Source organism: Lupinus angustifolius, chromosome LG01, assembly GCF_001865875.1.
Source record: "Lupinus angustifolius cultivar Tanjil chromosome LG01, LupAngTanjil_v1.0, whole genome shotgun sequence".
NCBI classification, from domain to species: Eukaryota; Viridiplantae; Streptophyta; class Magnoliopsida; order Fabales; family Fabaceae; genus Lupinus; species Lupinus angustifolius.
In genome coordinates, this window is record NC_032009.1 from 26385447 (window position 1) to 26446909 (window position 61463).

General features: G+C 31.8%; 4 protein-coding genes across 7 annotated transcripts; 1 reads left to right on the forward strand and 3 right to left on the reverse strand.

Moving 5' to 3' along the window:
* LOC109358887 (probable pectinesterase/pectinesterase inhibitor 51) lies at nt 5699–11263 on the forward strand. The gene is made up of 2 exons (XM_019603373.1): nt 5699–6721; nt 10476–11263. Exons 1-2 carry the CDS (start codon nt 5800–5802, stop codon nt 11210–11212), a joined length of 1659 nt encoding a protein of 552 aa, XP_019458918.1. The 5' UTR covers nt 5699–5799; the 3' UTR covers nt 11213–11263.
* LOC109358905 (uridylate kinase-like) lies at nt 19250–38257 on the reverse strand. 2 transcript variants are annotated; one of them, XM_019603406.1, is made up of 8 exons: nt 37961–38257; nt 37201–37345; nt 36998–37051; nt 36405–36496; nt 35926–36152; nt 35290–35466; nt 34992–35136; nt 19250–19260 (listed from the first exon to the last, which is right to left on the reverse strand). In XM_019603406.1, the coding sequence occupies exons 1-7, from the start codon at nt 38155–38157 to the stop codon at nt 35027–35029; spliced, it is 1002 nt and encodes a 333-aa protein (XP_019458951.1). In that variant the 5' UTR covers nt 38158–38257; the 3' UTR covers nt 19250–19260; nt 34992–35026. The 2 variants fall into 2 exon arrangements, with proteins under 2 accessions (XP_019458951.1, XP_019458942.1); XM_019603397.1 differs by lacking the exon at nt 19250–19260 and having other exon boundaries at nt 34882–35136.
* LOC109358918 lies at nt 29206–31319 on the reverse strand. The gene is made up of 3 exons (XM_019603417.1): nt 30895–31319; nt 30586–30781; nt 29206–29781 (listed from the first exon to the last, which is right to left on the reverse strand). The coding sequence occupies exons 1-3, from the start codon at nt 31027–31029 to the stop codon at nt 29312–29314; spliced, it is 801 nt and encodes a 266-aa protein (XP_019458962.1). The 5' UTR covers nt 31030–31319; the 3' UTR covers nt 29206–29311.
* Nucleotides 39215–44658, reverse strand: LOC109358926 (guanine nucleotide-binding protein G(I)/G(S)/G(T) subunit beta-3-like). 3 transcript variants are annotated; one of them, XM_019603438.1, is made up of 11 exons: nt 44544–44658; nt 42606–42785; nt 42214–42318; nt 41136–42183; nt 40927–41017; nt 40677–40837; nt 40511–40562; nt 40329–40408; nt 40147–40240; nt 39715–39972; nt 39215–39684 (listed from the first exon to the last, which is right to left on the reverse strand). In XM_019603438.1, exons 4-11 carry the CDS (start codon nt 42075–42077, stop codon nt 39428–39430), a joined length of 1935 nt encoding a protein of 644 aa, XP_019458983.1. In that variant the 5' UTR covers nt 42078–42183; nt 42214–42318; nt 42606–42785; nt 44544–44658; the 3' UTR covers nt 39215–39427. The 3 variants fall into 3 exon arrangements, with proteins under 3 accessions (XP_019458983.1, XP_019458976.1, XP_019458992.1); XM_019603431.1 differs by lacking the exon at nt 44544–44658 and having other exon boundaries at nt 42606–42825; XM_019603447.1 differs by lacking the exon at nt 44544–44658 and having other exon boundaries at nt 40677–40834; nt 42606–42824.

The following is a 61463-nucleotide window of genomic DNA, read 5'->3' on the forward strand; positions in this document are numbered from 1 at the left end:
GGCGGAGTATGAGGCGTGTATTGCCGGGCTACAACTAGCAAAGGAAGTGGGCGCCCGTAAGGTATTCATTTGCAGCGATTCTCAATTAGCTGTGTCTCAAATTTCAGGTGCATATCAAACCAAGGACGCCCTCCTCGGAAAATATCTGCTCAAGGTGAAGGAACTCATGGCCAGCTTCAATGAAGCAACCATTCAACATGTACCCCAAGAAAGCAACGCCCGAGCCGATATCTTGTCCAAACTCGCCAGCACCAAATGCCTCAGGAACAATTGGTCTGTCGTTCAAGGAACAATCTACCACCCAAGTGTCATGGTCGTGGACCGAGTAGAGATCCCAGACGACTGGATGGGCCCTTTCATCCGATACATCCTCCATGGCACCGTACCTCCCGACATGAAAGAAANGTGTTCCTCTTGGTACACCCTGCTCCGGGGAACATTATATCGACGAGGATTCACCGCCCCCTTACTCAAATGCCTTGGTCCAGAGCGGGCGGATTATGTCCTCAGAGAGGTTCACGAGGGAAGTTGTGGGCATCATTTGGGCGCCGCCTCACTCGCTAAGAAGGTGCTACGAGCTGGGTACTACTGGCCCACAATGGAAAAGGACGCAGCCAACCTCACTCGAAAATGCACTCGTTGCCAACTTTTCGTCGATCTCCATAAAGCCCCACCAGAAGAACTAACCACAACGCAAGCACCTTGGCCTTTCTGTAGGTGGGGTATGGACATCCTGACGCCTTTCCCTCAAGCAGCAGGGCAGCTAAAGTTTTTGATTGTCGCCATAGTTTATTTTACTAAATGGATAGAGGCGGAAGCATTGGCTACCATCACCTCAGCAAACATCCAGAAATTCCCTTGGCGAAGCATAATCACTCGTTTCGGCATCCCGTCCGCCATAGTAACAGATAAAAACCATGAAGAACAGAAGGTTACCTGGGTTTTTTTGAAGAAGTTGAAAGAATCCAAAAGAAGATCACACGAGAAGCAAGAAATCGCAGAGTGAATTCAAGGGTTTTTTCAAAATGCGTAAAAGTGGAAATATCACAAGAACCTCTATTTATAGAAGAACCTGGACCATGGGCCAAATCACCAGGCCCATCCATATCCTCATCAGAACCATAGAAAAACACTCAAGTGCAATCCAATGGAAACCCGAAAAACGAGGAATATTCGGCAAGATCTAAAGGTCGTGCCACGTGCTAGCAGTTAAGTAACCAACAGTCAATCCCAAGACACAATAAAGTTCGGCGGATGTTAAGGGTCACAGTAGATAATGATGAAACGTCCCACTCCAGCCAATGCACTGCCCAAGGTCATTAACACCTACCACGTGGCGCAAGGAACTAAGGAAATACGTCATAAGTCTCAAAGAGACGCCAAGCTACTCAAGATAGATCCATACGCCCAATAGGACAATCACCCAGTTCAGAAGCATCCGTAACAGGCCTCACCCGACGCCCAGGCCAACTCAATCAACGCCCTTTCAACCTCAGGTCGCCGAACCTCATACGAACGGTCCGCCCTGAAGAGGGTACCGCCTCCCCACAAGCTCGCCCAGCGAAGTCACAAACTTGGTCGCCAAGGCAGATCTCTCACCCAAATCAAACGAAGCTCGTATCAAGTCTCCCAGCATCCTCGCCCAGCATCCTGGCAGACTGGGGGCAACTGTTCCTACCCGGCGAACCAAAGGTCTCATGCTTGGTCGCCGAGGTGGGCCCCACTTGTTGGGACCACCAGAGTTGACCCAAGAGACAACATGCTTTCCGTACTCCACCAACCTACCTGCCAGCACAACAGACGGGTTGCAGAACGGGTACCAAACCAACCACAGGCTAGAAGACAAGAATGGCATAGTGTACGGTCCTAGCAGACCGCCTGACACGGGAAAAGCAACTCCCGACAACACCTTTGGTTGGCCACGCGTCGCACCTCCAGCCAAGAGCCCAATGTCAACTCTCCCTTCTATAAATAGGAATCTCCACCAACAGGAAGTATCTTAATCTCTTCACTCTCTAACATTATTCACTCTATTGATATTTGTCTTCACTATTCACTCACTAAGTTCATACACTGACTTGATCGTCGGAGAACCTTTTCAGGTACCTCCACCGGCGGGTCCAGCTTTCCTACTTCCTCCTGCTGCTTAACGACTACCTTCCACAACTTCATCAACATCTGATCAACCACTGTCCGCATCTTTGTGTTCTAATAAAGAACAGTAATAAACTACTAGTAATGAAAGGTCTTTCAATTGATTAAAAATCAAGTAGTTGAAGATTGATAACATTGGATCTGAAACATAAAAAATGCATTTGTTTAATTTAGTTATTTTGAAACCTTTAGTTTTTTTTACTTTTATAAAATAGGCTGAATAAAATTAATTATTCACACCCATTATGTCGACAAAACTTTTATCAACTCTCTCAAAGCAAAACTTGCATGTTTTCTATCAAATGACTTATTCCTTATGAGACTTTAATGAAAGAACTTGCACGATAGAGAGAATGAATGATAAAGAGCACTTTAATTTCTTAATACTTGAGCACTTCTTAGTTGATTGTCTGGAAGACAACCAACTTTAAACTTAATTTCTTTATGTATCAATGGTAGATAATGATTTGATATCTTATATTCTAAATTATGTTTAAAATAAATAAAAATATGTTATATTAATAAAAAAATTAAATATTTATTATCTTTTATTTTAATATCATTGATCAGATATATTATTTGCGACAAGAGATTCTTATTTATAGACTATTAATTTATCAAAGACCTAAATCAGAGATGGAGCCTTTAACAAGGGCAGGCTAGGAATAATGATAAAAAGAACCACCAAAACCTCATACATGGTGCCTTGTGATCATAAAAAACACACTGATATCAACAATAATAATTTATTAGTGATAATGAATATTATGGTACTTACTGGATATTACTTCCATATTAAATATATTTTTATTTAAATATTTTATATATGTTATAGTTTTTTATTATTTGAGATTGTATACAATCTATGTTATTATTATTATTTCATAGCTAGTTTTTGTCATCAAACTATAGTACAAATTATTATATATACCGATGTTATTATTATTATATATATCTATATTTCTATACTATTAATAAAGGGAAAACATAAAATAATCACCAATTATGGTGTAATTTGTGTTTTCCTATTTTTTCCTCAATATCTTTTTATTTCTACCAAAAAACCATATAATATTATTTTCTTATTTTATCCTTATTATCTTCTTATTTTAAAAGTGTATTTAAAAATTGAATATTAGACCAATTGAATAAATTCAACCATAAATTTAGCGAAAAAAATTATATTTGAATTTATAAAATACAAACTATACATTACAAATGATAGGAAAGTGGGTTGACAGGCACGACAGTGCATGTCAACACGCTAGTATTAATTATTATAAAAGACTTAAAATTTAGTTGGATGCCAACAAATATTTCGTATAAATATCCAAAAATAAGTGTGTTGAGTAGAAAAAGTACTTTACTCATAGAGATAAAGTTTATTTTGATAATCTTTATGTTGGAATTAACTTTTGACTCTCAATTAATGGTATTTGGTTATTAAAAAATTAATTATTATGATTTTAGAATAATTTTTATGCCATAACATTAATTGAAGGATGAAAATATATATATGAATTTTATGTGCAAGAACAATCATACACTTGAAAATTTTATATACAAATATTACAAATGATACACTCTAGCAAAAAGAATACATTTTTTTCATAAGAAAATCATACACTTGAAATTTTATATACAAATATTACAAATTCTTGCGCTCAAGTTGCTTAAAATATAAAGCATTTGTGTAGAAATAAAAATAAAATAAAATAAAATTGAAGGATAAAGAAAGAATAGAAAGTGAAGTGTTTTTTTACTTGATCCAAAATAGTTGAAGTGGTGGCATTTTTTATTATAAAGTTGTAGGACCTAGTGACTATTAAAATTATGAGTGAAAATGAGTTGAGATGAGCATATCTTGACTCAGTTTCATTGGTTAAGGATTGACTCGATTCAAGTTGAGTTCAATGTAAATTATTTTTTAACTCAATATAAATTTAATTGAAGTTCACGAACTTTCGAGTAAATTAATGACCTCAAATTTATATTGCTTATAGGTTCAAATGACCAAAATTATATATATTAATATATACGAGACTTTTATAGTGACTTTTATATGTGTATTAATCATAAAATATTTTTAAAACATATAGATATGTATGTATAAATCTAAAAACTTTCTACATGAATATGAATATGAATATATATATATATATATATATATATATATAATTGAGTAAACTCGTGAACTTAACAAGTTTAAACTTTATTTAATCTAAGATCGATTCGTTTAATTAATGATATCAATTTTTAGTTCAAATTTAACTCGTTTGATTTATGGATCAAGTTTATCAAATTAAATTACAAGTTTCAAACGAATCTTAATTGATTGATTCATTTTCAACCCTTGATTATCATTAACATGTTCACCTATAGTTTTTTTTACCAAATATACATGGTAATAAGGATTTATTTCAATATATTAAAGATGAAATTAATTCCTTCAATAATATATACTAACAGTAGACTCGTGCAAAATTACTCTATTTTAATAATAAATTTAATAATACAGTATAAATATTAAAGCTATATGAGTTGAAGTAAAAAACCTACTCATAACTAATTTCAACCTCCGATTTTAGAAAATTCAGATCACCTGTCCCAAAAAACTGCGTCTCTCCATATCCCTATCCAGTATCCATTCAAAGTATACAAAGTAATATAATTATTAATTTATAATTTTTTTATTTAATTTAATAACACATTTTAATTAGTGTGAAATACTAATTGGGACACAAATAGAGATATAAGATATATATTTGAGAACACCAACAAAACGCAATAGAACAACCAAATATTCCACACCGACTCATGCCTCCCCTCACCCTCGTAGTATGTAATATGCCCAACCAGAGTGGTGTTCAGTACAAGAGAGGGTAGCATGTTAAAAGTCTAATCTCATTATAAATAGTTCTTGTATTTGTTTTTAGGAATGGATTATGAGTTTATGACTCGTAATATGTGGACAGAGGTCACCCAACTGTTTTGAATAATATCTCATTTTCTTTTCTGTCCCGAAGTAATTATGATTATGGAAGAAGAACCAGTCCGTGACATATCAAATGAATCACTATTATTACAATCTCATTCTTTGTTTTTTTTTCTTTGTCCATGGTAACAAAAAAGGACAACCCCATGAACGGTTTCTAAATCCTCAGTAACAAACACACAACATCCACTAGACTTTCTCACGTAACAAGTAACAACATAGAGATAAATGATTTTTTCCTTTATATTTTAAAGATAAAAAATATTAACATGTGTTATTTTTTACTTTTGTATATCACTTCCTGGTCTTATGAGAGAGTTGAGATCCTCTCTAATATTGAACAATATTTAATCAAAAATAATTTCCACCAGAGAGGATACAGATTCCTCATCGGAAATACCACATAATTTCCACAAGAGAGGATCCAGATTCCTCATCGGAAATATCACACCCCACTAAAACAAAAATTAAAATCTTCATCACTTAACAAAACTAAATATAAATTACCACAAATCCAAGTTTGAGAAGAAAAAAAACCCTTAACCATTAATTACGCAAATTAATTACTCACCACCCCCAATTATAAAACTCCAGCATTCCATTTCCACCCAAACCAGAAAACTCACAAGATACAAACACTTTTCACAACAATGTCTTCTTCTTTCTTCTTCCTCTCATTTCTCTTCTTCCTCACCCTCTCTTCCGCCGCCAATCCACCACCCACCACCACCGCCACGCCGGTGATCCAACAAGCTTGTAAAGTCACAAACTTCTCCCAACAATGCGAGTCCACTCTCTCCCAATCCAAGCTCCCACCCAACCCAACCTCTCTCCAGCTCCTCCAAGCCGCCTTGGCTGCCTCCTCCTCCAACCTCGCCACTGCCCTAACCATGATCAAGTCCATCCTCGACGCCTCCGCTGACAGCAAAAACCGCACCCTCGCCGCCACTATCTGCCTAGAGGTTCTCCAAAACTCCAAATACCGCATTTCTCTCGCCAACTCTTCCCTTCCAAGTGGCAAGACCAAAGACGCACGCGCCTGGCTCAGCGCCGCACACTCCTACACCTACGATTGCTGGTACGCACTCAAGAACGCTAACGATACAAAGCAGGTTGGTGAAACGATGTCGTTAGTCAACTCCATATCTATTCTCAACAGCAACGCGCTCAGCATGGCGTTTAACTACGACGCGTTTGGGAACAATATCGCGTCGTGGAAACTGCCGAAGACAGAGCGTGACGGGTACTGGGAGAGATCCGGGACATGTGGCGGGTCAGGATCTGTGACCGGCTTGCCGGATAAGTCGAAAGCGGACGTTACTGTTTGTAAGGGAGGAGGGAGTGGGTGTTTGAAGACGATTCAAGAAGCGGTTAATAAGGCACCGGATAACGGCGGTGAGGGAAAGAAGTTTGTGATATATATAAAGGAAGGGGTTTATGAAGAAACTGTTAAGGTTCCGTTAGAGAAAGGGAATGTGGTGTTCTTGGGTGATGGTATAGGGAAGACGGTTATTACTGGCTCTGCGAGTGCGGGTCAACCTGGGGTCTCCACCTACACCTCAGCCACAGTTGGTAAGTTTTTTAATCAAATGTTCCATACCTTTTATTTTATGTCTTGCAAAGAAAATCATTTAACCAAGTAAAGAGTTTTGATATCTATGACATGTGAATATCCAGATTTATTCACCATCTTATTTATTAAAGAAGACATAAGTAACATACAAAATATAATATGTAATAATATTTTTATCTTTTATTTATTATAAAATTTTATTTTTGCTACCGAAAATAAAAATAATCATATATTTATGATTTATTTGTATTATTTTTTTTAAAGTAAATGATAATTAAAAATAAATGATATTTTTTTCTCATAATTTAATATATATTTGAAAACTAAACTAAAACATAGAGACAGGAATGTGAAAAGGAAAATAAAAGATTTCTTAGCTAAAAAATATTTGGATTAGAAAGTGATTTTTTGGCCATGCATCATTTGGGTATTTAAGTATTTTTGTCTTGAAATGTGAAGTTTATTATTTTTTAAAATACAGACCCAAATAGTCTATGCACTTCATAATCAATATTAACTATCAAATAAAAGTTAATAGATATATGAATAAAGAAAAATTTATACTGCATATGAATAGGAAACATTTTTCAAAATAATTTACTCACGCTACGGATGTAATGAGTACTTGAATCTGTGAGTACTCACAAAAAATACCGTCACGAGTCGAGTATGAGTCTGTGTTTTTTGGATTGTGGATAATGAGACCCAAGATTTGAAGAGTCGTGTTGTTAGATAGGTTTGGGTCCAACAATGAGGTAACCAGAGACCTATGGTACTCGGACTCGCTATTCCTTCGTATATGTATATATATGAGATATGATTCACTTACTCTAGGAATAAGTTTAAATAACTTATTTCACATCTTAGTAATCAATTCTAAGGAAATTCATTCATTTGAATTAGTAAGTAAATCTATATCATCAGATTTTCCTAGTTTAGTAATATATATATATATATATATATATATGAGGATGAATCTATTTACACCATATTTAAGTTACACTTAATCTCAGTTATTCATTTTTCTTAAATTCAACATACGAAATGAGTGAGTGAAATAAATGATGAGAGAGAAAAAAGAAATCTTAAATAACTTTTAAGTTCCACTCATTTTGTTCGTTGGATTTAAGAAAATGAATGGCTCGTGAGTACATAAATTACTAGAATTTTTTTTAATTTGTGGTACCTCGGATCCATTGGGTACCCAAAAACCTGTTGGTAGCACACCTAGCGGATATCAGCATGGGTCTGAGGCGGGTCTGGGTCCAAAATGAAGCAACGGGGCAGGTCTCTGTAATGCACTACCCGGACCCAACCAGATCCATTGCCATCCATATCTTAGCATGAGTTAAGGATGACAATGGGTCTAGTTGGATTTCGGTAGTGCATTACCCAGACTCGCCCAGTTGCTTCATTTTTTGACCCAGATTTGCCCCAGACCCATGCTGGTACCCGCTGGGTCTGCTACCCATGGGTCTTTGTGTACTCAATGGATCCTTATATATATTGTTAATCCATAACGTTATAATGTTAATTCATAAATATAATTGATATGTTGTTAAAATGTGATGTTACATTGAGTAGTGATGTTATGTTGTCAATTTAATAAAAATTGTTCAATCAACATAATATTATATTACACATCAGTTAATAACATCACATCACTACTTAATAATGTAACATCACTATTTAACAACTTATCAATTATATTTACGAATTAACAATATAACATTACAAATTAAGTTGTTTAAACCTACTATTGGAGTAAGTGGACTCCTCTCATAATATATATATTATATATAGGAAGGAATAGCGGGTCTAGGTACCTCATTGCCCTGATCCAGACTCATTCAATATCGAGTTTTCAAATCTCAGGTCTTATTACCAACGAGTCCAAAAACAAGGACCCAAACCCGACCCATTGCAGGTATTTTTTGCGAGTACCCAAGAATTCGGGTACTCATTGCCATCCCTTCGCTAACAATATGTAGTTCTTTAAAAAAATCTCAATTTGTCATAAGTAAGATTTTTTTGTTGCTATAAAAAACATCGTTCACCTTGCTAATGAATTAATCTCTTCGAATATGTGGTTTTTTTATCAAATAAAATTGTTAATCTTTTGGTCATCCTAAGAAACTAGTAAGGTTTTACACCACTAAATCAACATCTTATTGGTAAAAATATGGATTAAATTACCTTAAAGTTTAATAAAAAAATGTTTAATTTACTAATTGATATTCAATTTTTCCTCTAAAAGGTGAAATGAAAATCTTATTTTTTAAAACTAAGAAGAAAGGACCAGCTTTTTTTGGAAAATATTTTTTTAAAGGAAAACAATGGAATGAGGATTTTCTTGCCCTTTATGCCAAGTGCTTGGTAAAAGCTAAAGTTCCAATTATCTTGTGGACGTAGGAGAGTTTCAGTGTATATTCCAGTGGCTTAGATGAATTCATTGATTCATTCAATAGAGGTTGTTAGGAATTCTATGGTAAGAATACTGTGCAAAAACATTTTTACCTTATTTAAATAGTGTAATTATTTTGATATTGAATTATTGAAATTACACGTAATATACCTATATAAATTATTTCTAATTTAGTTTTACAATATGAATGCAATCATTATATTTAAAAATGAGAGATTGTGAATATAATTTAAAAAAGATACCAATTGTTTGTTATGTGTATTCAAAATCGTTTTTAGCCTTCTCAGAGCGAGAGGATACTCATTTTGTGTATGAAACTTTAACAATAAAATTAGGGAAAAGTGAATAAAATCCTCATAAATTTTATGTCTTTTGTAAGTAAATATCATAAACTATTTTTTCTTTTTAATTAATCCTTAAACTTTATCAGTTATTAAAATTGGTTCCTACATAAATATATTATTAAAATTATTCACAAATAATAAGGAAATTGGTGTAATCAAATTTATATTACTTACAAATTAATTGAAATTTTCTTATGATGGATAAAACATTATACTTTTTGAAGATACTTTATTTTTTAAGTTTACACATATACCACTGCTCAATAATATATTTTTATACACAACTTTTTATATGAAAAGAACATATACATATTACACATAGATTCCTTTGACAGCACCTCCTTAGCCAAAGAAAAAAATATTTGAGCAATTCTAATCAAGATATATGTTTCTAGCAGCAAAGAAAAAATACATGGTAGTGAGTTCTAGTTAAAGAGGGAGAGTTTTGAGGGAGTATAGCCGGAGAAAAATATGTGAGCATTATTATTATTGTGAATTTGATTGCAGTATTTTTATCATTACTTATATGTAATTTAATAATATATTTATATAGGGATCAATTTCACCAATCGATAAATTTAAGGATTAATTAGGTAAAAAAAATAGTTTATAGTATCTACTTACAAAATATACAAAGTTTAAGATATCTTTATAAACTTTTCCAACAGAATTATAACCCATTTTTTATGTATATGATTTCAATCCATTTTTTTCAATGTTCAATAAAACTTCACTTTTCACATGCCACAAGTATTTATCAACACTAACGTGGTAGTCTGACATGCATGATTTTACCGACTAATATCAATACACTATTATTATAAAGATTTATATATAATCACAACATAATTATTATTTATTTGAATTATTTTTTTAAAATCAATAATGAATAAATATAAATGCTGAATGAATCAATAACCATTTATAAGTGCATAGATTTTTTTCCCTCTTTAGTGAAAATTATTCAATTAATTCTTTGTGCAGCTGTTCTTGGTGATGGATTCATGGCAAAGGACCTTACAATCCAAAACACAGCAGGTCCTATTACTCATCAAGCAGTGGCATTCAAATCAGACAGTGATCTTTCTATCATTGAGAATTGTGAATTCTTAGGAAACCAAGACACCCTTTATGTTCATTCCCTGCGCCAATTTTACAAATCATGCTATATCCAAGGCAATATAGACTTCATCTTTGGCAATTCTGCTGCAGTTTTTCAAGACTCTGAAATCCTACTTCGTCCAAGACAAATGAACCCTGAGAAGGGTGAGAGCAATGCAATCACAGCACATGGTAGAACAGACCCTGCACAAGCAACAGGGTTAGTTTTCCAGAACTGTTTGATCAATGGAACTAAGGAATATTTGGCATTATATCATAGCAACCCTAAAGTGCACAAGAATTTCTTGGGTAGGCCATGGAAAATGTACTCTAGAACAGTTTTCATTCATTGTAAGATGGATGCTATTGTTACACCTCAGGGTTGGTCACCATGGCAAGATGACTTTGCACTGAAAACACTTTACTATGGTGAGTTTGAGAATTCAGGACCTGGTTCTGGTGTGTCTCAGAGGGTGCCATGGAGTAGCAAAGTTCCTCCTGAGCATGTGTTGGCATATTCAGCACAGAATTTCATTCAAGGAAATAGTTGGATTCCACCATCTCTATTATCATCTAAGGTTGATAAGAGTAATCAAGGGATTGGTAGGAATTATAAGTAAATGGATGAGTTTTATGTTTCAACATTGAAAATTAATTTCCCATATTATTAATCGATTATCCATTATAGAATTAGAACTATTTTAACGGAAAGAAATTCCAAATTTCATGTTATGCTAGTAAAAATTGAAGGTTGACCCACCACTAGCTTTATTTGGGTTGGTTGTTCACCAATTTTACTTTGTGTCATAAATTACATAAGCTTGAACTAGTCAGTAGAACTAGTATATATCTCTACATCACTTATCATCCAATCAATAGAAAAGGCATGGAGGGAAAACCCGTTATGGGCATCATCAGCATATCAACATTTTTTGTCTCAAATATAAGTGAATTTAACTATTTTTATAGTTTTCCAATATCACTTTTAATTAACATATCAACATTTGTAAGTTTTTTATTAAATTAGAGTAATTAATTAGCTTTTAACTAATATGTGTGCTATTAGTTAAATTGTTTTATATAATGGATGAGAGAAAGTAACACAATCCGCCTGAGTAAGGCAAAATTGCATGTCGTGGACTTAGAATAAGACAATTTTCCCATATCAAAAATGATTTTCATATGTAATTGCAGTCAGGACATTAAATATGGCCAACTTTGTTCAAAGTTAATTAATATTTGGTATATGGTAAGTTATCTCCTCTACAGGAACTTTGCCAAAAATGGGTCACTTAGTTGATAACATGTCCTACTCTTATCAATAAATTAATCATCCATATTCCCAATGAGACTTTGTAGGAAGATGAAAGAGCTTGCACTATAAAGATACGTGAATGTGAATGATAAAGAGCACTTTAATTTGAAGAAATGCCTTTGCTTCAATGATCAAACTTTTAGTCACCTATGTAGGTATGGCTGGTTACTTCTTCATTCTTACATTGTTTTGTAAAAATAAAAATATGTCACATCAATTAAAAAATAATATTATTATTATTGTTTTGTTTTATTATGAGAAAGAGTATGTAAGACATGATCTGAGATAATATATCTTTATTTTTTAGAATAATGATTTGCTTGCTCACATGAGGCAATATTAACGTGACAATTATAGCATATAGTCACATGCTGCCAATATACTAGCAATTCACATGCTGCCAATATACTAGGAATTCACATGCTGCCCAAAAGTCCTAAAACAAAACACCTCCAATTCAATTTTGAATTGAAATTATTTGGGTCACGTTGCAACCTCTCGCAGTTCATTAAATGCAAGAAAGATAATATTCTATTCCATAGTTAAAAAATAAACAATTATTTTCATTTAATAAAAACATAAAAATAATTACAATTACCATCAGCATGTGCTATATAGAAAATTGTTTTAATTAAAATTAGTATTGAAAACTGTAAAAAATAGTTAAATTTGTTTGGGAGAGTGCGAAACCTCCTAATCCTATTTCTGTATAAAATTAACTGTTAGGTTACTTTGTGTTAGGTCTAAATAAAAGCGTTGAACATAACATGTAAAATTTGTGTATATATTTTTATAGACTAACCTTTGCATATATAGACATGCCCGTGGATTTAAATCTAATTAGCATACTTATTTTTATAACAAGAAGGTATGTGCAGGTAGTTTGGTTAGCACTATCATATGGTTGCTAAATGTATTATTTATATTCATCATTTGAAAAATAAAAGAAGCTAAAGATAATCTCAAGAGATAAAGATATTACTCACTTAGCATTTTTTTTTGAAAACAAGCTTATATGATTTCTTCCTTATCAATCCATCAATAAATAGATCACATGGATGTTAGATTTAGAATGAAAAGAATGAAGGATTTCAAAGAGAATCTTATAGTAAGCTTTGAAGGATTTAAAAGTGTATTATCAATGTATATTCATCATCATTGAAAGAAGAAGATTACATGCCTCTTATAGTAAGTCATTCAACTAACTAAACCGAATTTCAAAATTCTACTTACTAAAACAGAAAGTGTAAATTTAAACCTAACTAGCACTTACTCACTCAATTACTCACATATTGCTTGGATTACAAAGTATTTCAAACACTCTCCCTTAAGCCAAGTACTTTTGAGACACCATGCGCATCTTCTTCTTCAAGTCTTCAAATCTGCCAACCTTCAAAGCTTTGGTGAAAGCATTAGCAAGCTGCAATTCAGTCTTGCAATACACCAATTTTAGCCTTTCCTTGTTCACTAGATTTCTAAGAAAGTGAAACATGACCTCTATATGTTTACTCCTACCATGGCTCACTGGATTTTTAGCCAAGCTAATGGCAGAAACATTGTCTATCCTTAGTTGGAGAGGATTATTCTACTGATCTTCATTTCTCTTAGCAATTTCTCAAGCCAAATTGCTGACATGCTGCATAACACCTTGATATGTACTCTGCTTCACAACTAGAGAGAGCACTTATTGGTTGCTTCTTAGAACACCAAGAAATTGGAGCATTGTTCAATAGGAATAGATATCCTGATGTGCTTTTCCTTTCAACTAAATCTCCTCCATTATCAGATTATGCAAACCCAACTAGTTCTAGTTCTGATTTATGTGTTTGTGTTCCAACTGGAAATAGAATGTCATGATCAAATGTACCTTTGACATAATCATCTTAGCAACTAACATATGAGACCTTTTAGGACTACACATGAACCTACTTACAATCCCAACACCATAGGATAGATCCAGTCCGATGTTGCACAAATATCTTAGGGATCCAACAATATGTTTGAAAAAGGTCTCATCTACTGCCTCACCATCTTCACCCTTTGTTAATTTCACATTGGTTTCAACTGGACTAGTCACTATATTGCAAGAATCCATGTTGAATCTTTGTACCAAATCACTTGCATACTTTTTCTAGCGCATCAATAAACCAGTAGGGGTGTAGGAGAATTTCATTCCAAGGAAGTAGCTTAACTTGCCCAAATTTATCATTTCAAAGTATGCTTCCATGGTCCTTTTAAACTCCTCAAATTCTCCCCATATTGGATCTAGTAATGAGGAGGTCTTTAACATACAAGCATATGATCAATAGGTCTCCATCACCATTGTCCTTCACATATACTCCATGTTTCACTGCACATTTTTTAAACTTGAGTTTGAACAAGAAGGAATAAATCCTTTTGTTCCAAGCCCTTGTAGCTTACTTTAAGCCATGTAGTGCCTTCTTTAGCTTGTAGACATGATGATCCTTTCCTCTCACAATAAATCCACGAGGTTGTTGAACATAAACTTCTTCTTCTAGAGGACCATGAAGAAAGACAGATTTCACATCTAGTTGAAACAATGGCCAATTCTTTGCACAAGCTACTCCTACCACCAACCTTATAGTTTCAATCCAGCTACTAGAGCAAACACCTCTGTGTAATCCAGACCTTCTCTTTGCATAAATCCCTTGGCCACTAATCTTGCTTTATGCTTTGATATGGTTCCATCAGGGTTGAGCTTTTGCTTAAAACCCCATTTTACTCCAATATGATGCTTTCCTTTTGGAAGATCAACCAAGCACCAAATCTTGTTTTTCTCAATGGATTTGAGTTCTTCAACCATTGCTTCCTTCCATACAGAGTGTTGAAGAGCTTCAATTTCATTGATTTGTTCTGCTCCAGCCATTAGTGCTAGGTGCACAAAGTCACCTTCATCACTGATTTGGTAATCATAGTGCATTTCATAGTCATTGAACCTAGTAGTCATTGATATTGTCCTTCTTGATCTTTGATCACTTGGTACATCATTGATTCTTTCACTACTTCCTTATGATATTGTCTTATCATCAATGATCTCAGGTATGATTCTCTTTAACTTGGTTGTCATTTCCCTCCAATTTCATCTCACATGTTCTAGCATAATGACATCTCTGTTGATTTGTACCTTGTTTCTTATTGGATCACAGAGCTTATAAGCACCTGTAGGATGATAGCCAATGAATACCATTTCTTCACTTTTGTCTTGAAGCTTAGTCCTTCTTTGATCTGGCACATGCTTGTATGCAAGTGACCCAACACTTTCAAATGGCTTACCACTAGTTTTTGTCCATATCAAGCTTCTATAGGAACTTTTCCTTCTAGTTTCTTTGTTGGAATTCTGTTTAAGATGTATATTGAGGTTGACACAGCTTAACCCCAGAATTTTTGTGGTAAGCCTTTCTCTTTGATCAAACTTCTTGCCATATCCATTATTGTCATGTTTCTCCTTTCAACGAGTCCATTATGCTGAGGTGTATATGGAGTAGTGACTTCATGTCTAATCCCATTTTGTTGGAAATGTAGTTCGAATATATTATATGTGAATTCACCTTCTCCATCAGTTCTAAAGATCTTTAGTTTCTTTCCATTTCCCCTTTCAACTGATGCCTTGAATATCAGAAAGTAATAAAATGCTTCACTTTTCAGATTCATAACATACACCCATATCATCCTACTAAACTCATCTACAAAGGTAATGAAGTACCTGTTTCTAACCAATGGTGGTACCTCAAATGGTCCACACATATATGAGTGTACTACTTCCAAGACTCCTCTAGACCTCATGCTTAAGTAAGACTAGAATGGCTTTCTATTTTGCTTACCGTCCAAGCAAACTTCACACATATCTTTAGGAAGTCTTATTAGAGGAATGGCATGAACCATCATACAAAGGGGATTCACAATAGTGATGGGAAATGGTCAAGTTGAGGTGTTTAACGATGAGAAAACACTAATCATGATAAGTAAGTTGATATAAACTTCTGAAATTCAGGTGACCATACCTTGAGTGCCATAGCCAACTTTCTTCATTGGCTTCTATTGCAGTAAGGCGTTAAGCATTATCAGCCTTGATATTCACCTGAAATGTCCTATTCTTGGTCAATTTACTTCTTAGGATTAGTCTTTTCTCAGCATTAAACACCTCAACTTGACCATTTCCCATCACTAATGTGAATCCCTTTTGTATGAGTTGCCCAACGCTGAAATAAGTTGTATCTCATGCCAGGTACAAACAACATATATGAAATTAGAGCCTTGCATCCATTATTCTTCAAAATCACCACATCACCCATTCCTTCTACTTTTAAGGTACTATCATCTGCAAACTTCACTTTGCTTTTTCTACTTGAGTCAAAGTCTATGAGCCATTTTTTATGACTTGTCATATGATTTGAGCACCCTGAGTCAAGATACCATGACTCAAGGTGGACATCTTTTGTTGAATTTGTAATCATCAAAGCCAATGGTTCTGCTTTAGGATCAGCATGTGTTAAATTAGCTTATATTCAATTTTTAGCTAAACTACTCAAATATAAATTATTATATAAGAAATTATAATCTCATAATTTATAATAGAACATTTTATAAACAAAAACTAAAGAGATAGTCCATACCATAATGTGAACAATAACATGTGTAATATAAATGAGACATTACTTTCTTTCTGAGGGTAAAGTCCTACACCGACTATCGGACTATTCCCAAAATGAGATCATGCTGAAACTCTCGTAAGAAAGAAACAAGGTCACTAGCTAAGTAGTGTGAACTTGCTGTGAATTTTATATAGATTATTATGAGTTAAAGAGAATGCACTTGGATTTCTTTATTTATAGCTTTCTAAGGAGGTGCGATGTTATAAGAATTCCTTAATGATCTGGTCAGTGTTAGATATTACTTGATGATCAGTGAAATATGAATCCTAGTGAAATAAATAGTCGATATAGTTGTATTAAATATATGATGTTCACCTTAATTAGAAATTATGAATTTCTAACAATCTCTCACTTGGGCTTCCTATTTTCCTGAAATAATTATATCACATATTCTTTAGACATGCATCCGTATGTTATTTATATTTAAACTCTCTTATATATCAACTATGGAACCACATCGGCCTTCATCATATTCAAACGTGACTCGACCATGATGATCACCATATTAATATACTTAATCACATATATCAAATATGGATGAGTGAGATAGAAATTTTATGCGATGTGATCCCAAACATGTCTATTTATAAATGGTTCTTCTTTATTCTTCAGTGAGATCAATCCAAAGTCAATTGCAACACAATAGTTACAATATACAAGTTCAAAATAGAACAATAAATCATCAACTTTATTATGCATGAAACTACATATAACGTCCAAAGTAATCATAAAACATATAGTCTCCCACTAAAATAAGGTATCCTAAGGAGTAATACTCATATGAGCAATATGCTCATGAAATACTTTAGGTACCAAACCCTTAGTCAGTGGATCAACTAGCAAATAACTTGTCCCAATATGTTCTATGGAACTTTGTCTATTTTGAACACGTTCTTTAACAACCAAAAACTTGACGTCAATAAATTTTGATTGTGTAGAACTCTCCTATTATTGTTTTACTAAAGAACTACAGACTTACTGTCATAATAAATTGTCGATTGTCTTTTACCATCGACCACACGTAAGCCAATGACAAAATTTTCGTAACCATATTGCATGGTATGATGTTTCAAAACTAATCATGAACTCCACAACCATGGTTGAAGGAGCTATGGGCATCTGTTTAGAAGATTTCCAAGAGATAACACCTTCAACCAAGATAAACACATATCTAGAGGTGGAGTATCTATTGTCTAGATACCAAAAATTGGAGTCAGAGTATCCAATGATCTTTAAATTCTAGTGATGCATTACAGGATTGATCAAATATCTTTATAAAAATCTCATGACAAACATTATGTCGGGATGTATGCAAACTTGAGCATACATTAGACTTTCTATTGCAGATGCTTAAGGAATTTTTTTCATCTCGTATCTTTCAAGGTCATTTTTGGGGCATTGTTCGAGACTAAACTTGTCTCTCTTAGATATAGGAGTATCCCTTGATTTACATTCTTTCATGCCAAATCTATCTAGGATTTTATCTATATAGCTTTCTTGTAACAACCTTAAGATACCTTGGGAACGATCTTAGTATCTAAATACCTAATAAAAAAGTAGCTTCCCAAGATCTTTCATTTCAAAATTCTTTAGAAATATCTTGGACTCATGCAATAGTCTCATATCAGTGCTCATAAGCAGTATATCATTGACATATAATACTAGGAATATAAATTTACTCCCACTAAACCTGTGGTTCACACAATCATCAACTTTATTTGCCTAAAAAATATACAAGGTAATAACTTGATAAAACTTATAATTCCATTGACGAGAAACTTGTTTAAGGTCATAGATGAATTTCTTTAATTTGCATACCATAGACTTTGAGCTAATTGACATAAAGTTTTATGGTTGCACCATATAGATTGTTTCTTTAATGTCACCATTAAGAAGAAAAAAAATTTAACATCCATCTGATGTAGCTCTAAATCAAAATGAGCTACTAGTGCCAATATTACACTAAAAGAATCCTTCGAAGATACTGCAGAGAAGATTTCTTTATAATCAATGCATTCTTTCTGAGTGTGGCCTTTAACAACTATACAAGCTTTATATCTATGAATATTACCCTTTGAATCTCTCTTGGTTTTAAATATCCATTTGCAACCAATAGGTTTCGCACCTTTAGATAATTCGACAAGATCCTAAACGTCATTATCATGCATAGACTTCATCTCATCCTTCATGGCCTCAATCTACTTTTGAGAGTTAGAACTTTTTATGGCTTGATAGAAGTTCAATGGATCATCTTCTTTTATCTCGATATCATCTTCATTTTCTTGAAGAAATATAATATAATCATTAGGAATTGTACTTATAATCTCAAGTGGATCTCCTTAATGTCATTTCTGCTTTTGAAGTTGTTGAATTTGTTTTATAGGTACTTGAGGGAGAACCTCATTGTTATCTTGTTCTGGAATATTGTGAGGAATAATATTCTGATTATTATCTTCTTTTACAGAAGTTATTCCTTGAATTGTAATAGGAACAAGAACTTGTTCACCATTACTGACAAGTTCTTCCTCAAAGACAATATTCATTATGTTCTCTTCCTTCCCAAAATCAACTTCCTCAAGAAATCTTGCATTTCCCGTCCAAAAAATGTATATTCTTAAAGTGAGATCACAAATTTTATAACCCTGAGAGTGTTCAGTATAACCAACAAAATAGCAGCTAACTATTCCTAAGTCCAATTTTCTTTTAAGCGGCCTATAAGGTCGCGCCTCAATTGGACAATCCCAAATGTGCATGTGTGTTAAGCTTGATCTTTTATTAGTCCAAAGCTTGTATGTGGTTTTGTTAACTACTTTATTTGGCACCCTATTAGGGATGTAAATTATGGTCTTTAAAGCTTCCCCATAAAGAGACTCTGGTAAGGAAGAATGGCTAATCATATTTCTCACTATATGCTTAAGAGTATGGTTTCATCGCTCATCAACACCCTTCATGCTAGGTTTGCCTAGCATAATGTATTGTGGAACAATTCTACATTCTTTATGGAAAAACACAAATAGTCCTTTCACAACATCTTTATTGTTCTTTTTTTTCTTATTCTGAAAGGTCATAGTCAAATGAGCACTTCCAGTTTTATCTCTCTGCAGTCGTTCTTTCTCTTGCACACTGTAAGATATAAACTCATTGAGAGACCATTTATCATTCTAAGTGTCATAGCTCATTTTGAATGGCCCAAATTGTGTATGAAGCGAGATCAAAATCAAGTGCACAAGTAAATCATCAACAAACTCTAACTTAAGTGACTTGAATTTAATGTGAGATTAAACATCTCCATAATGTACTCCTTTATGTTCCATTTATCTTTATACTTCATGAAGATGAGTTTAGTCAAAAATCTACTTGTCTCCGCCTTTTTATTTTTGGAAAAATATGGTTCTAGTTCTTCAAGGAACTTCCTTGCACTCTGACCCTTAGAAATAGAATCATGAGACGCTTCTGGAATAAAGCGTTTCATAATCATTACACATAAAGTTAAAGTGTTCAAATTTACCAATTTTAACCTCATCGAGGATTTTCAGAGTAGAAATAGATTTCTCCACCTGAAGTGCGAGATTTAAATTCATACAGCCGAGAATAATTTCTACGACTTCCTTATAGACCTTAAAGTTTGTCTCATTCATCAATGATATGTTTTTAATTTGAGTAGAAATATTTGTAGCACTAGTAAAATAACAAAACAAATTGCAATCATTCTTGCAATTAAACTCACATTCAACTATAATACTTAAATTCAAATGATGGTGTGATACATCACGATTTACCTAGCACAATATTAACATTCAGTCTTTGGACAAAAATATTAACTTGTAAGTGGTACACTCAATATAGTAATCAAACTTTGATAATTAGTCCTGTCAAACAATAAATCTTTCTTTGGACCGACTTATTATTCACATAGAAAACCATATGATTATCACATATTTATTGCTACAAGTATGTTTGTAATTTGGGCCAAATAGTACTCTTCATTGGCGTCGATCACTATTCGCATAATATGCAAACATACAATTGGCTTGATATTTTATATCAATCACTAATGGTACTATTCTTTGTAAAGGTCAAACATTGTTTATAATGCATGTCAAATAATAAATCATTCTTTGGACTGATTTATCATTCACATATGCAACCTTATAATAATCACATATGTGTATATTATCCGGCCAAATTTGGGTTGATTAATATTCGCATGAATACATATGTCCACTAGCATTTGATATTTATTATGAATAATTCCCAGAACAGATGTCACTTTAGCGACTTCTTGTTTAATATGTTCACTTAAAATGTTAAACAATTTTATTTTTCAAAAGAAAACCATTTACTTGAGTTTGATTCAACACTTAATCCAAAATATATATTATTTATATCCACATATACATACATATATCCATTATAGCTTATTGGTAGCATTATCATTCTTATCACAAGGATCTGCGTTTCGAATTCCACTGACGGTCCTCTTGAATTTACAATTAAAAATATATTATGATTTTATATATTACTAAACATGGTCGGACACATTATTCAAATAGAAACAATGCTTCAACAATAGCAACCTTTAATATTGCAATCAACCATCAACCAATGCAATAAACCATAAGTGTTGCAACCATTTAAACAAACAAGTGATATAATATATAAAACAAGACATGTTCACATAATAGACTATTTACAAGATACCTAGCACAATATCAATTTCTAGTATTTAGACAAAGAAATTAATTTGTAAGTGATACTGTCAACGATATGATCAAATAATAACAATTAGTTCTGTCAAACAATAGCCTTTCTTTGGACTGACCTTTATTCACATGAAAAAATTTATAATTGTTACATATTTATCATCACATGTATGTTATTATTTGACAAAATTGTGTCTTCCTTTGGGCCGAACACAATTCGCATAAATAGTTTTATACTCATATGTGTAATTTTAATCGATTTACACAATAGAGTTTACTTTGGCAACATATTGCATCCATTAATTCAAAAATTAATTACCAGACAAAAGGTAAATAATATGGATCCATTATAAAAAATATAATCTTGGAATTAAAACTTTCAAATATGATATCTGATATGATTAACAAATTTAATCCCACAATATAATTTCAAATAAAAAATGATGTTATATATATATATATATCAACGCATAAAGTGGATGCAATCTTAACCAAATGCAAAGTAGATCCAGAATGAAAATCATAAAAGAAATATATGCAAATCATTATCGAAATTCCAAATCGAATATGATTATGCATATCTGAAAATATATGTATTCACTTTCACACACTAACATAATAAAATATATAATTTTAAGCATTATTCATAACCATTATATATATTAACTTTAATCATAAATTCCAGAAATCACAAGAACTTCAAGCTGGAAACAATTATATATATATATATATATATATATATATATATTATATATATATATATATTAATTCGTAATATATACAAGACCATAAATTCTATATTGTATATGTATAAAAGAAAAAAGATGACTTAACACACATGTATATTGTACATATACTTTAATATATTGCAAAATTTTAAAGTGACAAAAGTCAATGTCCAACATTAAGGCATTAGCGCACATATAATATACATATTGCATAACAGAGTCATCAAAACTAATGCAATGTCCATACACAGATCTGAATATATACTTCAACACATGTTGAAAGGACTCATAATACAAATTACACATGATTCAAATAAGCGGAAACACATGAAAATTATCCTCATTATTCATAAATACTCAATTTTCATAACCAATAGTGGAAGCATAAAAATCCTCAAATTTAAAAATTAGGGTTCGTAAAAAAATTGGGGAGAAAACAACTTTAATGAATAATCATAAAATTCAGAACTTAAAGCTCTAATACTACTTGTTAGATATTACCTGATGATTAGTGAAATATCAATTCTAGAATCTTGAATATCATGATTCTCACACATAATATAAAATAAAGATACAAAGTCATACGTGAATTCATGTTTTCTGATCTACTCATTTGATATACCTTTTGAGAGAGTTTTAGTAGGATGACATTCCTCAACCAAATCCTTAATTCCTTTTTGGGACCTTCATTTTTTCTCTAATGGGGAGAGGTTAAAACTTGTGACTTGGTGTCTTGGGGATCATAACCACTCCTTATGTGTTAAGTTATAGGGTTCTCAACATCCCCTATAGGCTAACTGTTTGGGACTTTGGGTATCCACTCATTAATCATCTCAAATTCATTATTAGTTTCAGAAGTCTTATAAGTTGTCAATAATTGGTCTATTTGTTTTGTAACCGAAAGTAAATAATTGATATAATTGTATTAAATATATGATATTCACCTTAATTATAAATTATAAATTTCTAACCGTGAAATCCTTCTATATATTTCCTCCATCTTTGTTGATCTTGAAAATGATTAAGTCTTTCTAGTATAATATATATACACCATTAGTGTAAAGATTTAAACACATTTAATATGTTATTCACCATTCGTTTATATTATCTTTTAGAAAAAGTTAATGATAATTAAATATGAATAGTGGATGATACACTCACATTGTATACAACTTTCCACCGTGGATGTATATTTTCCCCCTCATAACCCTTCAAAAGATGTAATTATATCTTGGCTATCTTTATCTCTTTTACCATTATCTTCATATATTTAATAATCCTTTATAAGAATTTGTTGATTAATAAGAAATAATTATAAATTTATCCGATTAATAATCAACTCATCATGGTATTGATCAAGTGTTCCAAGCCTAATTCATTCCTAGTTTTCTTTTCTACTTTGAATCGGAAGTAATTGTGGACCAAGTTCAGGTTTTGACCCAAGGTCGGGATCTAGTCCATTATAGTGCATATGTGAGATTCGAAATAATTATAAGAGTAATTTTTGTATTTATAATAATATTAGAATGCATGATCAAATTAGTAATTTATTCTTACCCATGTTCATAATTATCTTTCAGGTAATTATACAAAATAGAAAATCGATGATGAATTTTTTTTTACATGTATTAACTAACTTTATTTAGTAAGTCATATTATTGGTGAAGATTAGTTGAGGGGATTTTGGCAATATTGCCATTTGCATTTTAGTTTCTTACTTCATTTTTTAAATGAATTTAATATCAACCATTTATTTATTTTATTAACAAATCTAATATATAATAAAACATATGCATAAATTATACAGAAAACTTAGACTCTTCTATCATAACGTCACTCTAATTTTAATTAAGGTTGAGTTGCTAATCAAGAAGTATACTGATTCTCAATATTTTCTTTGGTACTACTAGGGTATCCTTATCTTTTTGAATAAGAAATTAATCCTCGATTTTAAGAATTCAATGGGACCTTACACCACTAGACCATACAAATGTCTTGTTGGTTACCGATTCTCAATATAAATGCATATAACAGTTGATAAATTAAATGTTATGTATATGAAAATCAGATTGAGAGAGCTATATGGTCATGAAGTGTTTTTCTTAAAGCTTTGTGCCTTTGTGGGACACAACGAGGGATGATCAATAAGAGACTTATTTTTTTGGGGCATAAATAACAATATATCCACATACGCATTAATGAATGCGCGGTTTATGCTTAGTATTAAACAAATTCAATTTCCAACAATGAAAGAATATTTTATAACTCAGTAAAAAAAAAATCAAAAGTAGAAACAAAATGTGAAAGGTTATAATGATAAAGAAGTCTAAATATCATTTTATTAACGCTTCATGTCTTTGTATTGGACAAGCATATTGATTGTTAAATGATATTGATCATAATCTTAATGTGATCATGTATATAGACTTATATATAAAGCAGGGATATAAATGGAATAATAACAAAAATGCTGTGGTAAATTACTTGATATAATTAGTTCATACACAGATGGAATAGTAAGGATTGGATGTTAAGATGACTTCAACTTTGTTGGCCAAAGGGTTGAGGAAAGATGAAAGAAGAGAAGAAAAAATGATAGAGAATTGGGGTGTGTGGACATTAAGTGCAAAAATAGTGAAATTGAATAATGGATTTCTAATTTTTTTTTTTTCATTTTTATTAAGGAACATGATGAGCTATGTTGTGATTTTGTTTCATGAGATAACATTATGTTTTCTTAAGCCAATCTATTAAAAAATTAGGATTTGTTTTTAAAAACTCATTGTCCACATTTTGCAATTATATCAGAGATAGAAGCTGCCAAAATCCAACACAAGACATAATATAAAGCCCACATAGAATACATCCATATTATCAACCATTGGGCTTTCATCAAGTCTACTATCGAACCCATTGAAGAAAAGGGAAAAAACAGCCCAAATACAAGGTACTGCGTGGTGAAAATTTGGATAGAGAAGATGTATTAGCAAGAACTAGTTGATTTTTGGAGGGTTAAAATAGTTGTGGGTCATAAAATATATTTATGAGATAACTTTCAAGTTTTCGTTTTGTCTTTATCCCTTCTGAACCTAACTTGCAAATAGACCTGGTTTAGGATCATGGTGAATGGGCTGGTGCCGCAATATAATTCTTGGGGCAAGGTTTGCTGGAAGAGATTGAATATGGAGATGTGAGTTTGAGGCTACAAAGAATGTAGGTTAATGAATATGGTTTTTTGTTGCCTATGTAGATATTGGGAATAAGGGACATGGTTGATAAAATTATCATCTTACATTATTTCCGAAATTGCTCAGAGAGTTCCATAACTTTTTTTAGGAGATGGAATTAGACTTCGACTAATCCGCTCCTTATCACTTGGATCAAATATTGTTGGACATTAAAGTAGAAGAAATTTGGTTTCAAATTTAACCGATTAAATCAGACAATCGAAATCAAATTATATCATATATTCTAGCATTCATGATACTGTTACATGTATATTATATGATACTTATCTTGCTATCTTTCCCAAAAGTAATCTCTCAATAAAAAAAGGCAGGATCATGCTGGAGGATATTTAAACTTACTGTTAAAAGAATATAATATTTTTTAAATGAGATTTAAGAGTAAACGTATTTAACTGGAAAGTTGGGTAGGCCAATGGACAAACCAAGAAAAAGATAGGAGGAAGATGATGCACGTTGTCCTACAATGTATATACTATTGAAGATGTGTCACTTCAATATGTATGGCTAACATACTGTGGACGTAAATAACAGTTTCTTGTAAATTTTAAATGAGAAAAATTATGACTTGATATTCTGTTACTGTATTATTATTATTCATGTTTTATTATCGTTGATTTTTCAAAAAAAATAATATTAATAAATAGAAAATAATATATTGATTGTATATAAATCTTTTCACTGATATTGCATAAATATTACTCTCAATTATATACATTATGCCTGCAGATAAGTACAAATGTCTGAATATAAAAAAATGTATTCCCATATGTAAAATATACATTTTGACATATATCTATTTGAAGGGGAAAATTTTGAACTACCTGAATGTATTTTTTAACTTTATACCAAAGTCTAAATTTAGCATTGAGTATATTAGCCTTGACCCTTGGATACGTGTAAGGAAGCGAAACTTTGAAAGTGAGAGGGGACAAAGTTGTCATGAAGATAAGGTTGGATAATTGGATGAAATGAGGAAGGAAAATGACATGATTATGTGTCGTATACACATGACCAAGTTTCCCATGGTTTTGGTGCCACATGTTTTTCCTACCGCCACCTGTTTTTTTAACTACATAGTACATACTATGTGTCTTTATCCTTTTGATACCTATCATCCTTAATGTCCATGTTTTAACATATACTATAATTAATCAACGATTTTCTCATCATTAACACAGAGTTGAAAATAAGAACTTAAACATAAATATTTGTTATTAAATAATTAAATGTATAAAAAAATTATTCTTTTAATGTATTATTTCCTAATAAAAATATCCACTCTTGTATTCTTACCCTCAATGTTAAGAAAACCGATTAATTAATTTATGTGTGTATACAGTTCTGAACCGTGTTCATCAATAATTATATAGACATACTCATGATACTTGCCCCATTTCTCTTTCTTTTCTCTAAGTATGTGGCTGATGAGGGTCTTTACAATTCAATAATATAAAGAACCAAAACCTTACTAGTTATTATAAAGAGGCACCAAAATCTTGCAGGCCCACTGCAATAAAAACATATATATAATTAGCATATGGCTAGATTTCAGTTTTTTTATGTGTTACTGGATTTGTTTGGTTACATAAATTAATATTCCTCAAATCAGAAAACAATTTTAAAACATAGAGCTATTAGACATCTTAGCATAGTAAATGGATATTCGTTGGTATGTGTTTGTTCATACGCAATAGCCAGTAATAGATCAATCTTATCTTGCAAATCCCGATGAAGTTTGAGGTTTGAAAAAGTTTGCCGTGAGTGAAATGAAGCACAAAATTTGGCCTCAATCATTTGGATTTAACTTTAGAAAGTAAATTGCATATTTATATCCAATTTTTGTCATTTTCCCTCTATCACAAACGCTTCTATTACGGGTAATATCAATATCTATTTACGTAGCAATAGATAGTGTAAATTGTGTCACACAATGTAGATGATCTCAGAAGTTATATAATATTCATACATATTTATCCAATAAGATACATATGTGTATATATATACTCATTCAACATCTAAAGTCATTAAACAGCTTTGTAAGAAGTTGATAAGGATTAGTTTGATTTTTATTTATTCATGATATAAAAACTAAATTAAAGTGAACCAAATGGAAGATATTTAGTTTGATTGGATTCATGGGTTTACGTTTTTTTTTTAATTTAAAGACCTAGAAAATCATTTTTTTATCAAAAAAAAATCGAAACACCTAACAGTTGCACTAGAAATAGAATGTCCACTACAAAAATACTACATTTAGAAAAGCTACAGCCAACTAATTGAAATAACAAAATAAAACGAAAAGAGTAGGGTATGGTTAAGTTCGGATTTTATAGTTTAATAAATTATGATACCGTAAATTGAATCATAATAATTCAATTCTAAAAATTTAAAACTATACAAAACCTTAAAATCAAATAGAACTTAATTTTTTATTAGATTCAATTTAATTTTATTAGTTTTGCGGTTCAAAAAACTACTTACACCCTTAACCTTGACATATAGTGTATAAGATTGTGACTTCAAATGTTGCCAATATAATCACTATCTTAAATTCTTAATGAATAATTCTAATAACCATTTAAATATATGGTGATAAAGTCTACAAGGCATATCTTAAGCTTGGTGAACTTTTAGAAAACCAACTCATAAAATTTTCTTTACAAGAAAAACAAGGATAAATAAAATTAATAAGAACATGGTGATTAGTATGAAGTATCATCATATGCACCAAGCCAGAATTATAGTTTGACCAAGCCAGAAATTGGATCGTGATCAAGGCAGCTGGGTATTGTAACTGTGTCATTGCTTGAGTCACGACTAAGCCAATTGTTCAATCTAATCGAGTCAGGAAGTAGGCCATGACCGAGTGAAATATCAAGTTCTGATCGTGCTAGATATTGAGCTATATCTGAGAAAGTGTATCATGTGCATCATCATGATGCATCATCTGACTGGCGCATCAGGCCAATCAATCTGATCGAGACTTGGCACATCAGGCAAGGCATGTTGGCACATCATGACCAGGCCTTTGGTGCATCAGTCTGACCACTCTGACCGAGACTTGGTGCATCAGACAAGGCATCTTGGCACATCTTCTGACCGTGTCTTGGTGCACCAAATCCAGCATAGGCACATCAATTTTATTTGGCTTGAGACATTTTGATAATATTTCTAGAAAGATGGGATTGTAGTAGAGTACTTTATTTTAACATATATTTAATTAGGAATTAATTAAGTTTGTTAAGTTATTAGGATTATTTTTCTGTTTATTAGAAGAGTTTCTTAAGACGTATAAATATAAGTTGTGTATTCCATATTCCACCAATTAATGAAAATTACATAAATATCCATTCTTCCTACAATGATTTCAAATTCCTTTAATTAGTATTACGTATCACACATGTTTGTACCATATCTATTATTATGGATTGGATTAGGCTAAGTCAAACTACATTATGATATAAATATGTATAATTGGTGTCCAATTTTAACATTTTTCAACCTTGTCTAAAATCTAAATGACCTATAACTAATATTTTAGTTCCACCCAACAGCTCCCATTTTTTCCTAAACGACCTCACAATCTATCCACGTACTTATAATTTACACAATATTCTTTTAATCTAACTTAATTTTTAATAAGAACTTGTTTCTTATGTAAAAAAATTCTTAACTCATGCCTCAATAATTATGAAGAGCTAGGCATTGCCACGGTAAAGAACAATGCATGACCCCGTTAAATTAAGTTTTTCTTTTATGTTACATTTAAGTTTTGTTTGACCTAGTTCCCTTTGATTAAGTTTATAGCTCTGCAAGGTGATTTTCTCCATTTTAGTTGAGTAATAATATTGCACACGCATTACATTTAACACACTTCATATATATATATACTCATTGAAAAACTCAAGTATAATGATGAGTACTATTAATTATTGCATGTTCTGTCAATACAAAAATACTTCTTATGAGTTATGACATAGAATTGAACATTGACTCCAAAATAATAATACCAAAATTGGATAGTCCTCAAAACAAATAACATAGCCTCACCATCACCAACAATTTATGCCTATGTTAGAAAATTGACTTGACAAACCAGATCCACCACCAATTTCTCTTTTATTTTTTTTCACTGATGGAGGTACCCACTTTCCAATAATACACACAGTTCCATCATTTTTTACTCCCATATTATTTTCCCTCCCATTATTTGTAGGGTCATGCTCTTTATGACACTTTGAGAGCCATTTTGATTGCATGTATGAAGTGGTTCTCCAAGGGGGCACGTGGAGGCCCTTTTCTCTTAAGGATTGTTTGGCAGCAGAACACAGTAGAGAGATTATCTTGCAAATTTTGTTCTCAGTTCCAACAAAAATTACTGGAAGTGAATCTGTTAATTCTTTGTAGTGTTGTGTAGGCCTTGCAAGTTCAAATTGGGACCTGAAGTCTATATCTACTATGAGCCTCATAGGATTAGTATAATTCTGATCTTCAGTTATGACTTGAATATATTCATATCCACCTGTTAAACAAAAACTACACAACATTAAATAATAATAAACAATAATAATAATAATAATAATAATACAAAATAAAAGCCAAAATTTCACTTGGTTGTGCATATAGTGGTTGACCATATTAACTTTGATGCCATGAAAAATTGTAAAACAAGGGGTGTTTTATGAGAAACTTTCAAAACTTTTATCTCAGATGGATAACAATAACATCACCTTCCATATCTCACAATTTGTATTACTAGCTCTGTCAAATACTAAATAAAAAGTATTTTATCAAGAAAATCAAATTGAACACAAAATCTAATAGACAATAATTAAATTATATTCCAGTCGCATATTAATTAATTTTGTCAAAGTTCTCATAGAAATAATAATATATGATTTCATATTTCATGATTTAAACTTTATTATTATCCCTCATTATTTACTCTAATTGAAGAATAACCATTTAATATTCTCTTAAAATTATAAGGGTATATATATTTTAAAAGAAAATCTATTATCTAGGTGAAAAATGATTTGAAAAACATATGAAATATTTGTTTTTATTAATCACACTCATTAGTATGATGAGATACACACTATGTGATACATACTATAAGACAGATGATATGAACTCTTTGTGATCTCAAAAGTGTGCAATATATCTAATTGAGATTCTGATCTCTCCCTAGCACTAGTTCATGGTCAAATAATTCAAATATATATGTGTAACTAATGGCTATTTGGGTATTGGTACTACACAATTTCAGTTTAAGGTGACAGAAAATAGAGAGATTGAAAATACTCAAAGATAGAGAAAGACCCACCAGCAGGACATCCTGAAGAGGTGACCCAAGATGTTTGGCACAGAGAAGCATCAAGACCATCCATTTTCATCTTCATAACAATCCTTCTACTCAAACTTGTTGGTTTCTCAATACCTTCACTATCTCTCATATACTTCAACACATACGTCACAACCTTAGCCTCTTCTTCTTTATCACACTCACTCCTTAAAATGTCCTGAAACCACTTGCAACATGTTAATAGATAAAAAACAAGACACATAAGTAAAAAAAAAACATCCTAGGTACATGCTTATTAAACCAAGAAAAAAATAATTCATTGAGGGTTACCTGCAAAATAAAATATTGGGTTCTATGGTTTAAAGCATGGCAATTTGATGAAGTAGAATTTGTAGGAGAAGTTGATTCAGATTCTATAAAATCTTGTACCATCTTAACCAACTCATCCTCCTCTAAACTTCCCATGTCTTTTTATTTCTCTTTTTGGAGTTAGAATTATTTAGAGCTTGGTATTTATAGTATTATATACATGATTTTTGGCGGTGGAAGAGTGGAGTTGTGTGGTGACAGATAATGGATGAGGCCTTGATTGAGGTCAGATAAATAATAAATAAAAGTGAGGAAAAGAAGTTGTAAGCAATAATAATAGTATGGTATATCATGTGGAATATCCTTATCTTGGTTGAATTAATAACCATGAAAATGACACAACAAAAGCATTCCCAATGTAGTCTCAGAAGTACTCACCCAAGCTCTGTAGCTTCCATGGCCTGGTGAAATCATTACTTTTATAATGATCTCAATCTATAATTAGTATTGAGGCTTGTTTTGATAAGAATGACTAATGGGATGGGAAATCAAATTTATGAAATACATTAGATACTGTGAAGTATTTCATTTTCCCTCAAAACTTAACACATAAATAAACCCAATAAAATTTAATCATTGAAGTAATGTACGAAATGTCATTTTATATAATTATACATATAATTATATTTGAATGACACTTGGCCCTCCTTTTAGGATTGTAATGAAACAAAATATTAAAATGACTTCTATTTGTCCTTTTAATTTTAAGTGACTAATATAGTTTGTTTTTCAAATTAACCATATCTGAGTGAAATTTTGAAAATAGAAAAAGGTTCAAATCTGTTTAGTTAAGACTTAAGAGTGTGAACCCAAGACATTTATAAGCTGGAACAATTATCAAACCAACCATTTTCATTTGAAAGTTGGATTTTAGAGAGGAAAATGGGAAAGTTAACATAATATATTTGTGAAATGATTTTGAAGCTTTCCATTTACTTTCATTCATTTCTTTTATCACTTCACTTCACTGCATTTCTAGCCAGCTTCCGATTTTTCTGCTTCTAATTGTATTGGGTTATGCTTCTATTGGGCTAGCCAACTCTTCATCCGCCCTTAGTTATGGCCATACGGTCATTATGGGCCTTCATGTACCCTGTTTTCATAATTGTTCAGAAGCTCCCAAATGTATCATACTTTTTACAAACCCTATATTCATCACTAATATTGCAATTTTGCATCTCACAAATTCCACACGTGCTTTTTGCTACCTTCCAGTTATAAAGCCCTCCCCATTTTTGCAGCCATAGTAAAGGGCGGTCCAATATAGATTGAGGCCTAAAACAAACTTTATAACTAGCCCTCTTCCACACCTTTTATATGGAATGACAAATTATTTATTAAATCTTTTTCAGTTGATAATAAAGTCAATTTATCAATGTTGATATTAAGAAAAGTAAGAGAAAACGAGGTATATACTGACGATGTAAGAGTTTTTTACACTGTTACTGTAATATCCATTATTCATTTTCAATCATGATTGACTCTTAAATAAAAATAATATAAATAAATGGTGGATGATATACTTACTGTATATGAATCTTTATAATGTTACTGCATAGATATTATATAGTGGTAGAATGAAGTAAAATTAATCATGAAATTTGATTAGAGACAGTTACATTATAGGTGATAAAAAAGTTGAGCCATATGAAGCCTTTGCTTTAGCCACTTCATAGTTGGGCCGCCCCTGCCTTACTGGGTACTAAGTAGGATTGTTGATATTATTAAAAAGCAAACACGAGGAAATAGTGAAATTAAATAAACCATTTTTTTTACATATATATAGATCTCTGATTTTTATAAATACAGTTTACTAACTACTAAATAGTCTTGTATGAGAGATGAATATAATTACACTTGATATTTGACATATCTTTAGGGGAGATGAATGTAATGTTTTAAATAAAACGTGAATGAACATAGTTAAGTTAAATATCATGATATGTCAGTGCAATTTACTCTTCCTCGATTTGTCACCTGGTTACAAAAATTTTAGGAGGATATGTTGCTAAACATTGCCACTAAAGGTAGCACTGCCACAAATTGCAACTCACAAGCATCCCGTTATAAATTCTTAATGTAATCTCATGCTGGTGTATTCAATGAGCTTATACAATAGTAAAGTTATGTTTGAGTAATGATAGTGCTATGAGCTTATACAATAGTCACATGTTTCTTCCAACACAAGCGATTACTAAATGCCATCTTAGTCTCAACGTAACTTTTTTTCTAATCTTTTTGGATCTTATATGACAGGATTTTCAACATTATTTAAGTGATACTAATCTTTTTCTAAAGGATGTTGAGTAACACTAATTATTGTTGAGGTCTCTCAACAGCTAAATTTAAGTTTGTTTACCACTTAAAATCACTCTACGTGACTTTTTTAATGCTTTAATTTATGCACATATCTCACATAATTTGTACCCCAAAAATTCCTTCTTTTCTTGCCCGTTGTCATTCATATATAAAGCACCTCTTAAATGCTAAACAGATTATATAATGATTAGTGAAATTGATTTAAGGCTTTGGTTCAAGACGTGGTGTCTCACTTGTGATTCTTCACTCTTCCCACACCCATGTAACATTGGAACTCTCCTGTGGTTGGAGGTTCCCCGGTCGCAGTCTGGTCCAACAATTTGGATAATGAAAAACTCACTTTTTAGTGTGTTTACGAGTTAATTTTTGTACAACAGTGAAAAGGAAATGAAAAACTTGCAAATCATTTAAGGGCTAAAGGACAATAACAAAACACCTTCGATCACATTGTTTTGTTTTATAGTACTTAGTTGTTCTATTTTCTTAAAAGCATTATTTTACTTATAACATTATATTGATGACATTTCTCATGTCAAGCACTTGTTATGGTTAGCTTAATTATAGAGGGATGATGGCCTTCCACACGATTTTTGGCGGTGGGTTTAAATTAAAATTTCCAGAAAGTTAAATCGATTTGTTAGTTGATGATGTATAATGCTTTACTCTTTAACTTGTTGCAGTTCAAACGCAATATTGCAACCTCCCCAAATTGTTGGAGGTGCAATGATGAAGTAAAAGACATTCTTAATATTTTTAGGGACCGTAGTTGATCTACATCCTTGTGTCAATGTCTTGAATTTTATGATTCAGCTTTTTAAATAAATTAATCCTCCTTTACGAATTGGTTGATGCATAATTCAAGGCATTTTATTGGCCTTATGCTCATGACTAGCATTTGGTGGGTTTGGAGATGGTTGTCTCATGGGATATTAGTCATGTTGCCCGAAAGGTTCATCATGACTACAAAAACTCGTTAACTTACCATTCTAGATCGGTTGAAGATGATTATTCTAGTGTTAAATAGTTTCAGCCAGAGATAGGGCATATAAAGCTCAATGTTGACAAAAGTTTCTACTTGGGATCTCATAATATTGTAAGAGGTGACGCAATTTGTGATCATGAGGATATCTGCTTATTGGGTTTTCCTATTAAGTTTGAAACATGTACAACGAATTTAGCCGAGTTAATTGCTATGGACCGAGGCTTGAAGGTTGACTTGGCGATTAAGTCATCTACATGTTATTTTGAAGTGTGATTGCCTTGAAGCAATTTACTACAAAAGGAATTCTTATCCGTCTATAAAATTCAAAAGTGGCTAACATTTGATTGGCTTGTTCAAATTCGTTTTAAATATGGTAACAAAGTGACCACGATCACCCGAAATTTCAAAGAATTATTACTACGTACTTTTCAGAAAGTAAGAGTGTGGCATGCAGATAAAGTGCCCGTTTGTCTTGAACATAAATACAAACTCAGACTGTAAATTTAAAAGACTAAGACATGAATAGTGTGCTAAAGGAGTTAAGTTTAAAAACAAAATGTCATTTTCTATATAAAAAACCACAAGATGGCAAAGTAAAATTACGCCAAACCATGTGGTTGAAAACATCAATAGTGATTTACTCTGTAATATTTACAGATTTCTAACTCAACAATACCCTGAAAGTCATCAAAAATATTGCAAAATAATATGCCTCACATTTTCGGCATCCTCGGCTAGAAGATTGAATAGGAAGAACAAAAGAAAGAATCACTAATTGGACTTCAAATCTTTTCATGTTCTTGACATGGTAGAATTCCAAGTTGCCCCAATCAAAGTGCCAACCCTCTCCCCTTTAATGGCCTTCTCAATGTTACCTGGTTTGTTTAGATTGAAGACAACAACTGCAGGAGATGGGAAGGGGAGGGTCAGATTATCAAGATGAGTTATTTCCGTTTCGATCGGATTAAGAGACAATTTATCTAATACCAAATGAGTTAATTCCACTAAAAAAATCTGAAGAGGAGTTCGTATAAATGCTTGTTTGCAGGACTTACCAGGTATATTATTTTCCTGACATAGAGTTATGGCAGTCATGTCCATCACTGACAAATCTTTTGAAATTACGTCCTGATGAGTTAGTGTGTCAAGAAGACGTGCTTGTGGGTTACGCTTCGGGTCATCATCAAACACTCCATCAACATTAGTTGCTTTGAGTACAACCTCCGCATTAACTGAATAGATGGTGGAATAAAAATAAGTTCATAGCAGTGATGTGCAAGTGAGAACAAATGTAAGCCAAAACATTATAAATAAGAGGAATATATTTGCAATTGTATACATCTACATCTTTTGTGGAGAAGTTAGGACATAAAGAATATGAACAATGTCATCAACAATAGGACAGCTTAGTGCACAAGCTCCCACTTGATGGGATCTGGGGAAAATAAATATATATATAGCCTTAACCCACAAGCAGAGAGACTTACAAGATTTAAACCCGTTACAACTACAGTTGTACCAAGGTTCGCCCTCTAATACCATCAATAAAACAGATAAAAGTAAAACAACAGCTAAGGTTACTACATATACTGAAGTGAGAATGAAAACAATATTAACAAAGCCATCAATGATATAACAGAACTAATGGTGATATGCTTGCTTTCGATCACAGCAATAATAAATTATCTTACTTTCTGCACATCGGAGCGCAGCTGCAGTGTCAGTGGTAAAGAACGGATTTCCAATACCAGCAGCAAAAATGACAACCCTTCCCTTTTCCAAATGCCTAATAGCCCTTCTGCGTATATATGGTTCAGCAACCTCAGACATACGAAATGCAGTCTGCACCCGAGTAGGAATGCCAATACTCTCCATTGTTGCTTGAAGAAATATAGCATTCATAACAGTTGCCAACATCCTAGATGATAAAATATACACAAATGGTAAAAAGCAAGAACTTTTTGACAAATATTATGCATTTTTAGCCACAGATTATGGTTTATGATAGTGTAAATCATAGCAAAGAGGAATTATGAGTGAACAACAAGCACATTAGAGCTATGAACTTGTTTTGCATGAAATAAAACTAAGACAGATTTCTGTGATCATGCAAAAGAGTATTAACAGAATATCGATGGCAAGATTAATTAAGAGAGATTCAGGGAACTACCCAATATAATCTGCAGATGACCGGTCCAGGCCACTACATCCAGCCCGAGCAGATCCACGGAAGATGTTACCCCCACCAACCACTAGTGCAACCTGAAAGAACGATGTAACTATTTGGCACTTAAGTCTGAATAGAAAAGAATTTAAATAGTTTCTTTAGTTTAAATGCTCTAACTAACAATGAGATAATAACCCTGATTTTTTTACTGGTAATCTAAAAATTGATCAGCTTAGCACTTCTCTTCAAGTCTTGAAGATTATTTTGTAAACCTACAACAAAAATTCCCCAATACTACTACAAATTCGATTCATTCAATTAGCCATGTAATGTCAAACAACATGAGGACGCAGCAGAAAATCCAGAATAAAAGAAACAGATAAATAAATAGGGTGGCGCAGTGCACAAGGCTCCCACTTAGTGGGGTCTGGGGAGGGTAAATGTACGCAACCTTACCCTTGCAAGTGGAAAGACTGTTTCCAGGATTTGAACTCATAACCACTAAGTAACAACCTTAGTGTTATGCCAAGCTCACCCTATAAAAGAAACAAATACATCTTGGTAGTAAAATAGTAAAAAATATGCACTGTAATTACCTCAATACCAAGGCGGGTAACAGACGCAACCTCCCTTGCAATGGCCATAGCTATCTACATTCGACAGGGAAAACGATACATAAAAAACTCGATCACGACACATACAAAGAACAGCATACCATGGCTTAATAAAAATTTGATTTAATTATCTTTTGATGAGAAGGTAGAGATATGATATGAATGCAGGGTTGCAGAGTGGAGACCTTAGGGTCAATATTCTGTGACTGATCTCCTGCAAGTGCTTCACCACTGACTTTGAGCAGAACCCTTCTCCATCTGGACGATGAAGGCTTGCTAGATTCATTCATTGACCGTTGAAAGGAAGACATAGATGGAATCTCAGGCTCCCTGGGTCGCAACAAATATTTTCAGTTTCAACTTTCAACCATAACATAACAGAGAAAATGATACTATTATTAACGTTGTCGAGGTTTGATTTAATTACACCTTAGACTCCACACTCCAGTTGTTTTAAAAAGTCTAACCAACTTATGGAGCTAGCTTTTGAAACCGGAATAATTATGAAAAGGGAAAAGTCTAATTTTTTTTTAAAACTTTTACGCCCTTTTGCAAAAAATAATTCAGGTTGGGTTTAGGGTTTAAGGTCAGTGTCGTTTAGAGTTCAGTAACTCTTATGCACTTTTTCCTTAAATAAATTATTATTATGGCTGTTAGTGGTGCTCCTTTTCCATTCTCTCACTCCAAAAATTGACACTAAAGTTCTATGTGAGAGTTGAGTTAGTTTTGGATGAAAATGAAAGGAAATTGAAACCACAACTTTAGAGTCATGACATATATTCAAACTTTTTAAGGTTCCTTATCCTCAAATATTCAACTCAGAAACAGACTCTACGTAAATAAATAAATAAAAATATAGGCTTATCTGAGCTCCCTAGAAACATTTCTATAAATAGGTGGTTGCGTATAGAAAGATTAGACGACTTAAGAAAAAAAAAATAGTACCTGAAATTGAAGGGGTCAGAGGAAGAAGCATTTTGGGAATAAGAAGAGCGAATTGGGGTGAGGTTGGAGTAGGAGGTTGAATTGGCAAGTTTTAAAGGGGAAGAGGGGTTAAGGGAAGGAGATAAAGATGAATGGAATGGAGAAAAGGGATAAGAAGAAAAGGAAGAGAGTAAAAGGGTATTGGTAGATACTGCCATAAGAGAAGAGAAGAGGATAGGTAAGGTAATATCTGTGTGTGTCTCACTCTCTCTGCTGCAAAACCTTCTTTTTCTCTTCACTTCCCCACCAGTGCTGTGGTTGCCGCTAAAGATAAGTTTAATTTGTTTTCCTTATTTCATGAGTCAGACAATAATTAGTTTTCTTTTCCAAATATCTTGCGGGCAACTAGGGTACAACAAATATCTTCACAGCAATATAGATATCTTAAAAACCATTTCTTATAACTTTTTATTTTATTTATTTATTAAATTTGATTTTTTTAAGAGAATAAAATATATTCTTATACTAAAAGATAATTTATCTACTAAAATCATAATATGTGTATTATTTTATTTTAAAAATGTATTTGTAAAAAATTATTAAATATAATATATATCATAATTTAAATGGTTATAGAAGATAACTTAACTCATTATATCAGATACATGAGTAAAACTTAGAACTCACAACCATATATCTCATGCTTTAATTTATTATAGAATGGTAAATAGTTTTTAGTTGAACTAATTACTTCTTTAGGTAATATGAGATTTATTGACATTATTTATCACTCAATTCTTTTTAAATTTTTGAAAAACAAATTTTTTGCGGGGTAAATTGAGTTTCCAATAAGCCAACATGTGTGAGTTTGGGGTTGGATTTTTGGTCCGGTAAGTAACCATTCCTAACAATTGCAAATGTTTCTTGTAATGCGAGTAAATAAAGAGAAATTATCATATAGTATAACTAAGAAACGGTGGAATACGGAAAGAGAAGCAGCAACAACAACAATGTGAGGAAGAGGCAGAGACAGCAAAATAGTCGGCATGAAGAAGAGGCAAAAAAAAGGAATTTGTAAAAGTAAAACCAATTTTGTTACCAATCAAATTGAAATCCAAAACTTATTTTATGTAAATTGGGCTTATGACCTAGAAGCTCCTTTAGGCTTAAACTGCTGCCTTTTAAAAGTTGTTGGTCTTACGTGTTTGATTTCTACTTCTAAAGAGAATTCAAATAAAAAGCTAAAGAGAACCACATAATCAAATAAAAGGCACATTCAACAAAAAGTTCAATTGCATTTTTTTCTAAACATGCACCTTGTGTACAAGTTAACTAATGTTTAAAAAAATCAGGATTTGTGGCCTGATTCTACCACCAGAACCACAATAAACCAGTGACATACCAAAAAGTTTACATGTACAAATAACAGGAACATGTCAAGAGGCTTCACATCTAACATGAATTTAGCAATGAGCAAATTCCATTGTCTTAAAACCTAATGGGCAATCCAAAGTTGTGGAATGTCTTAATAGTTCCATCACAACCAGCAGCCACAATTGATAGTCCCCATGTTTCAGGTACCCCTCTATCAAGAGAAGTGTCTTTATGATATAACTTCTGCTTTTCATATTCATCTTTTGCATGAGGTAAATCCCAGTATGGAAGTTTCTCTTCGGGCCATGTCGTCGAGCCTCGGCATGTACCATCAATGGAAAACCAACTACCCAAAGAGAATCGCTCTGAATCTCTACCAGAAACAGCCTCTAGTTGGTTTTTCATTTCTGAAGAATGCTGCTTGAAATTACTACATGGACCCTTTTGTTCAGCATTCATACCTGACCAAGGTATTGCAATAGTAACACCCTTAGAGAAAAAGTACTCACAAGAGGACTCAGATTTTTTCTTTTTGGTTGAAGCATTTTTAGTGTCATTGTGGTTCCAAATATACACATGAGAATCTTCTCCAACTGAAATTATATGTTTTCCATTTGATGTAAATGAACCATGCATTTGGCTTCCTGATTTTGGAAGGCCTGTTAAAAGCAGTAAAAACCATTAGCTTATGATTTTCAAGAAAACCAATTTTATTGAACTTTGGCACATTACAAAAGAAAGTACCTTAAATTTATCAATGTGACAGTGGACACAATCATGTAAAAGTCACAAATTAAGGAAGTAAATTCAATGATAAGATATGAAATGTATACCTCTGTATTTATGAATAAGCTTAATGCCATCAAATATGCGAATTTTGGAATCTTCTGATGTGATCATAATTCTCTGATGGTTTTTTTGGGAAAACTGCAACAGAACAAGAGCAATATAATGTTAATATAAAAGTGCAAAGTATAGCATTTTAGTATGAAATAATCTCTCCATTGAATGAAACCTGAATTCCAGTAATCTTGGTCCCTGATGCTTTCTTCTTTCCATGCACAAGTATATGTGCCTCAAGCTGGAAATATTTTCCTAAATCATTAGAATCCAATTTAGGCATTACTTTCAATTTCATGTCCCTTTGTTTTTAACTTTTGTAAGGAAGATAGAGGACAACAGAACATGTTTGCATACCTGAAGCAACATAAAAGTGACAAGTGCCTGTAATGGAACCAACTACAAATCCCTGTATGCATAAATAAACAAAGGTTCATCAATCTCATGGACACAAGTTTTCATTGTCATAATAATAAGAAGACTCGAAAATCATGAAAGATTCGGACAAGTATTAATAGCATACTTTCCCATCTTTCTGGTAACTTATGGCACTTATGACATCTCGTATGTCTGCCCAATCAACTACTCGCTCTTCACGTATTCCCCATATTCTGACTTTGCCATCTATGCACCCGCTGATGAAGTAATTTTCATCAACTGGGTTGAACTGAATGCATGTCACTGCTTCCATAAAAAAGAAGATACAATTATGATTATATCTATAGGGAAAGCACATGCAAATGTTTCAAATTATGAACAAAGTATATGCTTACCATAGTCATTGTGATGGAAAATACTTAGACATTGATTGCAACCAATTCGCCACAAACGAACAGTTCTATCCATAGAAGAGGAGAGGAGAATCTGAAACATGTATTCTAAATCAGCTTTTATAGAAATTGCGAAGTGAACTAATAAAACCGATTGCGTGATCATGGGAAGGGGGATTAAGAATAACAAGCTTGAGCAAGTTAAAACTTACATCTGAATTAGACCAAGCCAAATCCAAGACATCACTGAAATGACCATAAAATTCTTGTAGTGGTGACTCCTCAATTTGGAAAACTTTATTTGGAAGGAAAATGAAGGATTGATTTGAAAGCTTCTTCTGATGATAAGAGTTCTCAAACTTCAATTTGCTAGCAGTACTATCCTCTGTAGTGAAACAAATACTAGATGTATCCAGTGATATAACATGCCATATTCGCACAACGCCATCTTCGCCACCACTCGCTAAATAATGACCATTGGGATTAAATTTCATGGTCCAGATTAAGCCTTTGTGTGCTCTGATCTGTTGTCCAATGTATAGCCCACTGAACTCCATCCACCTCTTTTTATTCTGTCTTACCTTTACTCTACGAGTTCTATTCGTCCCCGTATTCAATTTCGATCTGACTTTTCCTTCAACGCCTTTCTTGAACCACCATTTCTTCTTCTTCTTTATACCCATCTCAAAATCCTGACATTCTTCGCGTGCCTCAGCTTCTCTATGTCTCTGCTCATGACCCGTAAAAGACAGCTCATGCACTTTCCCTTCAAAACTTACATCTGGTTTAAGTTGTGGCCTCCCTTTCAGTCCATCAAACCAGGCTTCTGTTTCAGAAGCTGCTCTGCATCCAGAGAGAACCAAGCTACTTTGATCAGTAGCCAAATTACAAGCATTCGATACTGCTCTACTGCACTCCTCGATCCTTTCTAGGCTCATCATTTTCTCTTGTGAACCAATCTTGGAAGCAGAAGTTTCATATAAGCCCATAGCCTGAAGAAACCGTCCCCGCCTTTCTTTCACACTTAGAGGCTCATTCACCCAAATTTCATAATCTGAACTAAACTCTTGTTTGGTTAAACCACAATCTTGAGGTGACAAACTATCTATTGAGTCAAAGAATACATCATTATCTCCTTCATTAGAGCTCAGCATATCTTACACACATGAAAATCTCACTTCTAACTATGAATTCCACTGCTTCTCAACACCACCTTATATATAAACTGAGAACTTTCCAACCAAGTGCCTTCAATTTCTTAAGCCAATTATGAAAATCCCAGTATGATATTAAATGTCACAATCATAAGTTAAAACAAGGGGCTAGAGGTACGAGGAACCAACCACCAATGGCAACAGTTTTATTTGCATGTTCTAAACCCCCCAATGGCCAATACTATAAAAAGGGAATAGTACTAATTAATAATTCCCTAAACCTCCTAAGACTAATAATAATAAAATACAAAGAAGAAACACAGGCCAAGCTTTGAGTTGAAAGTGAATAGTAAAACCAAGCTTATATGAGAAGCAAAGCCAAAAAATTCAACATGATCACTGACCCTTTAATTGTCACAAACCAACCAAGCATAAAACAAAGCTCTTCAAGACAAATGCTCCAGAATGAAACCCAACAAAGAAGGTTTCTAGTTTTTCACAAAAAACCAAACCACCTTAACAAGGCACCTCGAGATCTGAATTTTGGATTGAAGTTTGCAACTTTGTAAAGTACATGAGAGCCACTAGTGTTGTTCTGTCTCTTCTACAGAACTGCTACTACAAACTGCAACTGAAACTGCAACCACTCTTCTTCTTCTTCTTCCTCTAGCTACTAACTTTTCATGCTTCGTAATCTCCACCTATAACCTGTGACATCAGTTTAAAACATTAACGTCAGACACTTAAATAAAGCATGCATTTTTAAAACGTTTTCCATTTCAAGACAAGTTTTTTCTTGCTTTTTTGCGTGTGTGATTCCCAATGAAGACAAAGTGTGATTAATTGTTCTCAGTAATTGAATTCGCTCAGAGACAGAATTCAAATTTAAAGAGAATTATCATCCTTTGCTAAGGTAGCAAGTTGCAAATTCTTTGGAATATAATAAGCTTTACAACATCTTAGGAAACGTTTCTATTTTTATATAGTCACTGTTTCATTAAATAAAAATGTTACTAAACTTTGGATCATATGTTTAAATTTAAACTTCGACACCAATGGCATTTGAGTAAAAATATCATAATCTCAATTACCATTTTGGACGTTGAATTGTAATTTAAGGCCATAACTTATTCTTGCAAAGATTGAGGTTTAAATCACAATTCAAGGTTTTTGTTCTTGTCACAAGTTACATGACACAATTTAGTTCGAGTAACATCGGGCTTGTGGGAGTTATAAGATAATGGTTACGGTGAAAGGTTTAAGAAATAGAGTAAAGAAAGTTGAGAGTTTGAGTCTCAAATACAACAAATTTATCAACAACAAAAGTTAATCTGATAGTTAGCGTGAAGAACTTATAATATGGAATGAAGAAGGTTGACGGTTGGAGCCAAAACAAATACTAATATAATAACATTTGTTTATAAAAACAATCCCAACTAGATACTCTTCCACAAGCCATACTCAAATTCAGATTTTTAAAAGAAAGTAGAGATACCCCACTTGAATCATTTGATCAATTTAGGATTTTGATTATAAGTTAGTAATTTGAAAACAATATAAACTAATTCATAGAGACATTTACTAAGAATTAAAAGGTGCATTGATGATTTGAAGTGTGCGGCTAGTTGTATGATTGATAACATGAGTTGTTGTTTTAAAAAAGGTATTGATAGCTATTACTACCATTACAATATTACAATACTAGTAGCCGCACACAACTATTAGAGAGTGCTAAGAAGAGAAAAGGGTATACGTAAACATAATAATATGGGGGTGAGGAAATGAAAGCGATAACTCAGAAACTCTTAGGTGTCTTAGGTGCCCACTTTGGACCCCTCATAGGGTTTCCCCTTATTACAGCTATGTCCTCTTCATTGCACTTCCTCCTATTTTCAATTTTCTTGGGCTATGTGTTTGTTTCATTTCACTCTATGTCTTGGTTGCACCATTAATGATGTGCTCATGCCTTGTTGGTTTTATTGTTGTAATTAGGCTGCTATTTATGGCTTTTTTATGCTGTTTTCTCTTTCTTTCCTATTTTCATGTAAATGGAGAAAATGGTGACCCAATATTCGAGAGTCGATAATTTAACTATATGTGAAGAGGTTCTTTACGAGAATTGAATTGGTGATATTCACTAAGAAACAATTTTAATGTTATAATGAGTCGCTTATATAGTTATATTCTTATGTAAATGGAGAAGCTAATAAAAGATAAATCAATTAAATATATTGTTAAGTAGAGACAAAGGGAAGGTTATATATAATATAAAAGCATAATATAAGATAATATGAGAAAAATTGTACAATCTGATAGTATATAGTGTATGACTTTTATACGTTGTTATTACATCATTATCATCACTTATATTTAAGTATAATTGTCTCTTCAAAAAAAGTAATGAAACTAAATTATGAATGTTGTATTAAACGTATAAAAGATATGATTATATTCATTACTCCATACCTTTATGTAATTGGCTTCATATCTCAATGAATAGAAAGTTTGCCACTTTGTATCACCCTTAGCTATCTCTCTGAAAAAGGAGATTCATAAAGGAGAAAAACAACAAGGAAAGTTTTTTGTGGTGGATTTTGGGGCTTAAGAAACCTCAAGAAGAAACTCACATGATTTAATTAAAATAAAGGACATAGTGATGAGGAAGAGGGAAGTGTTGGTGGTTGATGGCGGGGACCGAGGGTTGTGTACGGCAGAAGAAGGATAGTGGAATAGAAGGGACAAGAGGGTATGCATGACATGTGCTTTTTTCTGAAAAAAGAACGAAAGAAAATATTGAAAAGATGATAAGACAGATCATAGTCTTAACATTATTATTAGAAAACTTAGCAACTTTCGAAGTATACAAAATTCTCCATTGTCACACTCTTCTAGTCACTACTCATAGTTGAGATATCCATTCCATATTTACATTTATATTTACATACCCTCTTTTGGCAGTAATCATGTATATATAACCCTTGATTCATGTCAATTATCTATCTAGATTGGAGAATTTCCATGTTACACGCTTGCATTAAAGGTGATGGCTTATCATGGTTTATTTTGATTTCCACTCAAATCATTTCCAACATTAAATTGTGTGTTGCTTTTTTTAAAAGAAAAAATGTCCAGTCATAAATTGTTTTCACCGTAAAATATATGTTTTTTTTTCAATCATTCACAAAATACAGGTTTGATTAATTTAAAAAAATGTTTTTTTATTGACAAAATGTTGACTCTGAGTTAAATTAAATATATGTTTTTTCAGTCATTGACAAAATACAGGTTAGATTAGTTTGGCCACTGTTTGGTTCTAATAAAATATATATTTTTATTCATAAAGTATTTTCATTACTTGGAAGTTGATTTGCACCCAAAATGGTTTTATTCCAGTACCTAAATCATAAAAAATATCATTCAGTTAATCTATCAATCTTATTAAAGTGGCACTAATTTAGTCTTTCCATCTGATGTTGAACCCCACCATATTTCTCACATGATTTGCATCTTCTAATTTAGCATTTTTGTGCGTTTCTCAATTCTTATAATTTTTTTTGGGGTACTACAACTTACTTTTATTAAGAAACTAACTCCTTTTGTGATGTTTGGATGTCATTCTTAACCAAAATCCCTTCTAAGAATCATTAGATTCTTTTTAATGAGTGAGATCTTAGGAAATAAAATTAATTTTATATCTCTATATTGAATTTGAAACTAATTCTAACCGTAGAAAATACCAAATTAAAGAAATGAACAAAAAAATATGTTGAATTAAACTTAAAGATCCATAAACCCCACCTCTGGACCATATAGATTGTTTTTGCTTGTAGCTCATTATCTTATTTGGGTTACCTTTGATGTAATTTAATTAGAATAGGTGAGTCTAATTCATGAAACGTGAGGTTTACATATATATATTTTTGATTTCTGGTTCATTATCATAATTGGGTTAGTTTTGATGTCATTGATTAGAATAACCGAGTCTAATACTTCCTTGAAAACTGGTTCAAGAGATAAGAGGCAAAGTATATTCCAATATTATAAGGAATATATTTTGTCATTATCTATTATCCATGGATTGTGTGTCATATTTGTTTGCTTAAACTAAATTCTTTTAACATTTTTTAAATGTTTGAAATTCTATGAGTAAGATAAAAAAAATAACACGGTTGAATAATGGATAATTTGACGAATATGTAATTGATAATACTCATAATAAACCTAATGATTCTCTTAGATTTTTTTGTTAAGATAAGTTATCAAACTTACTTGTATGCTTCTTTCATTTAGGATGTGGAAAAATATTTAGATCATGAATATACACCTTTCATAATTTGGACAATCTCAATCCTAACAAGTAATATCACCACTAGAAGCTCAATTGGGACGAGTAATTATGAACTACGATGTTTAGTTTGTAGCATAGTTATAAAAACCGTTTCGTACCGGTCAGTTCAACCGGAAAACCGGTGAACCGGACCCCTAACCGGTACGGTACAGGTGTTGAACCGGCCAAGTATCAAAACCGGTCAAAACCAGTCAAAAATCGGTCAAAACCGGTGAACCGGCCGGTATTTTACTAAACCGGCTGGTTTATACACATTTTTTTTTAAAAAAAAAAACTTAAAAACTTAAAAATCAATTATAAGGTGACCCATCTTTCCAACTCTTCTTCAACCCTTTTCAAGGCACATACTTCCAAGACATGCTTAGATTACATCTTTTGGTTCCGTAACATTCGTGTGTAATCTCAGTGACATTTGTGTAATCTCAGTGACATTTGTGTAATCTTGAAGTACTGTCTGAAGATAGGATTTGGTAGAAAAGTATAATATTCATATGAGACAACTTTGACTCTTAGTGAGTTGTGAAGTTATGTCATTTATTTATATTTTGTGGTTGTTAAGTGATACTTTTGGATTGATATATGTTTTTTAATTTAGACTTTGAATTTGTTAAAGACTTAAAGTTGTTTATTTATGTGAATTTTGAGTAGATTATAAATATGGATTATAAATTTGAGTATCTACCTATTTGGAATTTTTTGTTATAGGTTTATATATATATAAGTATGTATGTCCGGTTTAACCGGCATGCTGTTTAATTACTAAACCACTGGTTGAACCACTGTACCACTATACCAGTATCCTGACCGATTTGATAACCGGTACGGTTTTAACAACACTGGTTTGTAGTACTTATAGAAATATATTATAAAGTTATTTGAAGTTTGGAATTCAAGTGAGTTGTGCTTTTCTTGAAACTATCATGTACTTGAGAATGTTTAAAGACTCATACTTGATAAATTGATTGTTGGGAGCTAAAAGAAATCACACATTCACTAATAATAGATTGCATATAGTAATAACATTATAAACCTAATGTTTAAAGATTTTAGGTTAAATATGATGTTAAACTTATATGTTTTTTGTAAGTAAAAATTTTATTAAAAAAGGAACAAACTACATAAAAAGGAACGAACATATACAATAACAATGTGTGTGACAGCCCCACAAGAATACAGAATGGAACAACAAACACCTATTCATCAAAGAAGGTGCTTAACAATAATATTTCAAGTACAAAATTGGATTAGAAACCGACTTAAACAAAACATTGTTGCCCCTTTAAGTAGTATCATTTCTATACCATCGTAGAAATCAAATGTCAATCATCTAAATAACAGAACAAATAATTTTCCTTGAACAACCAGGCAAAATATGTTGTAAACAGTGTAAATTACTTGTATGTTTATTTTAAGCCATCAATAAAATCTCTCATGACCTCAATCCTAACATTAAAATATTAATCACGGTTAACCCAAAAGCTGAACATGTGCGCATTCCAATTAACTAGTATCGTCTCCCACTCTTCTTCCAATCAAGTTCCACACATAAAATGACATTTTCATGTCACTTCTTATTCACACTTTTTTACGTCCTCGTTTACAATTATTGATCCCTAATCATTATTATTTTAAAGTGAAAATTTTCTAATGAAATAATCAATCATTAAAAAATGCTTAAAATATTTACATGAGAAAATAATTTTCCTATTATGACCATTGCATCCAAAACTCCCATATCCATTACCACATAATCAACCCATTTCATCTCTTGGAGTACTAACAACACACCCCAGTAAAACCAAAATATGAATTTAAATCTTCTTTAATATTGGATGAAGAGTATGACAAGTAACAAAAATAAATATTTATTGAATATATTTTAAAGTTATTTTTTAATAAAAAATTTAAAATTAAGAAAATTCTATTTTTCCTCAAGTATCAGACTCTTCAATACTAGGGATGGACTGAACTCCATAAATATCATTTTCCCCCTAATAATTTCTATTAAAAAAGCCAGGCAGAAAGAGAGTCAACTCGAACTCCATGGATCAAGTCTACATTAAATTACCCCAGTTGTGGAGCAACTTTAGTTTTTTTAACTAAAGAATTTATTTTAAAAAGACAAAAAAATGAGTCACAAATCTTACACAGCAAGGAATAGATGACAAGAACCGAGACAAATATCTCACTCTCACTGAATCTAAGACTTTCTCTTTTTAGATTGTTTTTTCTTAACCATGACAGGGTGAAATGTTGGGAAATTGACAGATAATTCAGTACATGTCAATTATTAAAATAGATAAATTCAGTTAAAACTTATATTCAAAGTACTTGACCCCAACATATGTGGAACCACTTGATTGTACAGTGAGAATCTTTTCTAATGCCAAAGTCCCTTTTAAATTATTAAACTTACTTTGATTGCTTGCATTATTTGATTAAGGTATCACAAATTCACAGGCCTCATTGTGTAATATGATTGATGCATAAGAATCTTAATTAATTACACTCGTGTGTTAATACTATAATATATTATGCTCGTCCTATAATATATTATCATTTAGTGTATAGAGAAAAGAAGGTCAGTCTTATTGGTAAGACATGGAAAAGAATTATAAGCCAATCTATGAATTTACACTAGCTAGTTGGATAGAATTTTTAGAAAATCATAATTTAGAAGGTTTAATTTGGTAAAGTACTTGAAATGATTCAGGCTTGGTTTAAGGGTAAGTAGAGTAAAGTTATTACTTTATGCCCCCGATTTTTTTGGTAAAATTCTCCCCTTAAACATGCCTCATCTTATTACTTTAGGGCCCTAATCCTTAATAAAATGCTAATTGCTAGTATTCTCTTTTAAAAATAGGATCTCATCATTTTAGTCTCTAAAGTCTAAACTGCTAACATTGTTTATTTTAATTAGTCATAAAAGACCTCAATTTAAAATTCATTTTAGGCTTCAATTTATATTAACATTATCTAACTTATAATTACTTTTGCATTATTTTACCATTTTTTACCCACTTTATTGATTACTAATTGTAGCAAATACACCGGCTTAATATCCATGATTCCAAACTTTTACTGCTTTTTTAATCTTTAGTCACTTTTTTCCGTTAATTTTACCAAACATAGACGTACAATTTGCTTTCAATAGGAATTCTGGCATATATGCATGCTTGTTCCAGATAGGAAATAATTGGTCTCAATCATATTTCAACTATTTATATGCAGTAATCATGCTTAAAATTAAATAAATTTATTCTAAATATGGTTTGTAATATTATGTGTGCTTTTATATCTATCATCTTGAATCATGTTTATCAAGTCAAATTATGTGCACTTTTATAGTAGAAAACAACGAAACAATGGACTATTACATATATGTCACTACAGCAATAATTTTTGAAAACTATATACATAATGAACTTTTCACGTGGATCGATCTTGAGTAGGGAAAGAAAAACGATAAACAGGATGAACAATTCTACATGTCACACCAGTGTAGTAGGTCGCACATTTCAATCGCAGACCAAAACATTGCCTCGGAACAGTAATGAACTATTATGCGTTTGGTAAAATCACTAATTGTGACATTTGAGATTTTTTTTTTTCCTAGATACTTTGTTGGGTCGCACTCACTCTCACATTATGCTTTGTCATAATGCTTCATACATATCTCTAAAGCAAGCAACCAGAAGAAGAAGAAAACATGATGTGTGATGATCCTAATCCTAGATAACAGTTCTAAAACAAGCAACACACCAAAAGATAGAAGGAGGCAGATTGGTACGTTAAATGGACTGAAATAATGTTTACTGAAATAAAGTCTTGATAATAGTGGAAGCCATGAAAGAGGAGAGAAAAGCTTTTGGAGAAGATGAATAGTTAAGTATATATTTTCTTATCGTTAAGAGGTGATTCTGAACCACCTTATATACAAAGTTACTAAAAGAGGAAAACAAAAATAATTGGATAACACACATAACAACCTAAAAGACTATAAAGGGAAATGGGTCGTCCAGGCCCAATAAGCAAAAAGGAAAACTAAGCCTAGAGAACGGAAATACAGAAAGAAAATAGAATCAGTGAAAGAGAAAGGATGAAGATCATAATGAAGAACTTTGATGAAGATATGAAGAAGATGCTGAGTAGTTTAACATCCCCCCTCAAGTAGGATGGTGGATATCTATAAGTCCTAACTTAGAAAGGAAGCCCCGAAAAGAGGTAGAATGCATAGGCTTAGTGAACACATCTACTAGTTGTTGTGATGATGAAATAGGAAGCAAGTGAATGAGACCCTTCTTGATCTTCTCACAGATCACGTGACAATCGATTTCAATGTATCTGGTGTGCTCGTGGAAGACTACAATATGAGCAATTTATATGACGGATCTATTATCACAGTAGACATTAATTGAAATGGTGAGAGGAAGGTGTAAATCATTGAACAAATATTGAAGCCATTGGATTTTGCACACAAGGCAGCCAAGTGCTCCATATTTAGCTTCTAAGGAGGATCGACTCATTGTATTTTTATTTCTTTGTTTTCCATGAGATTAGAGTGTTTCCATAGAAGACACAAAAACCTATGATTGATTTTCGAGTATCCAAGCAGCATTCCCAGTCAGAATCTGCAAATCTAGTAAGCTTCATTATGGACTTAGTTGGAAAAAATAAGCATTATGCAGAAGAGGACTTGTGATAGTTGAGGACACAAATGGCTTCCTTGTAGTGAGAATCCATAGGATTAGACATGAAGAGGCTTAATTGCTGAACTTCATAGGAGACATCTGGTCTAGAGATGGTTAAGTATATTAATCTTCCAACTAGTCATCTATAACATGATGGGTCAGGAAAAGGAGTGCCTTGATCAGCTTGGAGTTTGATAGATGAGTCAAAATGTGTCTTGGCAGGTCTTGACCCAAGGCAACCTGCTTCTTCTAGCAAAGAAAGGGTGTACTTCCTCCAGTTTAAGTGAATACATTCTTTTGGTTCTAGAGATTTCAAGGCCCAAGAAATATCGAAGGTGGCCTAGGTCCTTTATCTGAAAGGATTTGTGAAGAACAAATTTCACAACTTGAATCTGTGTGTGATCATTACCTGTGAGAATGAGATCATCTACATAAACAAGTATGGTTGTGAAAGAGGTTGAATTTCCCTTGGTGAACAAAACATGGCCTGTTTCTGAATGTAAGAATCCCAAAGATACGAGCGTGTTGGATAGTGTAGTGTGTCATTCTCTGCTTGCTTGTTTGAGGCCATACAAGGATTTATGCAGCTTGCATACTAGATTTGGTTTGTGAAGAGATAGGCCAAGAGGAGGGAGCATGTAGACTTCTTCATGTAGATCTCCATATAAGAAGGCATTGTTTATGTCTAATTGTTCCATAAACCAAGCTTGTGCAAAGGCTAGAGCAAGATCAACTCTGATAGTTGTTATTTTAACAATAGGGGAGAATATGTCAAAGTAATCAATACCCTTCATTTGTGTATAGCCTTTTGGCCACAAGTCTTGCTTTGTGCCTTTCAAGAGATCCATCAACATGGAATTTCATTTTGTAAACCTATTTGCAGCCTATTGGATGCTTGTCTTCATGGAGATCAGTTAGGGACCAAGTGTCATTGAAGATCAGGGCTTGAAGTTCTTTGTTCATTGCATCTTACCGACATTGGATCTTGGAAGCTTGAGCATATGATTTAGGTTCTTGATTCGAAGTGATGGAGAGGTAGAAGTTTTTATATGGAGCAGAACAATTCCTATAAGAAATAATAGAAGATAAAAGGTGAGAAGTACTTGAAGATAAATTAGTTTGACCTTGGGATGCTATGGAAAGGTCATAGTGGTAGTCATGAAGGTGAGTGTGTGGTCTTCTTTTTCTAAGGTATTGTCTGGTTGCAGGGGGAGTAGTGGTGGCAAGGGTGGGTTCTGGTGTAGGAGGAAAAGGAAGTATATGATCATTGTTTAGTGTTGGAGGTGTATACGATGGTAAGGGTGTGAATGAGGAATTGGAGTTGTGATGTGTAACATGAGAGGGATCTAATTTGAGGAAAGGGAAAGTATCCTCATAGAATAGAACATCTCTAGAGAGAAATATGTCATGAGAGACTAAGTCATATAGTATGTAACCAAGAAAGGTTGATTTTCTAGATCTAGCATCAAACTTGGTTCTATGGGCACTAATGATGCTGGCAAAGGCTAAACAACCAAAGACCTTTAGATGGGATATGTGGGGTAATTCAAAAAATAAGCAATGAAATGGGCTTCTATTTTTTAGGAGGGGGCTTGGCAGCCTATTTATGAGGTGAGTAGTATGTTGGATGGCAAAAATCCATAACTTGGGAGGAAGGTGAGATTGGAAGAACAAGACTCTAGCTAGATTTAAAGTATGTTGGTGTTTCCTCTAAACAATACCATTTTGTTGAGGGGTTTCCACACAACTTCTTTGATGGATGATTCCTTTTTGAGGAAATCATGCATCAAGAATTCAATGTCATTATTAGTTCTCAAGAACTTTAGCTTGGTGTGGAAATGAGTTTCAATATAGGCAAGGAAATTAATAAGATGAGACATGGTTTCAACCTTACTTTTCATAAAAATTACCCAAGTAAACCTAGTCTTATCATCTACCAAAGTTAGAAAATGTTTGTGTCCAAACATTGATGTGGTAGCATATGGTCCCCATATGTCTACATGTAATAAGGTAAAAGGTTCAGTAGTATAAGTTGTGCTAAGTGAAAAATGGAGTTTTTAAATTTAGCTATATGGCAAATATCACATGGAGGGGATTCTTTATTACATAGGTAAGGAATTGTATTGTTTACAAAGCAACATCAAAACATTTTTAGAAACATGGCCTAATATCTTATGCCATAAGGAAGTTTGCATAGTTTTCTTTACATTGTGTTGAAAACTAAAGGTAGTGTGTCTAGTAGGATCGGTAGGGTAGATATCAAGAACATAAAGCCCTTGCTTTAGCTTAGTTGAACCAATCATCCTCCTTGAAAGGTTCTGCACAATGGCACATCTATTTAGTGAGAAAATAAGCTGACAATTCATGGTAGTAGTCAATTTATGCGCATATATACAATTGACATGAAAGGTGGGAACAAATAGAACATTATATAAGATAAAATCTTTGCTTAATCTAATGGTGCCACATATATTGGTGTTGACTCAATCACCATTAGGCAGGATGATGTGTGTGGGATCAATGAGTCTTTGTGTGTTGAATTTTGTCAGATCATGTGATATATGATATGTGGCTTTTATGTCAAGGAGCCATTGAGAATTAAAGATACCTAGAGGGGTTGTATTGGTAAAGAATTGGTTGCATGAGTAGGGCTTTGTTTGGTTTGGTTGAGAAGGTTCAGGATGCCTTGGAATTGCTCATCAATGAAGGTCCTAGAACAAGTTTGGGCATCCTTGCTTGAATGTTCAAGGGAGTAAGAGTTGTTGTCCTTATGATCAAGGGAAAAACCTACAGTATGGTTAACCATCCTTCCAAGTTTGTTGGATTGATAGCCCTGAGGATAACCATGCTTAAGGAATCATGCTTCTATGGTATGGTTATTCCTTTCATATAAGGTACATAATTTGTTCTCTAAACCTCTTCCAGAGTTGTTGAATCTGTCCCCTCTGCCTCTAATGTTGGATCCCCTTCTACCTCTAGATCCATAAGGAAGATTGGTATTGTTTATTGAGTTGGGTGAATTGTACTCTGATTGTGAGTTCACTACTAAGATCTTAACATGCATTTCTATGGAACTTGCTGGATTATGCATATGTCTTTCCTGCTGCATTGTCAGGGAGAAGGTCTTACTGATATTGGGAAGGGGCTCAATGAGCATTATATGTGATTTCACATGGGCATATTGCTCATTCAAGCCCTTCAAAAACCAAATTGTGTAGTCTTGCTCTCTATAGGTCTTGATGGACTCAACAAAGCCACATGAGCATGTATTGGCACATTTACACCTTATGATGGGTCTGCAGGTTTCTATTTCTTCCCATACTATTTTCAATTTGGTATAAAATCAGAGATATCTTTGTTACCCTGACTGAGGTGATAGAACTCCTGAATCAGCTGAACAATTATGAAGATGTCTGATTGAGAGAAACGATCTTAAAAGTCTTTCCATACATCACTTGCATCATTCATCCACAATATAGATTTCATAATTGATGCTTCGATGGATTATTGGATCCACGACAAAACCATGGTATTACATCTCTTCCAAAAACCGTGAAGAGGATCATTAGGAGGGGGCTGAGGTATACCTCTGTTGATGAAATCGAGCTCGTTCTTGGATTCCTGCGCCAACTTCATGCTTCTAGACTAAAATTGATAATTCTTTCCATTCAGTAATGGGGGTAATTAGAATTTAGGAAGGGTTTTCGTTAGCATAAAGAAAGTAAGGATTGATGTGTGGATCATAGGAATTAACTTGGTTTGCCATGTTGGAAGAAACGAAAAGGAAGGAGAAACTGTTTGGAGAAGAGATGATACAATTGAGAGAGAAACAAGGGTAGATGAATCAGAGCCTAAGCTCTTATACAATCTTGATATTAGCAGAAGCCATGAAAGAGGAGAGAAAAGCTTTTGGAGAAGATGAATTTTATGTATATATTTTCTTATCTTTAAGAGGTTATTTTGAACCAACTTATATACAAAGTTACTAAAAGAGGAAAACTGAAATAAATGAATAACAAAAATAACAACCTAAAAGACTATAAAGGGAAATGGGATATTCAGGCCCAATAAGCAAAAAGGAAATCTAAGCCTAGAGAACGACAATAAAGAAAGAAAATAGAATCAGTGAAGGAGAAAGGATGAAGGGCATAATGAAGAACTTTGATGAAGAAATGAAGAAAGCAAAAAGGAAATCTAAGCCTAAAGAACGGCAATAAAGAAAGAAAATAGAATCAGTGAAAGAGAAAGGATGAAAGGCATAATGAAGAACTTTGATGAAGAAATGAAGAAGAAGATGAGGAGTTTAACATAAAGTAACCCTAAATTATGATAAACATTAATTATTCACAATATATAAACTGAATGCTATAGTTGATATAATATCATAGAGTGAGACTAGTATTTTAAATAATAGACAAGAGAAAATTTATATTTCATTTTTCTTATATGAAATTGAGTGTTATTATGTTATACAGAGAGAAAATATTATAATCATATTTTATATAATAAAGACATTTATGGGATAGGTATTATAATCGTTTAGTTTTTAATTTGAGAAAAAATTTCAACGTTTAAAGTATTGATCTCATTCTTTTAATTTTGCTCTATTTTATTTATTGACTTTTTGTTTCCGCGAGTAATTATTTATATCATACATTAGAAAAATTGATTCTGAATTTTCCAACAAAAATAAAGTTTGAAAGATAAATGAAATTAAAATCATAAATTACCATTTTTTAACAAATGCATTAGAAAATTTAGCTTTTTTGCAAGCTGGAATATAATTCAAGGAATTGGGAATCAAAATTTTATGCAATTGACTGTCCATGTATCTAAAACAAATCAGAAATTGGTTCATAAAAACAGAAAATTTATCTTCGAAAGAAATTTATTGGATTACTTTCTACAGATTTTAGGTTTTTGGTCTCATTTTCCAAATTCAAACCAAACCCATTAGACAATCCTATTCCAGCCGCTATATTCTAAAACTTGGTTATAGTTAAATTAGCCAATTTGGGTTCCATGGATAAGTAAGGAAAAAACTATGACCAACTATTCATGTCGAAAAAATGATTGTCTAAAACATGACAACGAACCAAATTCTCAGTGTATTCGGACAATATTTTTGTGACTTGATGGGTCAGACTATCCTAATTTGGCTAAATCAAAATGACCAAGGTCTATTTAAAAAGATTCTTTTTTTGGTTTAAATCCACTTGTTTATCAGACAGACTCAACCACTCTTTTATAATGGTTGGATATCTATGCAATTTGACCCGTCCAAAAAGTAGTCTCTTAGACCTTAGTTCATATATGTATGGACATTGTTTCGCTTGAAACCAGACAAAAAGACAGAGAAAAAATCAGCAAGTTTGTGGAGCCTCAAAGGTAGCTAAAATATAGCAATATCAACGTTTATGATTGAGATCGGTAACCATAAGTGGGGAATTAAGCTACAGTTGTATCACACCACCAAAGATGAGAAGATGGGTTGATAATATAATATTTATTCGTAGTTAGTGTAAAATATTATATAGACTAGTCATTGTATCAATTCACTACTCATGCTTATTATCTATATTTAAAGTCAACGATAATTAAATATGAATGTTAGACGGTACACTAATAGTTTAAAAATTATTACAATATTAGTGTATAGCTTTTTGCCCTTGGAAAAATATCCTACGTGAGATAGCAAGGGTTTACTATAAAATTTGTAGCTCATGTTCAATGGCTAGCTATGTATTACCCTGACTGCAATCTCCATAAAAGCAGCAAATTGTCAACCCATAGCACAACATGCTACATATATTGAGGTATCAAAAATGGTAGGTGTGGCACACAGTGATCCATTTTCTCTCCTAGTATCTTTGCCACATGAATCGTGTCGGTGAGTCAACTTTGATATATTACCCTTTTTAGTAGGGTATATAAGTTAGGTTATGGGTGGACATATGCTATCCTATAAAAATATATCATTTAATGTATTATTGTTTGTAATTGGTCAGAAAAATAATTAATTATTAAAATTTTAACTTAAATATTTTTTTCAACCAATCATAAATAATAATACATATAATGACATATTTTGTGAAACAACAAATGTGCTCCTATAACTATACCGTTGACCCAACATATCATCATAGTTTGTTGAAGATAACACTTTCCTTGGAGTTTATGCAACAAAAATTGTCTTTGTAACGTGTGCACTAGTAATCATCTTTTCCCAAAATTTCTATTGTCATCGATTAAATAATATAAAAATATTATTTTATATTTTTTTAATTTTAAGTAGATGAGAACTTTAATTAGATTGGGTTATAATAAAACAAAAAAAAGGAGAATAGCTGTTTCCAGTAAAGATGTTATAGTTTGCTCTAATATAAAAATAACTGTTATCATTTGTTAGTTCAAAATCCCCATATTAATTGCTCCTTTTCCCGATGCTCGCTCTAACCCTTCAGCTAATTAATCTTTTCTTTTTTATGGATAACTAGACTAATAAAAAACTATAAGAGAAAAATAAATATATTACTGTAATATGAGTTTTATATATTATCATTTTATTATTTATCATTCATGTGGTGAGTAATATATCTAATATTTATAAATATTTGCATAGATAATACAACCAAACTATAATATGGGAGATATCTCAAATATTCAAATAGTGCAATATTTATGTATTGTTAGTGTAAAAATTTATACACCATCGATACATCATCTATAGTTTATTACTTCATTTGTATTAATTTTAAAGTAAATATAATAAAACATAAATGATAAATAATAGAATGATAAATATGAAACTCATACACTAATAAGGCATAAATTTCTTTCTCACAATCAATGGCAAGGAAACTCATATGGGACGTAGCCCCAGTTTGAGTTAGGCCCTACAACTTTTAATTAGATTATGATGGAGGCCCAAATCCTGTATATGAAAAAATAACGAATAATAAAAACAAAAATGATTTAATATTTATGCAACGGAGTTTCTCACACTGTCAAAATCCATCATGCATATGTAAGTATTTAACGATGATAGATATTAAACTCATAAGAAAAATGATATCAAAATCGTTATAAAAAACATGAGGCTGAAATTCACATAAAAGCCTCCTTTTCGTATTTGCTAAAAAAGGTGGACAAAATAGTCCATCATTTCTAAGAATGTAACATTTTAGTTATAGAGTTTAAATGTATGTATTTTTAATGTAAATATTTTTACATTATCAGTACATTATTCATCATTACTTTATAATACTTTTACTAGAGAGTCAATAAATGATAGACTGATAGTGTAAAAATAAATACATTTTTAATGTATACATATTAATTCCTTAGTTACATATCATTCGTATATTATTTATCAGGATTCAAACATGGATCATGCACAAATACCTGGTCCAACCTTGTTGGAAGAACCCAACATAGGTCACACAAAAAAAGCTTATAGTGTGGCATGTTTAGTTGAATGGCCCATATAGTCTGCATGAAGTAATTTTATTGTTTGGCCCAAAAGGCAAATACGCCCACCATTAGCTGGATTTACCATTGTCTTTAGGATAAAACTAGCACGGGCCGTAATTTTTATTGTTCGGCCCAAAAGGCAAATACGCCCCCCATTAGCTGGATTTACCATTGTCTTTAGGATAAAACTAGCACGGGCCGTAATTTTTATTGTTCGGCCCAAAAGGCAAATACGCCCCCCATTAGCTGGATTTACCATTGTCTTTAGGATAAAACTAGCACGGGCCGTAATTTTTGCCACATGGTTAATAATATATATAGTACATGTGCATTCACATGATTAAGAACATACATGTTATCTGTGCATTCATATTGTTAAGAACAAACATGTGACTCATACATTTTAATAGTTCAAACACATATGTTATTCGTACATTCACATTACTAAGAATACATATATTAATCGCACATTTGTATAGTTAAAACACACATGTTACTCGTACATTTGCATTATTAAGATCATATGTTTCACCCAATGCAAGTCCAATTTTATAAAATGATTACATTTTATCAATAAAAGTACTGAACTTCAATGAACGACATTAATTATATTTCTCAGACAAAATAAAAGATAACATTTTGAAACAGACCCAAATGAGAAAATAAAAATATATAAGTTTAAAGAACAGTGTCAACATCTATTATGTTATATTTTAGTGAACTTTTCAACATGCTTTGAAAGAAATTAAACACAATTCATTATCAAAAAATATATACATGATGAGCATTGTCTCAAATTTTTATCCATAATGAGTATGACGTGAAATTAATTAATCAAAAAATAAATATAAAATAAATTCATTCATTATCATAATCAAATCAAATATATTATTTTTAAGCCATAAATAAATTTTAGACAAATGTAACTCTTTTATTATCACAATAAAATTAATTCTAAAAAATATTACTCATTTAGGCAATTCTCTCTTTTCTTTGTGATATGAACAAATTCATAAATAAAAATATAAAAAAGTATTATTATACATAGTTGCAATAATAAAATAAAATATAATGTATATAATATTATTATTTTTAACTCATTTATGATATCTAGCTCATTTATTAGTAATAGGATTGAATTCCTACTATTTAAGTTTTAAAAATAATTAAATAATATTAATCGAGAACATTTTAAGATCCATTTAAATAATTATAAGTATTACAAATGATTCTTTTGAAATAAATTTATTGTTTATCATTTTTTAGCAGCAATGTAGAATTCAATAGAATTCATTATAAATGTGATATCATATCTCATTCTATTAATAATAACAATGAATTCTTACTACTTAAGTTTTAAAAAATTATATTATTTGAGAATGTTTCAAGATCAACTAATTAAATGCGTTATATTTAGCATTTTAAATTTTTAAAAAAGGTAGATGATATTAATTGATAATATTTTAATAAGATTGAATTCCTACTATTTAAGTTTTAAAAATAATTAATTAATAGTAATTGAGAAAAATTTAAGATCTATTTAAAAAATTATTATTAAACTATTATTTTTAAGTGAAATAGAATACCAATTTTTTTTTATTAATTGCAATATCATAGCTCATTCTATTAATAATAATAATGGATTCCTACTATTTAAGTTTTAAAAATGAATAAATGCTATTAATTGAGAAAGTTTTAATATCTACCATTTAAATATGTAATTCCTATTTGTTCCATGTTACATTTTAAAATTTTAAAAATGATTAGATATATTTAGTGAGAATATTTTAATAAGATTGAATTCCTACTATTTAAGTTATAAAAATAATTAAAAATATTATTTGAGAACGTTTTAAAATATATTTAAATAATTAGTATTAAAATGATTATTATGAAATAAATTCATTGTCTATTATTCAAATGTGCAATTATCACATATCATATTTAGTGTTTTAAAATTTAAAAAATGATTAGATGATATTAATCGAGAATGTTTTGATAATATTGAATTCCTACTATTTCAGTTTTAAAAATAATTAAATAATATTAATTAAAAATGTTTTAAGATCTTTTTAAATAATTAGTATTAAAGATGGTTATTTTGAAATAATATCCACAAATTTACTTATTAATTGTAATATCATAACTCATTCTATTAATAGTAACAATAGAACAATAGATTTCTCCTACTTATGTTTTAAAAAATGATTAAATGATATTAATTGAGAACGTTTTAAGATCTATTATCTAAATGTGCAATTATGACATAACTTATTTAACGTTTTAAAATTTAAAAAATGATTAGATGATATTAATTGAGAATGTTTGAATAAGATCGAATTCCTACTATTTCAGTTTTAAAAATAATAAATAATATTAATTGAAAAGGTTTTAAGATCTTTTTAAATAATTAGTATTAAAAATGATTATTTTGAAATAAATTCATTGTCTATTTTTTTAAGCGAAATAAAATATCATTTAATTATTTAATTTTAATATCATAACTTATTATATTAATAATTAGTATTAAAATGATTATTTTGAAATAAATTCATTGTCTATTATTTAAATGTGCAATTATTACATATTCTATTTAATGTTTTAAAATTAAAAAAATGGTTAGATGATATTAATCGAGAATGTTTTGCTAAGATTGAATTCCTACTATTTCAGTTTTAAAAATAATTAAATAATATTAATTAAAAATGTTTTAAGATCTTTTTAAATAATTAGTATTAAAGATGGTTATTTTGAAATAATATCCACAAATTTACTTATTAATTGTAATATCATAACTTACTCTATTAATAGTAACAATAGATTTCTCCTACTTATGTTTTAAAAAATGATTAAATGATATTAATTGAGAACGTT

Coding starts and splice junctions, on each gene's coding strand:
- LOC109358887 (XM_019603373.1), top strand. CDS start 5,800: ATGTCTTCTTCTTTCTTCTTCCTCTCATTTCTCTTCTTCCTCACCCTC. Junction 6,722..10,475: donor CTACACCTCAGCCACAGTTG/GTAAGTTTTTTA, acceptor TTCTTTGTGCAG/CTGTTCTTGGTGATGGATTC.
- LOC109358905 (XM_019603406.1), bottom strand. CDS start 38,157: ATGGCAGTATCTACCAATACCCTTTTACTCTCTTCCTTTTCTTCTTAT. Junction 37,346..37,960: donor TCTGACCCCTTCAATTTCAG/GTACTATTTTTT, acceptor GTTGCGACCCAG/GGAGCCTGAGATTCCATCTA. Junction 35,467..35,925: donor TGCGCTCCGATGTGCAGAAA/GTAAGATAATTT, acceptor CCATCTATTCAG/TTAATGCGGAGGTTGTACTC.
- LOC109358918 (XM_019603417.1), bottom strand. CDS start 31,029: ATGGGAAGTTTAGAGGAGGATGAGTTGGTTAAGATGGTACAAGATTTT. Junction 30,782..30,894: donor CCCAATATTTTATTTTGCAG/GTAACCCTCAAT, acceptor AAGTGGTTTCAG/GACATTTTAAGGAGTGAGTG. Junction 29,782..30,585: donor CTCTTCAGGATGTCCTGCTG/GTGGGTCTTTCT, acceptor TTTGTTTAACAG/GTGGATATGAATATATTCAA.
- LOC109358926 (XM_019603438.1), bottom strand. CDS start 42,077: ATGCTGAGCTCTAATGAAGGAGATAATGATGTATTCTTTGACTCAATA. Junction 40,409..40,510: donor TCACTTTTATGTTGCTTCAG/GTATGCAAACAT, acceptor CTAATGATTTAG/GAAAATATTTCCAGCTTGAG. Junction 39,973..40,146: donor GCTTATTCATAAATACAGAG/GTATACATTTCA, acceptor TGCTTTTAACAG/GCCTTCCAAAATCAGGAAGC.